At 38.2% G+C, this 72089-nt stretch overlaps 1 pseudogene across 1 annotated transcript; it reads right to left on the bottom strand.

Annotated features, from left to right (window-relative positions):
* Nucleotides 1-37128: 37128 nt before the first annotated feature.
* Nucleotides 37129-59150, bottom strand: LOC311170190 (peptidyl-prolyl cis-trans isomerase D-like; annotated as a pseudogene). The gene is made up of 3 exons: nt 59085-59150; nt 46126-47087; nt 37129-37196 (listed from the first exon to the last, which is right to left on the bottom strand). The product of its transcript is annotated as a peptidyl-prolyl cis-trans isomerase D-like (transcript).
* Between the last annotated feature and the right edge of the window lie 12939 nt (nt 59151-72089).

The raw sequence follows: 72089 nt of genomic DNA, 5'->3' as shown, positions 1-72089 counted from the left end.
CTCTAAGGATACTGAATTGGATCTTACTTTATATAGCATCAAGTCAAGGGTCTTCGAAATCACTGGGTCAGCTCACCAAACAGCAAATGCCAAAGCTCCTTCTGTTCCCTTTCATGACAATTGCTCCCTACTTGTTATGAAAGGATGGTAAGGAAGGAGTTATGTGGGAGGGGAATGTGCAGTGTATTATAAAATGAGAGGGCATTAGCTTCAATAAGCTTTTTTTAAAATTGTGGTTAAATACAGACAACATAAAATTTACTACCTTAATCATTTTTCAGTACATTTCAATACACTTCAGTGTACATTGCAGTGGCATTCAGTGTATTTACATTGTTAGGCACAAATCTCCAAAAATTTATTACCCTGCAAAGCTGGGAATATATATACATTGAGCAACTCCCTTCTCCTCCAGCCTCTGTCGCCTGCCATTACCCTTTTTGTTTCCATAAACTGGTCACTCTAGATAGCTCATTTAAGTGCAATCATACAGTGTTTGTTTTCTTTATTTGATTTATTTTACTTATGGTAATGTTCTCAAAGTTCATTTATGTAGTAGCATGTGTAAGAATTTTATTCCTTAATGCTGTATAATCTTTTATTGTATGTATGTATATACTACATTTTGTTTATTCAAATGGACACTAACAACACTGTTATTAACATGTGCACATATCTCCTTGATATCTCATTTTTAATTCTTTTGAATTTATACACAGAAGTGGAATGGCTAGATCATGTGGTAATTTTCTTTTTTTTAAAGATTTATTTATTTATGCATACAAGAACTAGGGTACATGCCAGAGGTGTGGGGGGGTGAGAGGATTCACCAGAGACAGAGTGGGGAGCAGAGCAGGTGAACTGACTGAAATACACTGCTGAGGGGAGCAGTGTGCGAGTTGGGAGAGGTCTGCTGCGCCATGTGGGTCACCTTCCTGTCCGGGAATTGAACTCAGGCTACAGTGGCTGCGAATAGCTTCAAGGCTGCGTCTTAACCACTTGTGCCACAGGGAGGCCCCTCATGTAATTTTCTTTCTAATTTTTGAGGTATACTTTCATACTGTTTTTCTTATAGCAGCTTCACCTTTTCACATTCATTCTGGTGGTACATACAGGTGCCAATTTCTCCATATTCTTGCTAACACTTATTATTTTCTGGTTTTTTTTTCTTTTTTTGTAGTATTAGTCATCCTCTCGAGTGTGAGATAATGTATCATTATAGTTTTGATTTTTATTTTACTAATGATTAGTGATGCTAAGCATCTTTTCAAATGCTTCTTGGTCATTTGTATATCATCTCTGAAGTAATTTACATGCAAACCTTTTTGCTCATGTATTAATTTATTATTTGCTTTTTTATTATTAAGTTATAAGAGTTCTTAATATATTAATCTTGATACCAACCATTATTAAATATGGAATTTACAAATGTTTTAGCCCATTTCATAGGTTGCCTTTTCACTCTGCTAACTGTATCTTTTAATACAGAGATTTTACTTTTAATGTAATCTAATGCATTGTTTTTACTTTTGTTGTCATGTCACAATTAAGAAATTATTGTCAAATTCAGTGATATGAGGTTTTTTCTGTCTTTTCTCCTCATAGTTTCAGGCCTTACATTTAGGTCTTTCATCGATTTTGAGTTAACTTTTCTATATGATGTTTAATTGTGATAACTTTTGACATAGTGGATAATTTTAAGTTGGGCTCAGATATCGCACTGCCTCCTCGTATCATAATGACAAGTTTCCCAAAGCAATGAAGTTGCCGATGATCTTGCAAGTCAAATTTGTCTCTGACTTTAAAGTGCATTCTGTTGAAAGCTCCAAATGAGCTCCAAATACTGAATGAGCAGCTCCTGCACTGTTTATAAGCAACAACTATAAATAAATAAGACCATTTCATGAAAGAAACTTGAAAAGAATAAAGTGATATTTACACGTGCAGGGAATAGTATTGATTCAATCTGAAGTACAGACAAACCCCATTTTTAGCTGGATTTCCTTGAGACTCAGATAAGTGGGTATAACTAGGAATGATGAGATTTAGATAATTAGGAAAGGATGGCTGTGCCAAACATATTATGTGATGGAGTGGAATATGGAGATTTACATTAATAAGCACAGATGTATTTTATGTGTGTGTGTACTTCTTCTATTCTCTTTCTTGCATCTTTTTCTTTTTCTTTCAGCCTTGATTATTAATTTCATTTCTTTGCTGGTTTTGTCTGCTCTTTCTGCTCTTGGGCAGGATCAAATCTAATAATAGACAGAAGAATCTTTTTGAATATGTCCTTTAATGCTTTGTAGTTTCTCAAGATGGCATGGAATAGAAATACCAATGTGTGAGCCTTTCCAGGTCTGATCATGTGTCCTTGGCAGGACACGTCCTTCCGGATACAGGGAATAGGACGCAGTGTAGAGACCATATGCTCACAGAAATGATGGTGGCTTAATTGGAGCAGGGAGAGTAGAGCCGCATACTGATTGTGTGAAGTGGTGCTGAGCAGTTGGCAGGTGTGTTTGGGTGTGGGGGACGAATTTGCATTTGGATAGGATCCTAGATCTGAGGGCGGGAACTAGAGATTAGATGAGCAGGTGTTAGTAAGGCTCAAAGCTAAAGGAAAAGAAGAGAAATTAGACTGAGTCATGAAGAAGAAAATCCACAAGAAAATGGAAATGTGTGGAGATGGAACAAGATGAATACAAGAGAACTGACATAAAGTCTGAGGAGCAGGAAGTCTAAATGTGAAAAGAGAAATCCCCACCAGAAAGGAATTAATGACAGGAACATAGGTTATTTATTGACTATTAATTTAAAAAGGAAAGTGTGTAGAATTTCAGAACATCTTATTTAAAAATATTTCAATTCATAATGCCCAAAGAATTTTGCTATTGGTCTTATTGGTCTTCTTAAAGCTAAAACTTAACGTTTTTCCTTTCTGTTGAGGTATTGACAACATATTTGGCATTCTCACTTTTTACATTGACAATAAAGAAATATACACCAGTAAACATATATTACCATTCCAATTTCTCTAATATTTTATTTTTGAGAGTATATTGTATGTATTTTATTTTCCTGGCCCAGTGTCACTAAGTTTATAAAATCAGAAACCATTAAATAAACATGTCACTTTAGACTTAAGCAGTTATTTTAGGGTACAAAGGACTTTCATATCTTTCCTAGGAAGCTACAATATGCCCTCAAGCTAGAGGCTAGAGGGAACTACACCTCTTATACTAAATTCCTGCAGTAAGGTCCTTTTAAGACCCTGCTCGCTTAACCTTTTTGTTTAATTTCATCTTGTTTACAGATCATCAAACTATAGCTCCTGGTCACGGAGTTTTGAGACCTAGATCCACAAATGGGTACAGAATACATGGACCTAGACTCTTGGGTATCCCAGCACCACCCATAGTCTCTCAAAACAACACATAACACTTAAAATTGACCCTGGCCGAAAAGCACAAGAGCACTCCATATCCTACTTTCCCAAGATGACAATAATCTAGGTAGGACCATCTTTATGCCCCCAAAATTCAACTCCAAGCAATTACAGAAGCCAGACCTTCACCCCATTTCCAAATATTTGGCACCCTCCTCTCAGGCTTGAAAAGATAAAGGGAAGCAATAAGGTTGCCATGGGAACCAGGCCTAAGCCAATCACCTTGACCATGACCTGCAGAGCTTCAGAAATGCAGAAGCGTAGTTAGGACACACTGTGTCAAAAGTCAACACCCAAAGCTAGACATCCCAGCAGATAACTGGCACAAACTGGCACCTTAAGAAAGTATACAAGAGGTCCTCATTTTTCATCCCCTGCTCCCTTGCAGAGCACTCAATAACTCTGCCTTTTCTGTTAAAAAAAAAAAAAGAGGGCCTCCCTGGTGGCACAAGGAGTTAACACAAAACCTATGAAGCAATCCACAGCCACTGATGCACAATTTCAATCCCCAGCCAGGGAGCTGACCCACATGGCGCAGCAGACCTTGCCTGACTCACCCGCTGCTCCCCTCAGCAGTGTATTTCAGTAGATCTGCCTATTCTGTTCCCCACTCTGTCTCTGGTGAATCCTCTCACCACACCTCTGGCCTGTACCCCAGTTCTTGTATGCATAAATAAAAAAAATCTTTAAAAAAAGAATTATGCAGTTCTAAATTATTTATCTGCCATTGTACTAAGGGTAGAATTATACAGGGGTAGAGATTTCTTTGTCTTGGCAAAGGTTAGCAGGCTTTTTGGTAAAGAGCTACATAGTAAGTGCTTTCCCCCACTCATATAGTTACTTGTCGCAACAACTTTGTCACTGAAGAGCAAAAGCAGTCACAGACAATGAGGGAGCAGGGCTATGTTTTAATGAAACTTTATGAACACCGAAATTTTAATTTCATATAAATTTTACATATCATGAAATGCTATTTATCTTATTTTTCAATCATCTAAAACTGTACAAACAATTGTTAACTTGCAGATAATACAAAAATAGGCAGTAGGTCATATTTTGCCTATGGGCTGTAATTCACTAGCTTGTGCTTTATGATTCTAAGGAGAGATATCATTTCCTTGCCTGCATTTTTTCAGAAATTTTTTCTAAAGTTTCATAAAATGAATTTATAACTCAATATTCCAAGTCCTTTTTACTTTCTAAGTCTCCTTCTACTAGTTAAAAAAAAATTTATTTTCTGATGAGATGAGGCATGTTCAGGATGGCATGGTTGTAGACATATGTTATTTTCTGAAATCTAGTTCATGCAGAGTGAATTATTTTTCAAATGCACCAGTTTATATCCTCTGGGATTAATTATTAATGTCTTGTCCTCAAAGAAAGTAACTAGAATTGTACCTTCAATGTAAATATGAAAAAATACCAAACATAATTCTTGGTTCATAGCAGGAACTTAAGTAGAATTTGAACTGACTTTTATATCACAAATTCTCTGGAACTTCAGACTTCAAAATTGAAGTATAGTAGCCTTCACTAATTCAGACTAGTCAGAGAGGGTATTAGTCAGAATTGATATTACAATATCAAGTTCAACTGATAATATTGTTGATTAAATTATCTCCAGGAAATGTAATCCCTTTTAATTAAAGGTAGGATTTAATATATGTGACTGTCTACATAGATCACAGATACTTCATGTTCATCATAGACATAAGTTATTTTCTTTAAAATCATTCTATTATTGTTTAAATTTTCTTTTAGCAATGTTTTATAGTTTTCAGCAAACATCTTCAGTTAAACTTATTCCTAAGTATTTTATCTTTTCTTTACTGAGATACATAAGATTATTTCAAGCTCTTATATATATAGTTAATTATTAGTGTTAGAAAAAAATTGTATATTCATTTTGACCCTGCCACTGTACTGAATTTGTTTATTAGTCCGACTCCCCAGGGGTGTACCTAATTGTCTTGTGCAGGAGAGGCTTCTGAATCTTGGCAGCAGCAGAAGTGCTAACTTAAACTGGAGATGGGTGGGGATTACCCCTGCAGACTTAAGTGGTCCCAAGAAGTTGGAGAATCATTATGCTTAGGGGCTTCTATCCAGATCTTTGTCCCATATTTTAGGATCCGTATTTTCTTCACCAAGACCTTGACCTCATTATAGCCCTGCTTTGACTTATGATTTTTAAATCTCTGGAATGCTGCAACTCTAACAGAAATTCAGTTTACTATGCAGCTGTGACTGCTCTTCCAATGTGGGAGCTAAGAGGACATAGAGGACTTCTGATGCTTACACTTGGCCATTGAGCACATTTAGCACCTTGAAGGACTGTTACCAGTTCTGTTTCTCATTAATTTTCTTCAGTGCATCAATACATCTCAGAGTAGCCAGCCAATTCCACTTTCATGTAAATATTGTTCTCTCCACACATTCCAAATGTCAAAATCATTACACCTTCAATGATTTCCAAGTTCCCCACGAGTGTAATCTTTAGCAATTTAACTTCGACCATGTGCCAGAGATTATCTGTGCCCTACCTACTTTTAGCACAGCATTCTCTTCACTGGTAGTGGGTGATCTGGAAGCAAATACCTATGCTAAAATCTGGGGCTCAGACTACTGGTAATGCTGGTTTTAATTCAGGCAATTTGTCAGTCCAAACGGGGAGATGAGAGTAAATGTGCAATGATTTTATTAGGGAAAAAGTCAGTGAGAGGAAATCTGGGAAGACATAGAGAGCTATCAGACTACTTTATAAGTCTCTCTCTAAACAAGGGAGAGAGAGAGCAAGGTTTGTAAAAGTATCCTACATTGCTGTGTGGTGTAAGGAAAATGTAGTGAAAACTTTAGAGGGTCTTCAAGACAAATCTGTTGGAGAGGAGTCCAGCGTCTCCTATTGCCATACTATTTCTGACCTGTTCCATCAAGAGCTTAGAAGTGTGATCCTAGTGCAAGCATAGCAATGGATTTCAGGTAGAAATCCAATGTGGAGCAAATGGGACCCTTGGTCACTTGCAGTCCCTGCACTGAATCAAGCATATTCTCAATGTTGTCATACCTACATGCCCAAAGACATCAGCTCTTTCTTGGGTATCTGAATCACTTTAAGATTTGATTAAGAACCACCAAACCCATCCTCTTAGTTAAAGGTTAAAAAGTAGGACTCAGCTTCCAACATTACATATTAGTTTTACTCCCAACATATATGTAGCCTCTTCTTTCCAGAGCACCTGGGTCAGGGAAGATCTGATACCTACTGTCTCAAAGACCCAGATCTGCCATTTTTCTCTGACATCTGACATTTCACCTTACTTCTAGAAGTTCCTCATCTTCTGTCTCAAGTCATACTCATTTATGGTTACTATGAATAACACTTCTTTATATCAGATCTCTTGATTGTCTACCAAAATATCATCCTTCCCTTCTACTACTACACTTATTTTTTCTATCAGGATCCTTGTTTTGTTCAGATATCCACTTTCTTCTGTGAAATTTGGGACTTAAGAGGAAGCTGCTCAGATCCCCAAGCTCAGGGGACAAATCAGATTTTATTGAAAGCAATCATGGGGACTTCATTCCTCTCACCAGTATCTGGTTTGGGCATTGGAGTAGCATAAATCTTGGCCAATAAAACATGAGGTATGCTTGGTAAAAAGGAAAGATACATACATATATAAGTGAATGCCCTTGCTCTTCTGCTGACATTGTTCTGGTCAGGATATCTACAGAGTCTTATAACCATTAAGGGGGCATCTAAAAACAAACTTAACCTGAATGGTTAAGAGAAATCTTCCAAGGAATTAAAAAATGGGATGGAAAGAAAATAAGATCCTAATTTTATCTAGCTACTGAATTATGCCACCCTGGATCTAATCTACCTTTGAACTTACTATACAAAATAATACATCTTCCTTATCAGTTGAGTCAGTTGAATTGATGTTTTCTATTACAAGCAATCAAAGGCACCATGAGTGATATACAGTTCAATACTGATTGGATTTAGTGTACAGTTTTAATATATTTTTTAGCTGATATTACTATATCTCAAAACCAGAATCAACTGCAAATCCCACAAACTGAAGGTTAGTAAAGGAGAGAACTTAAGTTATATATACATGTTTATAACACTTAACTGTCAGGAAAGCTTCTCATTCTCTTAAACGCACTTCTGAATCACCTTGTTGTTCATACTCTGGGCTGCAGGCAAGAACTCTTTCCATTGGCCTGCTGCCTCCCCTCTAATATCTACCTTTAATCATGGCCTGTTGCTGCCAGTTCAGAGAAACAGCACTCACTGATAAAATAGTAGCTTCCCAATTTTACCCAGGAAAGTATCTATTTTCTGTGAAAATTGCTGCTTTGAGATCAGATTACTGAATAAAGACAATGCAGAGTTTGAGCTAACAGCATAACAATGTTGTTTTGTGGGTTTGTGGGCACTTCTATTCACGCTCCACAGCTTTGTGGAGCCAAATCCACTTGGCTAATGGCCAGTGCACCAGTGATGAATGAGTCCTTATGTGACAAAGTAAGCCAGTGACCCTGATGTGACCCTGCTACTCTTTGCAAAAGTTATGTGGACAACCAGAAAATTAAATAGTCCGAAAAAAGGGCAACATTTGTTGAGTCTTCACCAAATCTAAATGTGTGTGGTCTAGAAAGGTTGGCAAGAAAATAGAGAAGAACAAGAAAGAATTGTTTCTAAATTGTTCACTGTAAATTGTCATTTTATACAACTGAATAGAGAGTACTATGTATAGCATATGTTTGCTTAAAATGATTCTTGGGGAGGATTCAGGAGGTTTCAGTTAAGTGCTATTCCCTCTGGCTGTGTGACCCTGGGGTGAGTGGCTATAACCTGAAATACAAATAGAATCATATCTGCCCTGTCCATCTATTCAAATCACACACTATCATTGGGACATTTTACTATAGTCTCAACTTGAACACCTTAGAGAATTGTATGAAACTTAGAACACCTGTAGAAGTGATAGATGGCATATAAGAAATTTCCTCAGCTGAGTTGCAAAGTAATGTTCTAAGTCTATTCTTTGATGAGGACTTGATATGCAGATAACCCATTATTCTAATTAAAATCATTTCTTTAAAGTTCAGTTTCTAGGAACAATTGACAAGGTTAACATTTGCTGTGAAAATTAAGGAGTCTAAGCAATATTCCCAACCTCTACAAGGATATGGGTCAGAATCTATGGCTGAATCCAAGATTTTTTTTTTGATTTACCATAGTTTATTTATTTTTTTTAATTTAAATTTTATTTTTATATTCCCCATACAATTACAACCCCCTTATTTTGACCTCAAGCCCTCCTTTCCCTGCCCCCCACACCCCATAGAGTGTCTCTGGTTCACAGTTGTTTGTTGATTTTGATATTTTCTTTCTTATAGTTATTCTTTTTCCTGGTCCCTTATTTAGGTTTTCTAGATTCCTGCTATGAGTGAGACCATCCGGTATTTTTCTTTTTCTTTCTGGCTTATTTCGCTGAGCATGATCCCTTCCAGCGCCATCCATGTTGCTGCAAATTGCATGTGTTTATCTTTTTTGAATGCTGAGTAATATTCCATGGTGTACATGTACCACATCTTCTTGATGCAGTCATCTATTTTTGGGCATTTGGGTTGTTTCCAAAGCTTAGCTATTGTAAATAGTGCTGCTATAAACATAGGGGTGCAGGTGTTCTTTGGAATTGATGTTTCTGTGTCCTTTGGGTAAATACCTAGGAGTGGAATTGCTGGATCATATGGAAGCTCTATGTTTTGTAGGTCCAGAAATCTCCACACAGCTCTCCATAGTGGTTGGACCAGTTTGCACTCCCACCAACAGTGCAGGAGAGTTCCTTTTTTTCCACAACCTCGCCAACATTTGTTGTTGCTAGTTTTTTTAATATGTGCCATTCTCATTGGTGTAAGATGGTATCTCATTGTAGTTTTGATTTGCATTTCCCTGTGAATCCAAGATTTTTTGAAAGGAAAAGCAACTTTAAATCCATTCTACCCTGAACGAGTGCTCTGTGGAGAAATCCAGGACTTCAGTTTAAAAAAGAATTTGACATTAATTTTGACGAAACATTCAGCAAACTGATGGTTCAATAGGATGAATGGAATGGAAGATGCCTATTTTACAAAGGAAATGGCAGTTTGTGCCCACTCAGGAATGCCAAAAAAGGGGTGATTATGCGGAAACTACCCTTTAAACATATCAACAGGGCATCATAATAAAAAGGTTATTTTGAAGCTAATAATTTGGCGAAAATTGGTGATAGACCAGAATGAGCATATACTTTAAAACTAGTGGCAAGAGATATTTAGTTACCTTTATTTAACTTAAAGTGACTAATCAACGTAGTTATGGAAAAGGGGGCTAGCAGGCTCTAGCTGAGGAGAGTTCCAGTTTGTTCAAACACAGAAGTAGTTGATCTAAGACATCAAGCATAGAAAATTAGTCCCCACATATATCAACAGCCATCTGCGCTTGCAGTGAGTTCCTCATGCTGTGAGGAACTCTGTCCCCAAATATGCTGCCCTTGGTAATACTAACAGCCATTCTATGGTTTCTCACTGAGCCTTATTGTACTTGAGGTTTCTGTTGAAACAATATGGCCTTAACATTAGTCAATACCATCAACGCTTTTTTTAAAAAGATTTATTTATTTATTTATGCATACAAGAGCTAGGGTACAGGCCAGAAGTGTTGGGGGTGAGAGGATTCACCAGAGACAGAGTGGGGAGCAGAACAGGCAGACTGTCTGAAATGCACTGCTGAGGGTAGCAGCGGGTGAGACAGGAGAGGTCTGCAGCGCCATGTGGGTAGCTCCCTGGCTGGTTGGGGATCAAACTCCAACTCCTGCTGCAGTGGCTGTGGACAGCTTCATAGGTTGCGTCTTAACTCCTTGAGCCACCAGGGAGACCAAAAAACATCAATTCTTGAGAGGAATCTTTTATATTCTATCTTTGCATTTAATTTAGTCAGAAGGTTTTTTCCCTCCCTCCCTCCCTCCCTCCCTCTCTCCCTCTCTTCCTTCTTCCATTCTTTTATATCTTTCTCTTCTTCCTAGAGGAGATTCTTATTAAACCAAGAACAGTGAGAGAGCCACATGTTTCTTAATACTAAACATACAAGACATTCATATAAGAGAAAGACATTAAGACAGTCAGTTGAGATAGATCATTAAAATAGTTCCTGTTTGGAAAATATTACCACATACATTTACAGAGTTTTTACCTTTTGTTCAGTTTTAGTTCTACTGAGATAGAGGGATATTCTAAGGATAAAATGATCTTTTATGCATAATTGAAAATTACATATTATCATATGCAAAGAGAGACTATTTAGCAATTGATACAGCTGGTTTATAAATATGAAAGATGGTTAAAATTTCAACTGGATTTTTTTCACAATGTGCCATTCAGTGATGGTAACTTGTTGTCTGTGGATACATTTTACCAGATAGTTAAAAACAGCTAACCATTAATGTAGTATGTAGGTAGAATTTAGCAGGGAATGGAATGTACTAGAATTAGATAATAAACAAAAGGTACTGAAAATACGTTCACACTCTTAAGGAATTTGTAATAAAATTGCACAAAGGTAATATGGGGTGAAGAGAAAACTTCTCCTCTTCCTCTGGATTCTTCTTGGGCTGGGTGAGCAATCAAATTAACATCAGACAGGTAAGTAGGCAAAACAGAACAAATTTAGTTACAAGAATATGGAGAATTTACATGGCTATAAATTACAGAGTAAAGACAAACAAAGGGTTTTTGTCCTTGAGTTAATGAATAGAATAGGGGTCTGTGGAGTCAAAAAGAAGAGAGCTCACATGAGAGAGGGTGACTCATAGGACAAAAACACATGCTCCATAGCTAGATGTTTGCCAAATAGAAAAGCTTCTCTGATAAATTATCTGGAAATGAGCCTAGATCTGGGCAATCTTCATTCTTATAGGTATTTAAGGTGATGAAAACAGTTTCTTAATGCCCCAGGGTCTCCGTTGATCTTTGTTCTGCATACCAACATGATACATGTTGGGAAAATTCTGTCTTGTTCCATCTTTTGGAGGGAAGTCTGTTCTCTAGTAACATGGTAGAAAGATACAAACAAGTGAGGCAATATTACAGAATTTATATAAATACTGGGGGTGGTAGTAAGATGTGGAAGGACATAATATGACCATCCTTGTACGAAGGAAAGTCTAGGCATTCATAAAATAATGGACCTCGATCCAGAACTAGAAGAAATGTTGTAACATAGATGATGAAAATGCAGGAAAACAGCCTCTATTTGCTGCTGGTAGGAATTTAATTGCACAACATTCCCAGAAGATAATTTGTTGTTATGTTTGAAAACCTTTGAACATGTTTTTTTGTCATAATCCAGAAATTCCATTTCTTGGAATTTAATATAATGACACAATTAGAGATGTTGTTAAAGATGTTTACTGTAGTATATTCTATAATAACAAAATGCTGGGAACAAGTCCAGATTTAGGGAGTTGTTCAATAAATTAAGATACATTCGTGAAATCATGCTTTGGAGAAAACAGACTTGGAGAACCCCCAAGTTATCTGAAATCTTATAACAGCTTATAAAAAGTTTGTAAAATTGTATCTTATAGTTTCTCAATGAAAAAGAATGAGAAAACTGAATAAATACTGATGGTCATATACTGAAAGAGTGGAAAGTGGTGATGAATTTGTTTTTTCTTATTGATTTTATTTCTGAATTCTCTCAATAAATATATTTTAATTTTATAATTAATATTTAAGAAAAGGTATAGCTATATGTAGAGGGGGAAAGACAGGCTTGATGGGGTGAAATTGCTGAGAGGTTGAAGGAGATAATTCCCAAGAAAGGATTGCGTGGTAGTCAACAGTTGGACAAAAGACCACCTTCACTGTAACTGTAGGGTATTAGGTAGATGTGATGTGCCGTGGATGGAATGCCGTGAATACTAAGCCCAAGAAATTAAGTTGGGATCTTCCCTAGACTCTTGCACTGGAAAATATTCTGCCCAGCATTCGGGAAGTTTTCCTTTAGAGAGGTATGTGGTATCGCCAGGCACACAGAATGCATTCAGACCAAAGAGACACTGACCCTAAGGTAAAGCACCATGTCAGCAGAACACACAAATTAAAAAAAAAAAAACAAAAAAAAAACAAAAACCAGTTCACCATTGTTTGGGAAATTTAAAACCCAGGAGTAATACATGTGATTTATATTATATGGAGGTTTAAAAAACAAAGTAGAAGGTTAAATTTTCATTCCTCCTTGATTTATCTATTTTTCCCTTCTCCTTCCCATTTTCCACCTTCCCTCCCTCCCTCCCTTCTTTCTTTCTTTCTTTCTTTTCTTTCTTTCTTTCTTTCTTTCTTTCTTTCTTTCTTTCTTTCTTTCTTTCTTTCTTTCTTTCTTTCTTTCTTTCTTTCTTTCTTTCTTTCCTTCCTTCCTTCCTTCCTTCCTTCCTTCCTTCCTTCCTTCCTTCCTTCCTTCCTTCCTTCCTTCCTTCCTTTCTTTCTTTCTTTCTTTCCTTCCTTTTTCACTTCCTTCTTTATACAGAATTGGTAGCACTATACAGGCTATTTCTGTAACATTTTTTCCACATAAAAATGCATCTTTCCAGATCAATATATAAAATCTACAGAGATTATTCTGAATTGAATACTGACACATTTTCTTCTAGATCATAATTTGTCATCTAAATTGATCCCAATCAGAAACCTTTACAAGTTTGGCAGAGAGCTTAGTAACCTATCCCGACTGACCCAGCTCACAAATACTGGAATTAAGTTCAGATCATAGATCTCCTGACTCAAGCACATGCTCTATTTTACTAATTGATTTCCTCCTCTCTGTGAGAATTTATGCACTCCTTTTTTTTTTGGTACTAAATTTTATGAAGAAGATCTATATGAACACTGTGGATTAGTTAGTATTTTACAAAATGGAGGAGGAAAATAGGAAAGTTGGACAATGGAAAGACAACTTTGTGAAATTCTCTGTATTCTCCAGATTGGCCAGATATCATGTTATGGTTAACTAAGAGAGGAACAACCCCACAGCTATTCAGAAATTACAGTGTGTGTCTCATGGTGCTCAAACACTGAAATGGAGAATGGACTCTGTAAATAAAATAGATAGATAGATAGATAGATAGATAGATAGATAGATAGATAGATAGATAGGCATTGCTTTGGTCAAGTTCCTTACTCAAAGCACATCTGTAATGCTGTTCCTAAGAGTTTGTTTTTGTTTTGTTTTGTTCCCTTGAATGTTATTATTTTGTAGCTGTTTACAAAACTATATAATTTGGGTGGTACATTTCACAGCTCCATATGTGCTTCACTTACTCCACCATGACTCCTTGCTAATGTCTTATCCCCTTCCCTCACTTACCTCTTTTTCCTCCTCCCCCACTCCATTCCCTCTGGTAACAGAGTCTAAGAATTAATTTTGCTTTTGCTTTGCCACTTTGTTTTCTTTGGTTATTTATATTCCACAAGTAAGTGAAACATCTAGTATTTGCCTTTCATGTTCTGATTTATTTCACTTAGCATAATTGCCTCAAGATTCATCCATTTCATTCCTAAAGGCACTATTTCATCTTTACTAATAGCTGAGTAATATTCTACTGAGTATATGTTCCACAATTTCTTTATCCAGTTGTCTGTTGGGCATTTAGATTGGTTCCATGTCTTAGTTACTGTGAATAATACTGCTATGAATACAAGAGTGCATCATGCTCTTCTTTTTTGTATTAGAATTTTCAAATTCATTGGATAAATGCCTAGCAGTGATATTGCTAGATTGTATGATTTTTTTTTTTTTGAGGAATCTCCATACCATTTTCTATAGAGACTGCATCAAGTTATAATCCCACCAACAGTGGATGAGTGTTCCTTTCTCTCACATCCTCACCAACATTTGTTGTTTCCTTTTTTTTTTTTTTAATATGGGCCATTTTACAAGAGTAAGGTGATATCTCATTGTGATTCTGATTTAAATTTTTCCTTATAATAAGTGATGTTTACTATTTTTTTTCATGTACTTTAGTCACCTGAAGGGCTCCTTTGAAGAAGTGTTTATTTAGGCCTTTTTCTTATTTTTTGATTGGGTTGTTTTTGTTGTTAAGTTGCATGAGCTCTTTACATTTTAGAAATTAGCCCCTTGTCAGATGCTTAATGTATCTTCTAGGATTTCTTAGTTTTATCATTAGCCCAAAACAAAACAGTAAATCAATTCACAACATCAGTGTGATACATTTTCCATAGCTCTGGCAAGAATTTAGAGTTTAACCTTTATGTGCTTCTTGAGCTTCCCCACTTCAACTACCTATTGGGGCAGGTTAGTGTTTTGTGAATTGTATGCCACAAAGCAAACTGGAGGGCTTGGGAAGCTACTGTGGAAAGATATTAAATTTGGTTCATACTGCATAGACATTTCTTACCTAACTTCTTCTGAGAAAGCAATTTTAAAAGATCTTACTTCTTCCAATCTTGAAGGAATGGCCATTATGTAGGAGATGAACTTTATCATTCAACCTTGCACTAACTCTTGGATGTCTTTTGAACCTCTGTGATTGCAGAACCTATTTATTTTTAACAGTTTCCAATTTTTGAGGATTTGCCAAGACTCTTCAGTATGCCAAAGAGAGGAATCTCACTCAAAATGTAGATTTAGGCTAATTGGAAGTCAGAACCTCTGGCAGCGGTTATTAAAGTATGCAAATACGTACTGTCCTGTGGGACAGTAACTGTAAATCTTGCCGGCCACAAAACTAAGCAATCTAGCGGTGTCTCTGTTGACGATAATAAAAATAGGGGTTACATATGAGTATATAAAATCTTTTCTGGTATAAAATACAAAAGAGCTGGACTAAGGCAGAGGGAAATTACAAAAATGGCATCCTTTTTGTTTTTTATGTCCCTTAAACTAAATCTAAGCTGATAGCTGTGAGTATCCTGGCTGTCTTCAGCGCTATTGTCATTGCTATGTCATGCCAGCCCCTACTTACTGCAAACTGGTTCCGGGGGCATGTAGATATACATCTGGATGGCAAGCTGCATTTTGAATGCAGTTGGTTAAGCCAGTAACAGACTACATAACCTGATCTGGGCCCACAGCAGCCACAGGGTTCCTGACTATTGGTTGTACTCTCCTATGATGTCATCATTTCTCCTTTAGAGTAGGATGGAGGCTGCTGATGGGCATCAGTCTAATGACATGCAAGTGCACAGCTGGGATAGGGGGGAATAGTTCTGATAGTGGGAATGGCAGGGAAGGTCAGCTGTGATCTAGGCTCCTGTTAGTTTGCTTGTCAGGATCTGGTGGGATTTGTTGGGATGAGGTGAGGTGGGACTCAAGTAACTGACATCAGTAAATACAAATAAGTGGGGTGTAAAACTACTGAAATCTGCAGAAAGTGTGTGACTGCTGAAATGATGTCGGTTCCTTCAGTGATGAAACGTACGGGATGTGTTTGTATGTAGAGCAGTCCACTGTGAACTGTGATCACTCCCTTGGGAAATGGGATGATGCAGGAGAAATGAAGGTGTCTCCCTTCTCTATGTATTTATTCTCTTGCTTTTAGCAGTCCTAGGACTGTTTTTGTTTTCGATAGCTGCCTAATTGTTGATCTTTATAACAGGGTAGGATTGTGGTCTCCTACTCTGATATTGATAAACTAAACCTTCCAATATCCCTCTTTTAAAGTGTTACATGGTACTGCTGAGACATGTGCTTGGTGCTTCCTTTCTCAAAGGAAGAGTAACCGTCCAAAACATGGCTGCAACTACAAGTGATATGGGCCTTCACAAATGTCTTTCAGGGCAACAATGTTTTAGTGTTCAGTCATTTCATATGACAGATCCTCTCTCCTCTTATCATTTTCTTCCTTATACTATCTTCATTTGATTTTTGGGAACAAAGATCTACTGGTTTTATAAAATGAATTTGGGAATAGTATCTTCATTCTGTCCCTTGGAAAACTTTTATAAGTGAAATTATCTAGTTATTGAAACTTTGATGGCTTGATATATTAAGCCATCTGGGATTTTTGGTTTGCTTTATTTGTGAGGGAAGATTCAATTAATGATTATAATTATATGGTTATAGGAAACATCAGGTTTTCTATTTTATTTGCCTTATTCTTGGTAATTTATATTTTCAGAACTTACCCATTTTACTAAACAGTTTTCAAATTTATTGGCATTATTTTTTACTACATCCTCACATCTTTGGGACCCTTGCCCTGTTAGTTGTTCTGTGTCTCTTCCTTCTAAAGTCTACTATTTATTTTTGGATGTCGTTGTTTATGAGAGCTAAGGGAAGATTGATGGACACTAATGGTGTCTCCTCCAATCTCTCTCTCCTCAACAAATGCTCTCTTCACTTTGCTTTTGAGGTAAATTACTCCTCTGGTTTTCTGTCCACCTCACCTTCTCAGTCTCCTTTGCTGATCTTTCTCATCTCCCCTATTTCACTTCTGTGATCTCTGTTATATTTATTTATTTATTTATTAAAAAAAATTTTTTTAAGATTTATTTTATTTTTACTTATACAAGCACTGGGTACAGTCAGAAGCACGGGAGGGTGAGAGAATTCACCAGAGCCAGAGCAGGGAGCAGAACAGACAGACTGATGAAATACACTGCTGAGGGGAGCAGCGGGCGGCAGGAGAGGTCTGCGAGCCATGTGGGACCCTCACCCAGTGGCTGGGGATTGAACCAGCGCTGCAGAGGCTGCGGGCAGCTTGGCAACCCAGCGCTCAACCGCTGCGCCACCGGGGAGACCCTCTGTTATATTTATATTCACTTTCTTATACACCTCCTCCAACCTCATGACCTTCAGTACCTTCTATGTATGATTATTCTGGAAGTTATATCTCCTGCCTTAACCTCTCCTGTGAACTGCTGACACATATATTCAGTGACCTACTAATCATCTGCACTTGGAAATTTCAACTCAGTATGTCTAAAAGCAGCACATTTTGTTTTCCTCCCTTAAACCTGCTCCTCTTCCAATGTTTCCCATCTTAATATCACCATGTACTCAATTTCATGAGCCAAAAACCTGGGGATCATTTTTGAGTTCTCTCTTTCTCTCACATCCCACTTACAATTCTGTAGCAAATCATGAGGGTTCTACCTTCAAAATATATCCAGACTTACGACTCTTTACTTCTTTCCCACACTGGTCTTGTCTAATCTGTGCTATGTCTTTTTTAAAAAATTGTTTTCTTTTTAATCTAGAATTAAGAAAGTGAAGGGGAAATATTAATTATGCATATTCAACTTAAAATATGCTATGCTTATAGATATTACATTATGAATAGCACAAAAAATTGAGGAAATATTCTTTCAGTATTTAAAAGCTATTATCCAAATCAGCAAAGAGGCTGCTCATGTCATTTACAAATGAATAGAAACTCTGCTTTGTTTCTATCATGTTCATCTTACTCATTAAAATAAACCAAAATATCAACCAATGTTTGTATTGGAATTACATCCAGAGTTAGTTGTTTAAAATGTATGAGCATACTACTGCATATGTCCATAGTATTAACATTAGAGTTGCCTATGAGAAGTACAGAATTATGACTTGCTATATACCTATGTTTCTGCATCTTCCCAGTTTTCTATGATGAACATCATTATTTTTATAAAGTGTAAGTTGTTTTTTAAGGGCTTGCTATAATAAAAAATAACATAAACTGACTCATGTCAAGTTCATGACCTCTCAGCAAGTAAGATTGCATTAAGGCATCATCTAATCAATCATTTTCTGAAAATAGCAAACTATAGTTAAATTCGTATGACAATATAGGGGTGAAAATCCCCCAGAATCTTAGCATGAATAATAGTAGTGAATTATAGCATGCACAAACTTCAAAACAGCTTACAAAGAGAAAACTGTATATTTCACAAACGCCTTTTGCTTTAAGTTTTTAAGAAAAATGCAATCCAGCTAAACTTAAAAGGAGGCATATGAAACAAAAGTATATGGAGACATCTGTGTGTGGAAATAAACCTGTATGCTTCATGCAGGCATATGAAATACAGGGTGACAAAGGTCTAGAGAAGTGAATTATCTTCCTGAATTCTAAACATCTAGGACTCAACTATGTCACGGTTAGCTACTTTGATTTTTACATGCCATTCCTAAAATTCTTGTCCCTTGAAAAATTAAAATGATCACATAAAATCGTAAAGGAGTCGTAGAAAGCTGAGGAAGGGATCCAGAGGATGAGATAAGATATCCAGAATAAAGAGTTAAAGGGGGCCTCCCTGGTGGCACAAGGGGTTAAGTCTCAGCACAATCAAGCTATGGGCAGCCACTGCAGCACAAGTTCCATCCCTGGCCAGGGATCTACCCACATGGCGCAGCAGACATCCTCTTCTAACTGGTCCGCTGCTCCATTCAGCAGTGTATTTCAGTAGATCCACCTGGTCTGCTCCCCACTTTGTCTCCTCTGTCTCTGGTGAATCCTCTCACCAACCCCAATGCCCTGCACCCCAGCTCTTGCATGCATAAATAAATCTTAAAAAAAATTTTTTTAAAAATGTGGAAGGACTAAAGATAGAGGGTTTCTAAAACATTTAAAGTATCAACAATTTCAATTCAATAGTAGAAGCAAAGATAATTTAAACAGGTGGTTTCAGAGAGATCAGCAATGAACAGTTCTGTGAACCTCTTTAGAGGGATTTTCTAATCAGCCCTCATCAAAGGCTGTTAAGCAAGAACAGCCTCTCTGGTTCCTGTGCTCCAGCTTCCACAGTGTCTTGTCTGTCACAATGATCACAGTGTGTTTGGACCTCTCATTTATTGTTATCACTTCAAAACTCTGAAAATGCTCTTCCCAATTTTGTGAATCTTATTGGGTGGCAAACTCTTCATCTCATTCTAGGAAGCTAAAAACATTGTATATGTATTTCCCAGGTCTGGGGTTTATGAACTAGGATCAATCAATTAGATGCCCTGTCTGGGATAGTGACGGAAAAAGCACAGACATCAATAGGGGTGTTACCGCCCCTATTGATTATGATGTAGCAGTGACCCCCTGACTCTATGGAAGGTAATAACAGTGATGCTGGGATGTCCCCAGCCCAGCGTTGACAGCAGAGGTCCTATTTCTTTAGTCTTAATTAAGTGCTTTCAAATCAAGACATTATAGGACCTGGCCAATGAATTAAGAGCTCCTTAAGAGCTCCTTACAAGCCAGTGGCTTGTAAACTCACTGTATGTAAGACCACTGGGATTTCTATTAAAACCCCAGATATCCAAGTCTTACTTTGAGAGATTCTGATTCAGTTTAGGTGTAGAAGAGGGGCTCCCAGATTTGTATTTTAAATCAGCACCCCAGGAGATAATTGTTGCTGGTGGTCTGTGGAGGACAATTTTAGAAAATACTACCTAGAGTGATCAACATAAATGATGCAGAAAGTTACTAATCTGCCAATGCTGTACTGTCTACTCACAAAGGAATCAGAATATAGAGAATCACATAGAATCTCAGTTGGGAATTATTCCAGGGACCCTCGAATCACAATCCAAAACTTTTGCTTACAAATCCAAAGTCTCTTTATTTGATTTTATAATCCTATTGGTCTGCTTTTCCTTATGTAATGTAGTAACCTGCGATTGGCCAAGAGTAGGTTAGTTAATCCTGAATGGTCTGGAATGTAAGTGCCTCTGACTCTTGGAAGTACTAAATCCTCACTGCAATTAATTTCTTTTATGTGCGAATCCTGGAGCACAGAGGGGAAGCATAGCACTGAAGATTGGTTGCTATGCAAAGTTTAACTGCAGAAGCAAATGAAATCTGGAGCATTTAATTTTTTCCCCTTGAGTTAACCAATATACTCATAAAAACTCTGTCTCCTTCTATAAAAACAGATGGGAAAGAGACCTAAGGTTCTTTCTTTTAAGGATGAAAAAAAGAATTTCATAATAAAAAGTAGCCAATAATAAATTGCAACAAAATATGCTGAACAGTTGTTTCTGTTGTTTAAATGGTTGCAAAGTCTCACAATATCTTTACTGGGAAATAATGATAATAAATATATCCTAAACCAGAGAGGAGAAATACTCCTTTTAAAATAATTGAATGAAAACTCCTTAAATACTCTAAATCCTCCAGGATTCTGATATTTACAGATCTTGGGAGAAAACAAAGTAATTTCTGAAAATTCTTCCTTGATCAACATCTCTTTCTTCCTAAAGGAAAGTATGCTTATAAGATCATTTTGAGTAGGATACATTTGGTAGGACTCAACCTAACATAAAAAGGTAACATAATTGCATCCTTGGGATTTTTGTCCATGTCTCCTTTGATTGTAAGTCACTCATCAGTCTTTCTCTATGTGAAAAGTGGCTATCAGACAGACTAGTTAACTGTATACTTATCAGTACTCAATGTCTACTCAGTTGAAACGGAATGAAAAATCTGTCGTCGTCATACTCCAATCTTAAAACTAAGGTCGCCATTGGCCATAATTTTCTTTTAATTCTTATTTTTTATTATCAGAAAAATAGCATAAAGAATACTGTTGATATAACCCTCAAGGAAACATAGGCATGGTGAGCAACTATTGGGCCTCCAGGATCTGGAAATTCACAATGAATTCCATAATTCATTCCTGATGTCTACACCATAGTACACAGGCTATCCTGTTAAAGGTCTTTAAATTTTGTGGTAGTATCCAGGCAGAATAAGATGAGGTCCCTTATAGGCAAAAGAAACAAAATCTCTTAACAGTGCTTGCTTACTACCAAGGACATTTTCAGGCTAATATAGTAACAGTTTTTGGACTTCTTGTTCCTTTAGCTCTTAGCTTTCAAATTTCTCAGTAGTTTACACTAGTTGATCCTGTCTATCCCAGGATCTGAAACACACACACTCACCATCAAACATTCAGTGTGTCTAAGCTGCCTACTACATTTTGGAGTTCACTGGACCTGCTGAATTTCACAGTGCCAATAGCAGCGCACATTGTCAAGTGGGCACTTAGCTTCTTGAAACATGGACTTAGCTAGCCAAATAAACTGAAGGAGGCACATCATCCTACTGATGGTGGTAGCTACCTGGAGCCTGGTAACCCTGGGACTTGGGTCAAAAAGCAGGCCTTGTGGGTACAATAGGTATTACAAATGTGACTATGGGTTCTCTACTTGGGTCTTGCTATGGGTGGATATGGAGCCTTGTTGTGTATGCAGTGGTCCTTGTAGGCATGGTGTGCCTTGTGGGTACACAAGCAGAGGTCACCACCATGATGAGGTGCACATGAGTTGGGACCTTGCAGGGGATGGAACACATGCACAAGTTAGCAAAAGGTGGGTATGACAGGCCTTGGGCTATTGGATGAGTGAAAATTATTGTGGGTCTACTTGCTAGCTAGCTATGCTTTGTAAAGTACTTGGGGTACTTGATATCCATAAGGGTGCACAGCTTGTTTGTCAGCAGGCAGTTGGTGGCTAGCAGGTGCCTGACCTATTTGTCTCCAAAGAGGAATCTGTTGATTTTTATCTTTCCACCCCTACCTAGCTTGGTTATTTACCAGGAGTAGGTAGAGTTTCTCATCAGGAATTCACTTTCAGTGTCTAATAGTACTGAGAACAGGTTCCAAGATAGGGCCTCCACAGTTATTGACAAGGTTACAAAAGGTTGTCAAGATGACACCTGCTGAGGATTCTGCTTTTAAATTATTCCAGGGTGTTTTTTGCCTCCCAGGCCAGTTCTGAAAGGAAGGGGTATGGGATTTCTTTACATATGGGTCTAAACAGTTCAGAACAGTGTCATGACTTTGGGCCACAGAACAAGTGAGTCTCTCATAGGTCTAGTAAGGGCTGGTTCTTAGTTCCTACATTTTCCTTAGCTTTCCTATATTCTTTTCCCTCTGGCCCTGAATACAGGAGTTCTAGGAGACTGTCACTACAATGTTGGATTGTACAATTGGGTGCTAGGTATTAAGCACAATCCTCCCTCCATTCTTCAGGGAAAAGTTCCGCACCTTAGAGATGTCTTCCCATTTTTGCCCAAGGATGCTAGAGATGGACCCTCTTGATACTGGAGTTTCTTCCTTAGAAAGAGCATCTCTCTCTACCTCTCCTGTCCATCTGGATGCTGCCTTTTATCCTTTGTTGGGAATGCTTTATTCATCAGGTCTGCTTCTGTGTAGGTTAGTCCATATTTAGGTGCAGATTTGTTGTGAACAGAGGAGGAGGTAAGCACAAGTTCTCCTATTCTGCCATCTTGGGCCTAACACACTTCCCTCCCCCCATATTTTTCTTGTTTTCAAAAAGAAAAGTTTCCCCTATGGGCAGAAACATGTGATAAGTGCCTTAGAGATACAGTCTGTCTTGCCAGGGGAATCATTCGTTTGATCTTCCTGATAACCTCATGTGATGGACAGGGCAGAGATAATTAATTCTATTTTTAGAAAGAAAAAATGAATGTCCAAGCTCAATTTCACAAGAAGAGGTTGTTGGGCTTTGAACAGAAGTCTTTTAATCTTGGTCCGTGTTTCTTCTATGATATGATGCTGACCTAACAACAGTCACCTGCTGGCAACTACATTATACTCTAAGCTTCCAATTAATGCTTTTTATTCCAGTTCTAAATCAGAGATTAAAAATACAACAGTTTCTAATAGACATTTTCTAAAACGAATTACATTTTTGCCAGTACCTAATTATGGATTAATATTTAAAATTCATCAGGTTCCATTACTATATTAAAACATCCTATCACCATGTTTTAACAAAAAGTATATTAAATTGGGAAAACAATGTGTCCACATAATAAAAATTCAGACAATAGCAAAAATATTATGCAATTAAGCATATGTTTCCTTCTCACCTTAAATCTTAGTCTTCTTTTAGGGCCTCTCTGGTGGTGCAAGGGGTTAAGACACAGCACTATGAGGCGATCAGCAGCCACTACAGCACAAGTTCGGTCCCCCAACAGGGAGTTACCCACATGGCGCAGCAGACCTTTCCTGACTCACCTGCTGCTCCCTTCACCAGTGTATTTCAGTCAATCTGCCTGTTCTGTTCCCCACTCTGTCTCTGGTGAATCCTCTCACCCCCCACACCTCTGGTCTGTACCCCAGTTCTTATATGCATAAATAAATCTTTAAAAAAGATCTTAGTCTTCTTTTATAGCAATAACTTCTATTCATACCTTTTGTAATCTTCCAGAAACCACTTGTGCATAGTCAAGCTTATACAAGCACAAATGCTCACTTCGTGTCACACAAGGGATATCATCCTTTTCTTAAGTACTATTTTTTTTTTTTTTTTTTTGTAAAATAGACATTAGTGGGCCTCCCCGGTGGCACAGCGGTACAGTGGTTGAGTGCTGGGTTGCAAAGCTGCCCACAGCTTCTGCAGCACCAGTTCCATCCCTAGCCGCCGGGTGAGGGTCCCACATGGTGCACAGACCTCTCCTGCCGCCCGCTGCTCCCCTCAGCTGTGTACTTCGTCGGTCTGCCTGTTCTGTTCCCCGCTCTGGCTCTGGTGAATTCTGTCACCCTCCTGCGCTTCTGACTGTACTCAATGCTTGTATAGATAAATAAATAAATCTTAAAAAAAAAGTCATTAGTATTTCTGTGCTTTTATGAGTTTCTGTAAATGCCAAATATTGTCACTATAACATGATATCTAACATTTTATAGCACACAATATTATTATTTACAAATCACTTTTACGTACATTTTTATCTTTATGACAATCTTTAAGTAGGGAAGATCACCATTTTGCAAATGAAAACCCTGAGGTTGGGAAATACAATCTTTCTATGGTATGGGAGAAAGAGAAACACTTGTTGAAAGAATGACCTTTTTATCACAACCAAAGTTTGATTATTATTGGAATATGGATGGGGGTGGTTAGGAGATTATCTGGCAGCATCCAGATGGATAAGAGAGGTAAGGAGATGCTCTATTTAACAGGAAGACAGATTTCCGGGGGGAAACCTTCAAAAGGCAGAAAGCAGGACAAAACATTTGAACATGACAAATGCATTTTCTGCTGAAATCTCTAAGTAGTAAAAAGAAAGATGTTACACTTTTATATCATTCTTTTGTTTTCTACAGGGAAATGTGTGTGTGTTTGGGAGTGTGTGTGTGTGTGTATGTGTGTGTGTGTTTCAGCATATTGCCTAAATAAGGCCAACAACAGACTCTTTGTCTAGTTAATTATAAAGGATTAAAATGTTACTTGATTTCTCATAAATACCTATCAATAACCACTCACTAGCAATTACGTTATGTGAGTCTAGGGCCCACTGGAGAGAGGGAGATTTTAGGATGACTATGGAATTTTCTTATTTTTCTTCAGTGCTTCCTAAGTGCTGCTCTCGGAGTACTCCCAAAGGATGTATGCAGAGAAGCCTCTGCAGATCTCACCCACACATGGGCCATTCAGCTTCCTTGAGTAGGTTTAGCTCTACCATAGACTACAGAATCATTCATGACTTGAAGCAGGAATAATTTAAGCTTTCAGGTTAATAATTCTAAAACTTGATAACTTGTCTTTGAGAACTACCTCTATCATACATGCAATCCTGATAGCTAATCCAGAACCCAGACCTGCTCTTTCAAAATCTGTAAGGGAGATGTTCTTCCCCCAAATTCTAGCCTGTTTCCTGGACCCTGCCTCCTGACATCAGAACTAATTTCATTTAGTCCAAAAACATATCAATGCCTACTTTGAAGCAGGCTTTATTCTAGATGCAGAGCCTACAGTAGAAAAATTAAAATAACAGGAAAAAGAATCATTCTTTCATGGGTCTTGCCAAATGCTTGTAAAAAGAATTATTTTAAAGGTAAGAATTCTAAGACAAGAGGCAGGAGCAGGTAGTGAGTGCCATGCCCCTAGATCAGGGAGAAGACTTGAACCAGGCCACTATCTTGATGACTATGATGATTAATTCTACATGTCAATTTGACTGGGCCACAGGGTGCCCAGAAATTTGGATATGCATTGTTCCGGGTATCTCTGTGAAGGAGTTTCTAAATGAGATAAACATTTGAATCAGTAGACAGAGAAAGGTAGATCTCTTCCCAAAGTGTGTGGGTCTCATCCAATCCACTGAAGTTTGGGGAGAACATAAGGCAGAATGGATGAAAATTTTCATTTTGCCTGACTGTCATTGAACTAATAGCTGCAGGGCTGAGACTGCTGAAAATCAAGTACACTATCCTCCAGTGACTGGCAGTATTACAAGTTGAACCCTAGCCTTGCAGAGCTTATGTTAAAGCGAGAGTGTTTATGGAAGAGTTGGCATATAATGACAAAGTTGATTCTTCTCATACCTAACTCTTTTTTGTTGCTAACCCTTTTTGCTTCATAACTAGACTCAAGTCCCAGAAAGTCCTTAAAGGGGAGAGGCAAAGTGTGACCTATGATAAAGTATGCAATATCCCTGGCCCATTCAGAAGGTACAACATATCTATATGTATGTATACTACAGCTCTCCAGGGAACATGTGTGCGAATGGATGAGAATGTGGGATAATGGCAGAAGCAGGGAACATAAAGTTTGATCAGGCCAAACTTGTTGATATGGGCTCTCTAAGGAAGAACATTTAATGATGCAGCCCAGGCAGTATGGAAGGACTCTGTTTGTTTGGTTGATTGAAACATGGTTTCATGGTAGAAATAGTTCAATGTGTAGGAGGGGATTCAAAGGCTAAAAGATATTGTAATATTACAGTGTATTTGTCATTTAAGACCTTTAAGACCTACTGTCTCCCACTGAGAAGGTCCAGAAGACATATTTCACCACTACTGTGAGAAATAAATATGTGAGGGGAGTTCAGACATCCTTGAAAAGCCCCATTATCTCTGTTCTCTGTCAAAATTTTCCATGGAAACTGCAGTCACTAAATTGAGAAAACTAAATGCAATGGAAGTAATTGGACCCCAGGGTGGCAAATGGTGGTATTTAATCACTAATGGCAAGATGGGCATGGTTACCGTAATGGACAGTAAAGTCAATGCTGCAATTAGAATAGTCTGACTCATGCAAGCCTATGATGTTAGTTAGTTGATCATGGTGTTCCTAGAAATAGATAAGACTACTAAATTCTTAAACCAAATAGGCATAAATGCATAAAAGTCAAGTAAGCGTAAAAATAGAGTCATAACCCCTTAATCAGTTCCCATTCTTGAGTTAGTTTATAGACCCAAGACCCTTTGAATGAAGGGAATTCAGATGTCTTTGAGGAAGGGTTTATCTTTCCTAACCCTCTCCTGAAGTAACTATAGTCTCCCCAGAGTAACTGTGCATTGGGGAAAAAGGAAACACTCCAAGCTTTTGGTGACAATTGGACACTGGTTCTGAACTAACACTAATTCCAGGAAACTCAAAGTATTATTATGATCCCCCAGCCAGAATAGAGGCTTACAGAAGTCTGGTGATCAAAGGAGTTTTAATTAAGGTCCATCTCACAGTGGGCACAGTGTTTCCCCCAATTCAATCAATGGTTCTTTTCTCAGCTCTGCAATGCATAATTGAAATAGATATACTAAGCAGCTGGCAGAATCCCCACATTAGTTTCCTAATCTGTGGGGTGAGAACTAGTATGATGGAAAAGAGTATATGGAAACCACTAGAAATGCTTCTACCTAAGAAAAGAGTAAAGCAAAAGCAACACTATGTCTCTGGAGGGACTCAGATTAATGCCAGTAATAAGGATGTACAGTACACAGGAGTGGTGCGTCCCACCATATCCCCATTCAATTGTATTGTTCAAAAAAAAGATGGATCTTGGAAAATAAAAGTGAAATATATATATATATTTTTCCCCATATCTATCAATAAGAACCATCAGAAGCATTTTCATTTCCTTTGACATGACCAGTAATGTGCCTTCACTATTCTACTTTAGGAATATATCAACTCTCCAGTCTTTTTGCAGAGATCTTGATCACCTTTCCCTTTTGCAAGAGATCATACTGATCATTGCATTGATGGAATTATATTGATTGGATCTTGCAGGGACCTATGATCTCAGTGAAATTTCTCAGTGAAGGGACATGGGGAAGGTTGAGATATCCTTTCCAAGGGGAAGGATAAGTTGTTGCATGTGGCCCCTCCTGCCACCAAAAATAGGCACAACGCCTAGTGGGTTTTATTGGATTGAGGAGAGAACATATTACTTATTTGAGTGTGCTAGTGTGACCCACTTACTGAATGGCCTGAAAACTGCTGGTTTTGAGTGGTTCCCAGAAAAAGAGAAGATTCTGCAACAAAGCCAGCTAATATGCAAGCCTCTCTGCTACTTGAGCCATATGATCCAGCAGGACAAATAGTGTTTAAAGTGCCAGAGGCTGATAAGGAGCAGTTTGTAGCCCTTGGCTACTGTTAGGTGGAATTACATCCTTGCTACTCCCATTATTTGGGGTTAAGTATAATTTAAGGAAATAAATATGGGTGCCAAGCTGACAATGAGTGGATTTGTGATGATTAGTTTATGTGCCAACTTGACTGGATCATGGGGTGATCAGATGTTTTGCTAAACATTATTCTGGGAGTGTCTGGAGGGTATTTCTGGATGAGATTAACATTTCATTTGGTAGACAGAGGAAAAGAGATAATTCTCCCGAATGTGGGTCAGTTTCATCTAATCATTGAAAGTTTGAATAAAAGAAAGTGTTACGATGAATCACAGGAGCTAGGGCAGTGAGAGAACTACAGGGACTACAGCTGAGGGGAGAAATCAAATACTGTCGAAAAATTAACAATAATGCAAGAAAATAAATTAATTAATATATTTTTTTTAAAAGAGTAGAGAGAGAATTTTCTCTTTCTACCTATCTTTGTGGTGAGACATCACTTTTCTGCTTTTGGATTCAGTTTGGAATGTATATTATTGGATGTCCTGGTATTTAGACATCAGACGCAGATTAGAGCCTCATCATCAGCTTTCCTGGGTCTCCCACTTGCTTACTGCAGACCTTTGGATTTATCAACCTCTACAATCATAAAATAAATCTCTTGGGATATCTATTGCTGTCTCTAACTTTATCTCTATGTATGTCTTACTGGTTCAGATTCTCTGAAGAACTCTGACTAATACAATGACCTTCAAATTATTGCAGGGAGGGCCTCCCTGGTGGCACAAGGGATTAAGTCCCGCACTATGGAGCAATCCGCAGCCTCTGCAGCATGTGTTTCATCCCCAGCCGGCCATGGAGCAACCCACGTGGCGCAGCAGACCTGTGTCCCCCGCTGCTCCCGTCAGCAGTGTATTTCAGTCAATCTGCCTATTCTGTTCCCCACTCTGTCTCTGGTGAATCCTCTCACCCTCCACATCTCTGGCCTGTACCCCAGTTCTTGTATGTATAATAAATAAAATCTTTAAAAAAATTATTGCAGGGAATAAGCCACCTACTCTGTTTCTGTATAATACCAAGGAAGCAATTTTTGGCATTATTACATATTACTTTGCTAAATTATCTAATGAATGGATGGGTCTGCTCCTTGAAATGACAACTATTGAAATCCTAGTACACAGAATCCTAGGACTCTAAAACTCTAATTTAAGGACCTTCAATTTATTGCTAGCTCATGCCATTTGCACATGTGTTAGCTTTATTTGGGAAGCAAGAATATACAGACAGGCACTATCTTGAAAAACTTTCTGAACCATGTGTTTTTGCACAACCAAGATGTTATGGTCATGCCACATATTGCCAGGGTATCATTTAATAAGGTTAAAAACTAAGACCCCACTCCTTGCTCAGCAGGCTAGTTTGGGAGGCTTGCATAGATAAGGAATCAAAAAGGTTGTCATGGAAACTGGGCCATATGACTGACCACCATGACCAGAAAAACCATCCCAGCTCCAAAAATGCAGGACACATTCTGTGTTAAATACCAGTGCCTGAGACCAGCAGATAACTGGTGCAAACTGGCACCCCAAGTAAGAAAAACAGAATATAAAACAGAGAATACAAAATTCAAAAACAGAATATAAAAGAGAGCCTTAAATCCTACTTCCCAGGCATACATATATCTCCCACCTACCCTCTGCTCCCTTGCAATATGTTTCAATAAATTGACCTTTTTTGTTCTCCACTCTGTCTCTGGTGAATTCTTTCATCCCTGCACCTCTGGCCTCACCCCAATATTACATCGCCACAGATATGCCACCATTTGTTTTGTGGAGTTCGAACCAAATCATATGTTTAACTCCAGTTAAGACAATATTCCCATACATCTGGCTTTTCATATGTTGCTAAGTGGAAACTCAAAATGTAGCATAATTATAGGGGGAGGGATGACGCTGAGGATAAGTCACTTTCTAGATTCTTGCCTCACTCTCTTTAGAACAATTCACCTAGACTGAACATACATACATCTCCCCCTTTGACATTGTTGCAAGGACACATTTCAGATTGAGGAATTGTTTGTTGGATTCTGCTTTTAAACAGGTTCTTTTTTCTTCATTTACTCCTTCCTATGAATCTCATAGGTGGTGGTAATAAATAAGACTATAATAGTTATACATTTGAAAACAATAACCTGAAGGTGTCAGATGTCTGGCTATCAAAAAATTTGCCAATGGTTGAAATAGGCCTCCCTGGTAGCACATGTGGTTGAGCACCGCTCTGTGAAGCCTCTGCAGGGCAGGTTCGATCCCAGCTGGCCGGGGAGAAACCCACATGGCACAGCAGACCTCTCCTGTCTCACCTGTTGCTCCTCTCAGCAGTGTATTTTGTCAGTCTGCCTGTTCTGTTCCCCTTTCTGTCTCTGGTGAATCCTCTCACGCTCCCGCACATCTGGGCCATACCCCAGTTCTTGTATGAATAAATAAATCTTTTTAAAAAATGAAATAGAAATGATTCATTTCATGCTGTTTCTAAAAATCCTACCACAAATGCTTATATTAGCCTTGAATAATATATATTAATTCAATAATTCTGAGACTGAGGTGTTTGGTAAGGACAATTGTCTCAAAGACTTTAATTTAATTCTGTTTGAGTATTTTGTGCAAGTCCATGGAGCACAGAGCATTCATGTACCTCTTCTGCTTAAGTAATTACAAACATATTTTAGTGTTACACCACTTTTCACACCAGGGAATCAAAGTTTTAACTTCTTTCAATATCATTACAAGAACTAATTGCTCAGAATATCATGAACAGAGAAGACACTTTATGAGATTAGGATATACAAATTTTGATTGAGAAAAATATAACATTGGGTATTTTGTACACACACATACACACAAACACACATGTTTGTTGCAGAAAGTAGGGAGAATTGGTTAATCTGAAGATACAAATCCATATGAGCAAGCCTTTCTGGTACATGCTGAAAATAGGGGTTAAGTTGCCAAAACTGAATGTTTGCTATCCTAATATGGCACACCTTATTTTGTGACTGTGCTTAGAATCATCAAGGTAATAAGTCACAGTGAAAGGTGGAGCATGATATCCAGATATCTGTGGATCTGTAAGCACTCATCAAGAATTATCATCTGCTAATTAAGACAAAGCAGGCCATGTTTCATTTTTCAAATATTGTTCTGTAATTGATTCATAAGGACATTGGAACTGTCCACAGAAGAAAGGAATGGAATTTACATCTGTGCTATTCATTCTTATTCAAAATAGATCCTTTGTAGAATCTTTAGCTTAAAACTTCCCCTGCCTTTATTGCAAATATGTTTAGGGAAACTTTGACAGGAATTATTTGAGAAGCAGAAAATACATAAAACACAGCTCCGAAAAGTCAAAGATAACCTTCCCAAACACTGGCTAGCTTAGGGTTGTGGCATTATTTCAAGTCTGTATTCACCATTCCTTTTACAGTATTTGAAGGGATGTCAAGGACATTTTAATTTACTATTTGAGAACAAAATTTCAAGGTGATTTTTTTTCCATTTGAGAAGCTTAGCTTTCCTAGGTGAAAAGCATTTTTCACTTAAGTTTTTATATAGAAGAATTGAAAAATGACTTACGTGTATTTCATAAGGAAAGATGTCCACTGCAGTTGTTTCTAAAAAGGGCAAATGGTTTATGATAATTATCCCAAAAAGAAGCTTAAATTTTATTGGTTAAAGAAAGAACATATTCCTTAAAAATCTCCATTCAGAAGCATCTCAGCCTAATCTTGTATCCTGTATTTTGAAAACATCTTACCTGGTTAATCCAAGTAAGTAATAGATTCCCCAAGAGTTAGTTAGACCACAGGGGCTAAGTTTAGTAATACAGGGGCTTCATGAAGGGGGAAATTTTTTTTTTTATTTTTATTTTTTTACATAATAGACAAATAAGAGAGGCAGGGGAGGGAGAGATAGAAGAAAAGAATGGTATCATTTTCAACACAAAGCTTCATCTTTGGGGTCATGACAGTTGCTAATGTAGCAATGTATCAGGTAGTAGGAAGAAGAAGAAAAATAATAGGGCAAGCAGATTCCCTTGAGCACACAAGGCAGAAATTGCCCATATCGGTTACATCCACATCACATTGCCTGACCACATTCAGTTGCTAAGGACATTGGGAAATGTCATCTCCAGCTAACTGACTTTGGGACTCACTAGAATTGCAGCAACAAAACACAAATGATGGATGAAAATCCACAAGATAGCCTCAATTTTCACAGATTCTATGAACTCAAAACAAAGTATGAATCTGTGAGCTACTGCTTCAGGTACCCTTAGGAATAAGAGGGTGTAAGGTAGGTTTTAAGGTGGTAGAAAGTGCTTGGAATTTGATGCATATGAGAACCTTCATATTCATTGAAAATAAAACCTTGCACTTAGAATTAGAACTTCCAAAGAACTTCAAATTTTTGTAAGCAAAGATTACAATAAAGTATTTTTTAATCTGTAAAAGTTAATGGCAAAATTTGCTTGGTCTCAGGCTGAGAAAAATGCATTACCAGAAATTCAAAATAAAAAATGTAACATATAGTAGGTTTCATGTCTCTAGTAACACTGTGTGTCTTAAATAAATAAAAATTTGTTCTGGGACAAAGTTTAGATAATGAAGACCATAATGAATCCTGATAGAAAACAAGAACACTACTAAAGATGGGATGGAAATAAAAATGACAAATCACATAAGTAATCAATTTACCATCAGAAAATATAACAAATGGCAGGATTAGAGCCCAATAACTTTATCATATTAATAATACTCTGAGGAGAATTTACAGTTGGACGTTCCAAATGATTATAGACATAAAATTCAAACCCTAAGGCAAGAACAATATCCTATAAAAAGACAAGCAGATTTGATTAAAAAGATAAAATTTCTAGAAATACAAATAAAGATATAAGAATAAATTTTCAACAGATTAATTGAACAGCAAATTAAATGCACCTGGAGAAAAAAGTATAGAACTAACATATTTTTAAAAATCAAATAAAAAGTAGCAAGGAGAAATTAATACATTGAAAATATCAGAGATGAGGTCACACATGAATAAAATGAGAAGATCCAGGGAATAATTTATAGGTGTTCTAGAAGGAAATAACAAAAATAGGCAAATAAAAAGGTAATTGCTATTAGTTATCTAAAATTCACAAAAGCATGAATTCTTAGATTCAAGATGCAAGACAAATCTTAAGTAGAATAAATAAGTTTATATTTAGACATATTAAATCTGAAGAATGCAAAGATAAAAATATGTTAAAATCAGATTTAAAAATCCATGCCCAGCAAATCGCTCAAAAATGGTGCAGGAGGGTCTCCCCTGTGGCGCAGTGGTTGAGCGCTGGGTTGCAAAGCTGCCTGCAGCCTCTGCAGCGCCGGTTTGATCCCCGGCCACCAGGCGAGGGTCCCACATAGTGCGCAGACCTCTCCTGCCGTGCCCGCTGCTCCCCTCAGCAGTGTACTTCGTAGGTCTGCCTGTTCTGTTCCCCACTCTGGTTCTGGTGAATTCTCTCACCCTCCTGCACTTCTGACTGTACTCAGTGCTTATAGAGATAAATAAATAAATCTTTAAAAAAAAAAACTTCCAAAAAAAAAAAAAATGGTGCAGGAGGCAGGAGAGATTGATAGATAGAAAAGACAGGAATGCCCATGATCAATAGATCCCCCCAAAATATTGAGAGGCAGGTCAGCAACATGGTAGCATAACATGTTCTTCTTTTATTCCCCTCATAATCAATGAATTAGTCATCTGATCATGGACAAAAATGCCTTTATTTTAGGAGCTAGCAAAAGTCTCACCCATCACTGCAGCATTCATGAATTTATTAGTGCCAGGTCATCGCAAGTCATAGAATATAGGTGCTCACTAGACATTTAGGTGGGTAACATAACATTCTGTCATTTGCTATACATGTGAGATAATAGTCTATGGCTTTTCTTGCTCTGTAGTTGAATGTTGACCAAAAAAAAATACATCATCCGTCCCCCTCCCCTGAACCCCTACATGTGATTTCAAGCACAATAGTGGCAAGTCACTTTGTTCACTTCCCACTGGGTTTAGCTAAAGAGTAGTTTTAAAACATTTATGTTGATGCTGTGGTTGACTTTTTATTACTTAGAAAGAATTGCAGACTTGCTGGTGGCAGCAGGATGACTTTCTCTTCTTAGCCACATGAAAGTTCACTATGCCTTATTTATTGTTCAGGTGGACCTCAAAGAATCACTTTCAAAGGACACCACTAGGGCCTCCCTGGTGGTGCAGGGGTTAAAGACAGTGCTGGCCAGCCGCTGAAGTGAGGATTTGATCCCCTGGCCTCCCAGGGAGCAACCCCAAGGCATGGCAGACCTCTCCTGTTGTGCCCAGCTGCTTCCCTCAGCAGTGTACTTCAGCGGATCCACCTTGTTCTGCTCCCCAACTCTGTCTCTGGTAAATCCTCTCACCCCTGCCTCCCCGCACCCCTGGCCTGAACCCCAGTTCTTGTATACACAAATAAAATCTTTAAAAACGAAACAAAGGACACCACCCCTGAAGACTGAAGGGAAATATATATCAACATTAAATAAACACTTGGTGAAGCATGCATAAGCATTTCTTCACATAAACACAGCAGAAAATAAAATAGTTCAGAAACACAAGTACTACTGCATACACTTCTACTGCTGTAACCTCGCCTGCACACACTGGTTCTATTCTGGCTTCTCACTGACAATACAGAGACCCTGTACAAAGGTGAGATTTCTCCTCAGCAACCCCCTCTCCAGTTTCCTCCTGTCCCTACACAATCCCAGCAAAGGGGAAAGAAGGAAACACAACAACTGTGGCAGCAACACAGGTGACAGCAACAGCAGCACCCTTCACCTCTCCAAAACAGAACATTTAGTATTTTGGTGAATTTACAGGTGAATATAAAATAATTTTTGGAAAATGTAAGGAAATCAATTTAGAGTCATACTTTTCAAAGTGTAACACTTTTCTCAGAGGACACATGGCTTCCTAAACTCCACCTATTATTGGATGAAGTTCATACAATGAACACCAGAAAGCTCAGGCTATTGTTAAGTAACAAAGATGTAAGTGCTATTTAGCATGGAAGGTGCCCAGTGGCAAGAAATTCAATACAGTGAATGTCTCTTTTGCATTGCTGTGTATGACATTCAAATGTGATACTATTATTGTGTTTTAAGCAGTCTAGCTGGTAGAAATGTTTGGAAACATTCATATCTGGATGATTAATTCAAATATGTGGATGTGGTTCATTCTTTGAGCTCAGAGGGGCCCCGATTTGATTTAGCTCTTATTGAAGAGTTCAACAAAGGAGATCACTTACACTCAGTCTGGTGAAACCATGGTGCTCAATCTGACTTAGGAGGTTATTGTGCTCAGTCCTGCCGGGGGCCCTGGCCCCTCTCTGCTGCATTTTCTTCAGGGTGGTTTGTGGAAAACAGCCCTGGTTTTCCAAAGCCCCTTTGCTGGGATTGTGTAGGGAGAGGAGTAACTGGAGAGGGGGAGACCTGAGGAGAAATCTCATCTTTGTACAGGGCCTCTGTATTGTGAATGAGGAGCCAGGGTAGAACATGCTTTTCTTTCCAAAACATTATGCTGGTATTATTTTGCTTCATTCTGTCATACTGGCACAATAGCAGAATCTTTAAAGTGGTTCTGAATGTTTTGTTCATAGAGCATAGCACATGGGGTCCATGGTTCTGTTGATTAGCCAGTAGCCCAGATTTCAATAGGTTTTGGGCATGCATCTGTCACCAGAGGTGTTCACCAGAACAAAGACATTGTAGGAGGTCCAAGTAATGGTAAGGCAAGCAAGATGGCACTGAGAAATCAATTTAGAGGGTTGCTTTATTCTCCCTGATGACGGACATCCATTTCCACTTGGTGATATAACCTCTGGCTTTCAGAGCAAACCTCCTGGCCAGTCTGACTTCCTTGAAGGACAAAGGTAGAGTGACTATGGCCTTACCCACTGAGAAATTGATGTCAGAGGTCTTGATATGGCCCATGGCTGACTATAGTTGGAAGGGAAACTTAGAGAAGCTTTTTTGAAAGCTGCCATACATCATCCCAGACTTACTTATGAGATGGAACTAATTCAAAACACTTATCTCTCTCTAGATCCAGAACTAAAACTAGTATATATACCACCTCCAGCTGCATATCCATAGCAGCTTAAGCAATTACCCTTTTTTTCTAGATCAAAAGCTGGAGCAATCATTTACACCATCTCCAGATTCACAGCAAGAGCCAGCTCTTGTTCACAGCTATTTTTCAAGCTCAAGATATAGGACAAACACTTATTCCAGATTTAGCTATGAGCTAGAACTGACTCAAGACACAGTTCTTTCCAGATCATGAGTTAGAAGACACACAAACACCATCTCCCATTTCAGAGCAACATCAGGCTCAGGTCAAGCACATATCCACATTTAGTTTCAAAGTCATAGTAGGCATAAGACTTATGTCTTTTTGTATTTCAGGAGGTAGAAAATGCACCTACACAAGCTTCAACTTCAGAGCTAAAGCTGACTCAACCAACTGATCTCATTCAACATTAAGAGGTAGTAGTAAAAGAATGAACAATATTCCCAGATACACTACAAGAGCAAGCTCAAATCACAGTTCTCATTCTACCTCTAAAGAGTAGAAACTACTCCAGTTTCATCTGAACAGAAGCAGAAGACTAAAAATAACATTCAATATCAATAGCTAAATCAAGACACTATAGCATCTCCAGCTTCAGAACAAGAATAAGATCAAATAAAACCTCTTCTTCAAGCTCAAGAACCAGAAGAAGCACCTACATCATTACCAGAAAAGAAAAAAATCAGTATCATCTATATTTCTCATTCAAGTTCAAAAGTCAGAATAGCACATATGCTAACAACAATTTTAGAACCAAAGGAAAACTCAAGTCACAACACTCCTTCAGGCCCAACAGCCAGAACAATCACCATTGCCAGCTCCAACTTTAGGGCTAGTTCAGGCTCAAGCAACTATCTTCATTCTAACTCAAGAAGTAGAACAAACACATATGCTATCTAATATTCCAGATTTTGATAATGCTATAGGAATAGACTTATTGCACTCAAGAGACTGATCAAGCACCTAGACCACCTTCAATGTTAGAACCATAGCAGACTCAAACAACAGTTCTCTTTCCAAGTAAATAGCTAGAACAAGCACATACACCATCTACAACTTCAGACAAAGAGGATACTAAAGGCAAATTTCTCTTTCAAGCTCACCATCTAAGACAAGCACCTAACCTAGATTCAGCTTCAAGATCTGAGGAGACTGAAGCCACATTAACTCTTGTTCAAGCTCAAGATCTAGAAGAAACAAAGACATTACCTTCACCTTTAGAGCTGGATCCAGCTAAAATCACAGCTCTCTTTAAAACTTAAGAGTTAGATCAAAAACCAGCATCTCCAGCTTCAGATCAAGAGCAGACTCAAGCCAGTTTTTATTCAATTTGAAGAGTTAGAGCAAGTAAATATCCAGTTACACTTTTAGAGTCAGAGCAGGCTGTTTTAACTCAAATTCTCATTTAACTAAGGATATGGAACAAGCAACCACACCAGGCTCAGCATCACAGTCAGAGCAGGATCAAACCAAAGCTCCCTTTTTAGGTCAAGAGCTAGAACAGGCAGATATGCTAGTTCCCTTGAACGACCCAAAAGAAATCATAGTTTTATTTGAAGTTCAAGAACTACACCTTCTTCAACTTCAGAGCCAGAAAAGACTCAAGATAGAGATCTCATTTAAGCCCTAGAGTTTGAACAAACCTACATAGGTCTCAATTTCAGAGCCAGAGGAAAATCAAGCAACAATTCCAATTCAATTTCCAGGGAACATCACAAAGCCATCTTTCAGCACTTAGCCCAAAACTCCATTAATTTCCAACAATAGTTCCAGTTTCAGAATTTAACCCAACCCTAGCAAGAGTACCATCATTAACTCTTCAACTCCAGAGTACTTTAGCTCCAATTCCAGTGCTCTTGAGTGTTATCTGTTTTAGTTCTAGATCTAGAGGTTCCCAAAGCCAGGCCAGTGCTTAGTTTCAGGCAGAGCCAGTTTCTCCCTCAGCATACCTGGAGTCAATGTCATCTCAGCAGCATTCACCAGCTCCTGCAATTCTTTCCATGCCAGATTCTAAAACAAAACTAGTGACAACTACAGCACCAGAGCAGTCATTCCTCTTCCCTATAATGGCATTTTTGTTTGTTTGTTCTTACATGTATTTAATGGCTTATTTTATTCAGCCACCATTTTATTTACTTAAAATAAAATTTAACACTTTGACCATTTAAATTGTGCATTTAAGTGGCATTAATTATATTCACAATGTTGCAAACCACCACTCGTATCTAGTTTCAGATATAACCTGTACCTATGAATAGTCACTTCTCACCCTCAGCCCCTGACACACAGTAATATTCTTTATGCTTCTATGGATTTATTGATTCTGGATTTTTCATGTTAGTGGTGTTCATGTAATATGTGTCTTTGAATGTCAGGTCAACCAATAGGTGAGGAGACTTAATACTTCTTTTATTTTGACTTTAACAAAAGGCTTTTAAAAAATAAAAAGCAGGTCAGTGATTATAAGAATAGCTTTGCATGTGTTTGATCCAGGTGAAGTTTTGACTTGCAACAGCAGGATCTACTTGAGTTATTTTGAGCATAAGCAATCTTTAAAAAAGTATTAGATGTTTAAGAAAGCTGTGGAAAGGTTATAGCCTCAGGCTGGGAGATATGTAGGTGAGCATAGCCCCAACCCACACCAAAGATCCTTCCATCAGTGACTCCTGCCCATGGTTAGTGTCTTTTGTTTTCTGTGCCCAGAAATGTAGCTCCCCATTGCAGAGAACATAAGTCCACATGGGGAGGACACTTCAAACTCTCCCTGGAGAAAGAAAGTAACCCCTGATTGAATGGGGAGTTGATGAAAGCAGAGATCTACCAGGACTAAGGTGAGCTGCCATAGGTTGGGTCAGACTAGCTACAGGCTCTGTGTTGGTTTACAGAAAGTGGCTAGCAGTTGGGACAAAGTGTGGAGGGAGGTAGTTTTACAATATGGAGCAGGGCACCCATTAATGTTAGAATCCTACTCTCCCATAGAAACTGCGAGACAGGGCCTCCCCTGGTGGTATAGTGGTTCAGCGCTGGGCTGAAAAGCTGCCCGCAGCCTTTGTAGCACTGGTTTGATCCCCGGCCACCAGCAAGCGTCCCACATGGTGCGAGAGACCTCTCCTGCAGCGCCCGCTGCACCCCTCAGCAGTGCATTTCATCAGTCTGCCTGTTCTGCTTCCCATTCTGGCTCTAGTGAATTCTCCCGCACTTTTGACTGTACCCAGTGCTTGTATAAATAAACAAATAAATCTTAAAAAAAAAGAAAAGAAAAACTGGGAGATAGGGGTGCTATCATTCTTGATGTTAAATTTCAAGGAGATAACTCCCAGGTGCTTAAGAAAGCTATTCCTGGGTCATAAAGCTGGCAAGAGACTTATTTAGCTTCTGAAAGATTTGCATATATTTCAAAAGAAATTTACAATGACAATTTTTCTAATGAAATGCTCAAAAAAAGAGGAGGAGGCGCTCCCCTTAATTTCAGCAGAAAGAATCAAGCCTCTTATTTTTAATTGTTTGACCTTAAAATACAATGGAATAGATACTCCCTTACTCTCCTCCCTCTTTCCAATCTCTTGTCAGGTTTCTCCATTAATTGAACCTAGTTGGATCCAGAGGACAAGGAAAGTACATAGTAATGAGATCCACATAGTCTCCAGGGTGAATACAGGGTGGAGAACAGCAGAAAGTGGCTCTAGAAAGCAAAGAAAAGGGGTAAGAGAACAAGAGAAAAATGTTTTACTTTAATTCATTGAAGGCATTTCTATAGGGAGTTGAAGACATTTATCACCAATGGGAGCATAACAGACAAAGAAAGAGAAAGTTCAAAGATGAGTAAGCAAAAATGTGAGATGTTATCGACTAAACACATGAGAAAAGAATTGAAAAACAATGCACTAGATTTAAAAACAGAGACTTATTCACTTTGACACAATTTCAGTGGAGCAGTAAAAATAGGAAGCAGAGTATGGTAGTTTTATAAATGAATAGAATGCCAGAAAATAGAGATGACTGGAAGTGACCCTTATAATATGATGTCTGTGGAGGGAAAGAAAGGATTTCCTCTAATTTCTAGAGTATAAAGAACATTTTTTAGCATGGGAGACATGAACACATTTAATCTCTACTGGAAAATGCTGTGTTATTGACTAAAGAGACATCTAAATGCTTTAAATAATCATGTGTGGGAGAAAGAAGAAAGGAAGATATAGGAGAGAGGGAATTGTTAATTAAGTCTTACACTGAGAAGACAGAAGGAAGTGGAATCCAGAGCACAGCATGGCAGCATAATTTAGGGGTTAAAAATACTGGCTCTGGAGATGGGTGGTGGTAAAAACCAAAAATCCAACTGAGTTCACTTTAAAGATCTAATTGACTTTATTAGACGATTCATGAATTTGGGCAGCATCCCACTTAGCAAATAGAAAGTATTTTTAGGCAGAAAGAGGGCAAGATAAGTGAAGAGGGAATTATTTCAGGCTTAGGTAAACTACCTAAATGGGATGGAAAGAACCTTGTGACAAATTATTTTATTTTCCTTTGATGCATGGAAAAGGCTAACTAGTTGATGCTGACCAGAAAATTCCATACAGATCAGTTATGACTATATTCTTGCCAGAGGGAGGAGGAGGCTTGAAAAAAAGTTAGGTTAGGTATTTAAGGTATTAAGCCTTAGTGGGATTAACTCAAATGTCTTCATTTTAACAGTGATCTAGTTTCAACTCTTGAATTACTCATAAATCAGCCATGTAATCTTGAAGAGAAATAATTTTCTCATTTTTAGGAAATTTCAATGAGCTCACACTTATAAACTGTTTAACATATTGGCCTCCATCTCCTAAACATTCAGTGAGTGATATTTAGTATTATCATTAGTACTAGTAAGAGGCCAGCCTAAGGAAGGAGGACCTCCTCTTCTGTTGTAAAATACGAAAGTAGAAGAGAGAATGACAAGGGAGTAAGACAAACTAGAGGCCCAATGCTATTTTGTTACTAAGAAATAGAATATGCAAGTAGGGAAATGATGTTGGGTTAGGCAGAGGGAGAAAAGTGATTCAAGTTTTATGCAATGAGAATGCTAATTAGGGAAAGAGTTGGATTGCCAAGCAGTGTAGAGCTTCCCGGAGCATGATGGCCTTGAATTTGTGGTGGCACTAATTGGTGTGTGATCTTCCTCTATACAATGGAAAAAGAACCATTTATTGATAATATGTACTAAATTTAGCTCTCATTATCCTAACTGGTAAGAATAAATTAAAACAATGGATTACATAGTTTTCATTTTTTGAAGTAAACAATTTTATTTATAGAATTTTTTTGAAACTGAATGCAGGGACCAATCTATTTTGAATACCTGTCTATAAAGTCATTGAGTATCATGTCAGGCAATGCTGTCAGCTCCAATTTGCAACAGATAAAGAAGCATTAACTTGGGATTAATTATACTGGAGAAAATGAAGGTTGGGAATGAAGAAAATACAGCTGAAGTTGATGCTATAGATAGGAAAAAACAAACATCTTTGCCATGTAGCTTTCGGCAAGAAAAAGGGGTAAGAGCAAGAGAAAAATGTTATGCTTTTAACATTGAAAGTGTCTGTTCCTTCCCTATATCTTACTTCAAAGGAAAAGGTTAGCATTTAGGAATGGGAAGTTAACAATTATGCCACTCATCTCTCTCAAATATCAGATATTTCAAGCAAGGGCTAGCTAACATAGATTCAAGGTTCAGTTCTCTGAAGAGTGCCTGCCTGAAAGACTGGCATTCTACAGTATTGATTAAGAGGGATCCAAATTCTCATGCTCAGCGAAACAAGCCAGAAAGAAAAAGAAAAATACCGGATGGTCTCACTCATAGCAGGAATCTAGAAAACTTAAATAAGAGACCAGGAAAAAGAATAACTATAAGGAAGTGAAAATCAAAATCAACAAACAACTATGAACCAGAGACACTCTATGGGGGGTGGGGGTCAGGGAAAGGAGGGATTGGGGTCAAAATAAGGGGGTTGCAATTGTATGGGGAATATAAAAATAAAATTTAAATTAAAATAAATAAATTAATTAAATAAAAATTTGGAATTCTAATCCAAATTCTTTAGAAAACAGATGTGTAGGAGGCCAAGGATTCTTCCTATTATTAAGATTTCAAGAGTCAGCCTGTATTTTCACTCAGCTCACTTCCCTGGGGACTGATATGGTTTGTCAAATTTTATAATTCTTTCCCTTCTCCTAAAAGTGCTGTGAAAAAGCACACATTTTCTTTAATTAGTAAAATTTTTTGTATCTTTTGGGTATTTTACCACATCCCTTGAAATTGATGGAGCTATTTTGAGACAGATTGAGGCATAGGTGCCTCAGCAGGTTTATAATTTGTAATTCCTTTGAATATTTGTTCAATATTTATTAGAAGACAGACAAAAGAATGGAAAGGAGGAAACGGAAAGTGACTCAGTCTTTGCTGTAAGCAGATACTCTGCACAGCAGCAGCGCAGATCTGGCCTCCAATCCATGTCCTATCTAGCAAAATAAAAACCCTCGAATTATGCAGGCTACTATCTTGGAAGGTATTTGCCCTTTGAGGCACTCATTATTCACCACCCACGCTCTCCTACTTATATTGCCAAACCACTCTTACAATCACATGAGAAGAGTTTGGGTAAATGGAGCTTTCTTGATTTTTAATGTATTTCTAGTGACTTTTTAAAAAGTATATTTTATAGATTATGTTAGGGTTTTAGGGAACTAGTCTAACCCTTAATCCAGCCCAATTTGAGAATCAATGGCAAACAAATTAAACAAAAACAAATACCTCACAATGTCAATTTACTAGAAAAGTCTTATCTGAATCATACCTCACCCTGACATTCTTGGAAATAATCAATAGCAGATTAGCTCCTTGGCATTCAGGCTATGATTCTTAAAGGATCAGGTAGATCCAGCCAAAAGAAATCACACACACACACACACACACACACACAAAACCTGATGGTTGGAAATGGGTGTCATGAAACTCCTAATTAAGTGATATGGCAATTTAAAAAGAGAATGTTAAAGTAAGCTATTGATTTCTTTACTCAGAAATGTTATCAAAGATGATGTCACCATACCAAATTTTTGTGTAATAGGGTAGAGAACTTCTTTTCTGCTTAACACTTCTACTAATTCATAGAATGTATTTGAATAGAGGCTATTGTAATTGTGTTTGTTTGGTAGATTTGTGTATTTGAGAAGTGTATGTATTTTCTTTTTGAGGTTTTTTTCTTTTTCTTTTTTTTTTTTTCTTTCAGAACAGAGCTTCCCACTCACTCCCAAATAAGAGAAGTGTGGGGAAAAAAAGGCATATTTTTACTCAGAAGATTATGTTCTCTTTAATGTGCACACTATTCCAATGGAAATGATGCTTTGGAAAAGGGCACTTGTTATTTATAAAGAAGGTTCTCTTCAGAGGTAGGATTTCTCTAAAATCCCTAACTGATATTTTTGCCTCAGAACATTTCTCTGAGTTTCCAGGATCTCTTTTACTGTTCAGCTACTAGTAAGGGGCGCACTGTCCTTTTGGAGACGTATTAAGGATAGTCAGCATTCCAGAAGAGCTATACTGCATTTTAAAACTCTGACTGGGTTTTTTTTCCTATACATTTTTCTTTTTTCCCTTTACTCCACCACTCACTCAGTGCCTTGAGAGTCCAGAACATTACATTATGACTGCCTGTGAAAGTCATGGTATACCCACCTGCCAGACCCACATATGTGTACATTTTTCCTAATTTCCTCATTAGAACAAACTTTTTTGGGACCAGATTAGCTCAATTTTAAAAAGTCTATTAAAAGGTACAAACTCTGTCTCAGGTGTTCTCCTCTTACAGCAACTAGAACTTATTGAGTGTTTACTCTGTGCTTAATGACTATTTTATAAACTTTAATACATTAACTTACTTAAGTCTCACAACATCCCTCATGATATGTTCTCCTCAAGCAGGAAAAGGAAGCTCAGAGATTGTAGCAACTTGTCTGAAGTCTGCTATGTGGCAGAGATAACTTGAACTCAAGTCACTCTAGCTCTGGAGCCTTTGTAGATCACCTCTGTGCTTTTTTTTTTTTTGTTAGTTTCCACATAAATATAGATTTTCTATTTGTCTATTGTTGAATTTTTAGTTCCACACCATTGTGGTCAGAGAAGATAACATGTATAGTTTCCATCTTGTCAAAATGCTATGATTTCTTTTATGTCCTAAAATATGATCTATCCCAAATAATGTTCTATATGCACTTAAGAAGAATGTGTATTCTGCCAGTTGGATGGAATGTTTTTTATATATCTATTAGTCCATTTGCTATATAGTATGTTTCAATTCCAATATTTCTTTGTTGATTTTCTGTCTGGTACATCTTATTGCTTAAAGTGGAATATTGATGTCTCCTATTAATGTATTGATTATTTTTTCCCTTCAGATCTGTTAGTATCTGTTTAATATATTTAGATGTAGAACAAATATATAGATGTAGAACATCTTAATATATTTAGGTCTTGGATGAATATATATTAGATTGTTATATCTTCTTGACTGTTGACCTCTATTATTATATAGTGACCTTCTTTTCTCTTGTTACTGTTTTGGTTTGAAATCTATTTTGCCTGATATAATATGGCTATTTCAAATTTCCTTTGATTGCCACTTGCACAGAATATCTTCTTCCATTACTTTACTTTGAACCTATGAGTATCTTTATTTATTTATTTTGTGTGGGGGGGGGGGACCCTCGCCGGTGGCCAGGGATCGAACTGGCGCTGCAGAGGCTGCAGGCAGCCTTACAACCCAGCACTCAACCACTGCGCCACCAGGGAAGGCCCTGAACCTATGTGTATCCTTAGAGCCAAAATGAGTTCTGTAGGCAAAGTATCATTAGGTCTTACTTTTTATCCATCCAGCCACTCTGGATCTTTTTATTTGTAAATTTATTGTACCTATATCAATGATTATTGATATATGAGGACCTGCTGCTTCCATTTTGTCATTCACCTTAGGTTGTTTTGTATCTCTTTTGTTTGTTTTTTCTTCTTTTTGCCTACCTTTATAAATTGGCAATTTCCCATTAATTATGCTTTTTCCTTTTTTATGTTTTTGTTAATTTACTCTAGATTTGTGCTTTATGGTTATTATGAGGCTTACATAATAAATCTCAAGATAAGCCAGTCCCTTTTATGCTGATAGAAACATATTTTTGTTTGTCTGTAAAGATGCCACTCTTTTGGTTATCCTAGCTTATTATTATTATTATTTTTTATACAAGCACTGGGTACAGTCAAAAGCATGGGAGGGTGAGAGAATTCACCGAGCCAGAGCAGGGAGCAGAGCAGGCAGAAGGACCAAAGTACACTGCTGAGGGGAGCAGTGGGTGGCAGGAGAGGTCTGCGCACCATTTGGGGCCCTCGCCCAGTGGCCGGGGAGCAGCCGGGGATCGAACCAGCGCTGCAGAGGCTGCGGGCAGCTTCGCAACTCAGTGCTCAACCACTGCGCCACCAGGGAAGCCTGCAGCTTATATTTTTTATGTAACAATATACCTTTTCCTTTCAGCATTTCTTGCAAGGCAGGTCCAGTGCTAATGAACTTCCTTAGCTTTTGTTTAGAAGTCTCTATTTTTCCTTCATATCTGAAGGAAATTTTGTCTTGGCAAGCAATTATTTTCTTTTAGCAATTTGAATATGTCATTCTACTTTCTTCTAGTCAGAGTTTCTAGTCTAGATTTTCTCCTGAGTAATCTGTAGATAGCCTAGGTAGGTTATTCTCACTTTTACCATTGTTTCCTTTCATACTAATTTTTTTAAGCTTTCATCTGCTTATTTATTAAGACACATCTTTTAGAGTTTAAAAATAGGTTAGACACCATTAGTCTTGTGAATAATGCAAAGAGACTTTATTTTTAAAAAAATCAAGTTCACTGTATTTTGTAGCATTATTTTATTAAGAGCGAACCCTTATCAGTTTTCCTAAACTATAAATGATGAAGAACTGAAGTGTCAACATATTAGGTGTCATAATAGAAAAAAAACCTGCAAGTTTTCTTGTTGCCTATATACAATGTATATATTTAAGCAAACTGAATTACTTATTATGCAACATTTTTGCACACGTTGCCTTGTTTTATCTTTCAGTGCCTTTATCTTTTGTTTGACTTTCAGCAACTCCACCTGGATAGGCTGATCTTCTGGTGCTACCTCCCGAGCTTTCTTACATTCAGCCAGTGCTTGGTGGGATCCTTTTAATCCTTGCCATCCTTAAGCTCTGCAATACAGTGCTTTGGTATTTTATGGGTCTATTTCAAGAGTCTCCAAACAACTGTCTATTGCTCCCTGCCAATTTGAAATCTTCAGCTTACAAGCACCAATATTCAGCACACAGCTTAAAAGCTACATGTTGCAGTTGCCATCTATCTGTTTTATTAATAACAGCCTTTGAAGCTTCCACTTGTCTATATATTTTTATATTTTTTAGTGGCCATCTCTCAGTTCTGGGATTTGAAAAAAGTATTTCCAATATCTTTAAAGACTTCTTAAAACTTTATGTACATCTTTTAAATTCATATCTGCATCCTCAGAGAAATCTGGGTGATTGTCACCAAAACCATCTACTGGGAATATTCCCCAATTCCCCCCTTCCTTCAGTTCTCCACACTCTGCAATTATGCACAACTTGGAAGGTTTTCCACCATTCACTTCTACATTTTTTAGTATTCTTGCCACACTCATTACTTTAATTATTTGACCAAATACCACGTTTCCCATTCAAATAAGGAGTTGGAACAGTTGTAATAAAGAACTGAGAACTATTTGTATTACAGCTCGCATTTTCCATGCTCAACAAACCCTTCTGATCATGCTTATAAATGAAATTTTCATCTTCAAATTTTTCACCATAAATACTTTCTCCACCTGTCCCATTCTGTTTTGAAAAGTCAACACCCTGAATCATAAATATCTTAATAATTCAGAAAGGGCATCCCTTGAAATGGAGAGGTTTTCCAGTGGTAGGTCCAGTGCCTTTTTTCTCTAGCACATAATCAATGAAAATTTTCTGCAGTTTTGGGTACAGTATCTGAAAAAAAAATCAAAGACAATTCAACCAACTTGCTCTCCTCCGATGTCGATATCAAATGATGGAGATGCTGGGTTTACTAGTGTTGGAGGGCTCAGCCTGAGTGGACAGATAGGATATTTTGACTTGCAGATGTGTTTGGAAGTGGGCTCAGGCCCACTGGGCAGCTCTAACCCAGGGACTCCTCTCTCCCTGAAAAGCAAGAATCAGTATTAATTTCTGACCTTTGATTTTTGATAGTTTGGTTATAATGTGCCTTGGTAAGTTCTTTTGGCATTGAGATAATAGGGTGATCTATTGGTTTCTTGAACATGGATGCCCATGTCTTTCCCCAGGGCTGAGACATTTCAGCAGTTATCTGTTTAAATAAATGCTCTGCTCCCTTCTCTCGATCATTTTCCTCTGGAATTCCTCTTATCCTGATACTTCCCTTTTTGATTGAGCCCCACAGATAAACTAGTTTTCTTCACTCATTTTTATTCCTTTCTCTTTATTCTATTCAAAATTCCTTTCTTCTAAATACATCTGTTCTACTCTACTACAGACATTCTCTTATTGTATTCATCTCATTCATCGAATTATTCAGCTCCAGAATTTCTATTTCTTTATGCCTCTGTCTTTGTAAAGAATTCATTTCATTCACTTATATTTTTCTTAACATTACCGAATTATCCTTTTGAGTTTTCTTATAGCTTATTAGGGTTTTTTCAATACAGCTATTTGAATTCTTTATCAGCTAGATAACTGTATTTCATGGCTTTGAGCTCAGTTGTTAGAAAATTGTTGATATCCTTTGGAAATGGTGTACTTCCTTGATTTTTAGAGTTTCTTTTATTTTTGTGTTATTGCTTTCACATTTGAAGTATTTTTACTGGTTATCTTCAGATGAGATATTGTGATTTAATACTGCTTCTCTGAGGTTTCCTAGATTGATTGTGGATAGAGTTGCTTCACTCTTCTTGCTCCCTCATGTGGTAGAATTCTAAAAATTATTTTCTTCTTTTTTCTTACTAAACTGATTGTGGGAAACTTCTCTTAATTTCCAGAAGGTGGCACTGTAGCTCCAGTTTGTGGTTTTTCTGATCCATTTTTCTGAGATCATTCCCATTACCCAACTTTTTCTCAGAGCTGTGTATGTAAAGGATCTGGGGAGGTGTGGGCTTACCACTTGGGGTGCTGGGAATGCCCTTAGATTGAGTTTGGAGATCCTGTGGAGCGTAGTCCCAGAGGATAGTAGTGAACTGCCAGCCATAATTGTGAAGCAGATAGCAGATCTGCATTCCTTTAATGCCCTTTGATTACTTACTGCTTCCTTCCCTTTCTCCCCCAACCTCCCACCTCGTGCCCTGGCCAGGAGATCCCACCTTAATACTAGAGGGTGATGCTGGATAGAAATGGATTTCTTTCTCCAGCTGGGACCTGCACGAGCAGAATAGTCAGGGATTACTCACTGCTTTCCACCTCCTCTGCAAGGAAGGTCACCACTGCTGGATAAGGTCCCGTGCAGTGTTGCCCTGGGTGGAGTTGGTCCTCCCTCTCTGCGGTGTCCAAACTCATTTCTTTACTGTTCCACTCTCAAGCCAAGTATCTCCTCAGCAGACTGGACTTCTACAAATTCTTTCTCTCCTGTGTGTATCTACCCAGGTCAGCATTCTCCGGGTTTCCCCCCTACCACCGCAAGTAGTTTCTCTCAGTCCCTTTGGGTAAGAGTCCCAGTTGGGCAAGAGTCCTTCAGGTTCCTTGGCATAAGGTGCTGGATCTCACAGCTCCTGCTGAGGCAGTTCGTGGATGAATTTCTAATTAGCTGTTTTTATGTCTTTATACTGCTGGCATCATTCAGATTATATGATTTTTCAAGTTTCATTCTGTTAATTTTGTGTATCACGCTTAACTGATTTGTAGATGTTGAACCACTGTTGCATCCCAGAATAAATCCACTCCCTCATGGTTTATGATCCTTTTAATGTTTTGCTAATTTTTTTTTGGTAATGTTTTGTGGAGAGTTTTTCATCTAAATTTCATTAGTTATGTTCGTCTACAGTGTGCTTGAAGTGTCCTTATGTAGTTTTAGTATCAGAGCGCTATCCTCATAAGTCTGGGAATATCATCTCTTCAATTTTTTGGAAGACTTTGAGAAAGATTGATATTTATTCTTTAAATGTTTGGTAGAATTTGCCAGTGAAGTTGTCTGGTTCTGATCTTTCTTGTGTTGGGAGGGTATTGATCACTGATTACATTTCTTTACTTACCAGTTTGTTCAGACTTTCTGTTTTTCCTGATTCAGTCCTTGTTTACTGAAGTTTACTTTCACTGCCACCCTTGGAAATATGCACAAACGCTGGCTACAGAGTGGAAGAAGGTATGGCATTGGCACTTGGACATAGGAAGTATCAGTAGGCCAGTGAGGAGGGTCTTCAGTTGAGGTATTCCCAGTGACTTGTGGTACACTTCTGCTGGAGCCCTGAACACAATCAGCAGAAACTGCATCCTTTTCATGCTCTCTGATAGACTTATGTGCCTATTTCTTGGGGGCCACACTCCCCCCTGTCATAGAAGTCCAGCCTCAACACCACCTTGGCCTCTATAGAGAATGGGTTTCTCCAGCAGTGTCTCTCAAACTGGGGGAGCCAGGCATTCACTCCCTGCTCTCCCTTTTCCCTGCATGAGAGGTGCCATCTGTTAGTTCATCTCTATGTTCTGCTGCCTTGGGGGAGGTATGGAGCTGGCAAAGTCCCTCATAGTCTCTCCAATATTCATACTATTTTTTTTTCCTCGAACAGAATACTGAAATCTCTCCTCAGGAAACCAAGACTTCCACAAAGGTTCTGTTGTCTTTAGGTGTCAAGTTAGCACTCTCCAGGTACTCCCATGCTACAGCCAAAAGGGCTGAGCCTGGTCCTCAGGTTCCTGCCATTTAGACAACCTGTACTAAGGTTCTTCTGCCTTATTACACAATGTGTAAGTGGAAAAGACGCTTCTTGGAGAGTGGTGCGTAACATGCACAGTTGTACTTTTGCTCATGAATATAAGTCAGTTAAAAGATGGGGGGCGGGGGTGTTGGGGAAAGGAGAACAAAATGAGAACTATTTTTCACCACCATGATATTGACATCACTTCTCACCCTTAATTTCTCATTACCTTGCACCCATGTGGTAAACAAATCTGGGTCAAAAACCTGCTTCCTAGGGCAGGTGGGCTTTCTTTTTATACTCATGGCAGTTTTGTGGGTAACTCAGATTCTTGTGGTCTGATCACACACCTTTATCCTCTCTTCTTCCTTTCCAGGAGTCTTCTTCTCTGAGCTGATTCTAGAATTTCAATTCTTTGGGTAAAAAAAAATAAGCTGAAACATAAGTGGTAAATTTGAATTCATCTTCGGCCACAGCACTTCTTGGAACAACAGACTTTTGTTTAATTATTAATAGTGATATACTTTGATTCCCATTCAGCTATTATTCTTTAATCAAATCTTATAACTGTATTACAGAAGCTAGGGGTAAATGATAGAGAAAAATGTTAGTATTTCTTGGGCCTAATTCAGGATCCTTTCATTAACATGGTAGTTCATATTAAATTCCTATCATTTTAGGCTATCTTAAACTTAAATTCTGGACATTCAGCTTACTAGTAATATAGGCATTTCAATGGAGATTTAAATGTATTTATTTATGTATTGTTTGTGTATATTAATAAGGATTTTTAAGTCCTAAAGACAGAGGGGATTTTTTTAAAGATTTATTTATTTATTTATACAAGAACCGGGGTATAGGCCAGATGCACGCGAGGGTAAGAGGATTCATCAGAGACAGAACAGACAGACTGATGAAATACACTGCTGAGGGGAGCAGTGGGCGTGACAGGAGAGGTCTGCCTTGCCATGTGGGACCCTCGCCAGCCGGCCAGGATCTAACCCGCGCTGCAGAGACTGCAGACAGTTTCACAGCATGGCGCTCAACCACCTACCTGCACCACCAGTGGAGGCCCAGAGGGGAGTTTTTTTAATGTCAAGGTATTTGACTCATGATAGGGTGATAGCTAAATGTGACTTTTTTTATACTGGCATAACATTGGCTTATAATATTATATAGATTTTAGTTGTACAGAATTATAATTTATAAGGCTAGATTTATAAATCAACATTTGCATATACTCTATTATGCTTGTCACCAAAAGTCCATTTTCCACCCATCACCATACAATCACTCTCTTTTTTTGCAATTTATTTATTCCCAGCCCCTCATCCCTTCTGGTAATTACTATTTTGTTCTTAAATTTTAAGAGTTTGTTTTAATTTTATTTTTTCATTTGTTTATTTTCAATGTCATGTGACTAAAATCATATGGTGCTTGTCTTTCTCTATCTGACTTATTTCACTTAGCATAATGTCCTCAAGATTCATCCATACTGTTGTAAATTATAAGACTTCATATTTTTTAGCTGAAAAATATTCTATTGTGTATACATACTACCTCTTTATCAACTCATTCATCTACAGGCACTTAGGATATGTCCACCTCTTGACTACTGTGAATAATGCTGTGATAAACATGAGGGTACATATATCTCTTTGAATTAGTATCTTCATATTCTTTGGATAAATACCCAGAAGTGGAATAGCTGGATTATATGGAATTTCTTAATTTTTTGAGGAATCTGAATACTGTTTTCCATAATGGCTGCAACAATTAACATTCCTACCAACAGTGTAGAAAGGTTCCCTTTATTCTGCAGAGGGTAAAAATTCTTGTATCTATGCAGCTATCTAGACTAGTCAAAGTTCTTCTGGTTTAAGCAACAGAGACTGACCGAGGCAAACTCAGAGGTGAGACTACAGATAACAGGAACTATTTTACAGCTGCTCTGAGGGACAGCCACCAAAAGCCAAAGCAGTTTATCATTTCATCTCTCCTTTTTTCTCAGGGGTCTTTGCTCATCTACTACATTCTCTCATTATTTCTCTCTCTCTCTCTCTCTTTCTTTCACACACACACACACACACACACATCATGTTGTGTTCATTTTTCTTTCTTCAACTAATTGACCCTCTATATTTTTGTTCACTGATTCCAAATTTCATGATAAAGACATAAGAAATCAAGATATTGTTTCAAATCAAGGGATAGGCACCACTGGTCAGGGAATCCAGAGAGGGGGCTGTGGTCCTGCATTGCCATTCATAGTTGCTTACTTCCTAAGTAAGAGGTTTTTTACAGATTCTAAAAAAAAGATCTAAATCATGCTCTTCACTACTAAGATTGTGTACTATTAAAATAAAAACATTAAGTTGTGGGAAATGGAGTGTTTCTATTCAATTCCTATGCATAAGAAAAATGCTGTCTTTCATGGGTGTTTTAGATACACTTTTCTGCAATAGTCAATTACCTTAAAATTTATTGGCTTCAAGTAACATGTATTATCTCATAATTTCTCTAAGTCAGAAATTCAAATGTGGCTTAGCTTGCTCCTCTACTTCAGGTCTCTTAGGCTGCAATCTAAGTCAAGTGTGACAAAATATGACTGAAGAAGGATTCACACTCAAGCTCATACATTTTCACAAATTGTTGAACTGAAGGCCTCAGTTCCCTACTGCTTTTGTGCTCGGAGGCTTCCCTCACTTCCTTACCACTTAGACATCTGCCTAGGGAAGTTCATTACGTGGCAACTAACCTCATCAATGAGAACAAGGAAGAGGGGAAGGGGACAAGAGGTTCACAGTTTTTTAAAAATCAATATTGAAAGTAGCAATACACTAGGTTCAACCCACACTTACAGGGAGAGGATTATATAAGGGTATGGATGGCAGGAGGTGGGGATCACTACAAGACATCTTCAAAGACTACCTACAACAGTTCGGTCCTGTGTCCTACAGTGATTCACATTCCTCTCACATGCAAAGCTCCCACAAAATATAATCTCATTGAAATGGGAAGCAATGATTTGGGCCCCTTTCTCTTCAAACTAGGCTGGTCTGTATTAAAAGAGAAATTTCTATTCTTTCTGAAATGAATTGAAGAGTTACTCTGTACTATAACTTACCAACAGAAAAATTAACATTCATTAAACTGAAAATGTCAACCAAATAATATCCACATCTTTTCTTCCTTTGCTGATCAAAGAAAACCCAACTTTTATGTCATTAGTTTTCATTTTAGAAGCTAAGACACCCACACTAAATCATTAGCTGGAAAATCAAAGAAACACTACTTCCTGATACTCACTGGAGTATCTTCATTGTCCATTCAGAATTTCTGCATTATTATTACATCTTTGGGTTAGCCCTTGGCAATATCCATCACACTATGAGCATTGTAATTATACTAGGTAATATTGATTAGTTGTAATATGAAGGAAAAATTGGGTAAAAGTACAAACAGAGCATTTTAAGTGTGACAGAAATGATGCAGAAAGTGAGCCTCACAGAAATAAGGGGAATGCAGGCCTCCCCAGTGGCGCAATGGTTGAGCGCTGGGTTGCCAAGCTGCCTGCGGCCTCTGCAGCGCCAGTTCTATCCCCGGCTGCTCCCCGGCCACTGGAGGAGGGTCCCGCATGGCGCGCAGACCTCTCCTGCCGCCCGCTGCTCCCCTCAGCAGAGTACTTCGGTCCTTCTGCCTGCTCTGCTCCCCGCTCTGGCTCTGGTGAATTCTCTCACCCTCCCGCGCTTCTGACTGTACCCAGTGCATATATAAACAAACAAACAAACAAACAAATAAATAAATAAATAATACATGCCTCTTAAAAAAATAAATAAAAAAAAGAAATAAGGGGAATGGGAAATCTGTGATGACAGGGATGGGCTGGGAAAGAGAGATGCAAATGGAAACAAGTCTTGAAGAATGAGTTAAAATTAAGTAAAAAAGATAAGGGACATAATAAGCAGCTAGGATATAGAAAATAGAATAGTGGAAGATGGATAGAAGAGAATATGATCAGATTGGGGGGAAGGAGAGTCCTTTTAAAGTAGATTCAGGAATATGGAGGAAAAGAAAATACAACATGTGAATTTATAAGTGAGAATGTCTCTTTTATCCTCAAATCCACTAGTACTTTTATCCTCAAATCCACTAGTACTTAGTTCTGTACTTTGCACATCTAGATTTTTATAAATGTCTATTGATTTGTACTGAATTGAAATGAAATAACTCCTGACCTAAGCATCAAAAGAAGATCTAATGCAAAAATGTGTTGTTGCTTTTTCTGCCTGCTTCTAACCTACGTATGACCTGGTGACAAGTTTCTTCCTGACTCTAGTTTTTACCTGTGATAAAAATCAGCCCTATGATTAAAAGAGCACTGCTACAAGCGGAGATTCACACTGTGCTCATGAGCTCACATCTAGCTTTCCTCAACTTGGCATGCCTCACCACAAATAGCTCTACGGCAAGATAGCTTAGGAACAATTAATTGCCACGTTGTGCATTACCCACAGAAAGCAATTAGAGGAGCCCTTGAAATATCTTCGGTAAATGCATGTCAGCCCTAGGGTTACCAATGTATTTTAAATGTTTAAAATCTGTTCTTCAGGCTTTTATTATATCTACATATATGCTCTAGGATTTTTTTCCTTGTCATATTTAAGTTTTTGAGTGTTTGCATAGTATATACCAAACTATGTATGGTAACCTAGCTAATTTTACCCAATTAACTCTACCCTACCCAAACTACCCAAATTTTCTAGGCTTAAGACTTCAGGGTTCTAAATAATACAAATGTCCTCAACAATATTATACTTATCTGGTTTATATTACTCAAATCCATGTCAAAAATAAAGGGCAGGTGTTAGAAATGTTAATAAAGCTAGCTAAATAACAGCCCACCACTTCCTATAAATTCTTGAGTCAAAATGTTCTAGAGGACCTTTCCTCATTGATTGATGTTTGCAAACCAAAGGATTTAAAACACTGGAATTTACTCACATGTTACTTTTAATTTTCATTTTTCACTTATGTGATCTCATTTGGATTGAGGAGTTGGGTGACCATGGGCAGTTTACAATTTAAACCAGACATCTATGCTATCTGGAACAAATCAAATATGTCCTTTGCCATTCCAAGTATGGGAGCACATGGAAAAAATTGGGAATCAAGACAATCATGAAGTTGGTAAAAATCCATTGGTGATTATTTCTCCTTTTGCTCTAAGGATCCTTTGCCCATTTCATGGGCATTCTTTTTTTTTTTTTTTTTTTTAATAAATTTTATTGTTATATTCCCCATACAATTGCAGCCCCCCATTCTGACCCCAATCCCTCCCCTCCCGCCCCCGCCCCCCTAAAAGTGTCTCTGGTTCATAGTTTTTTGTTGATTTTGATTTTCACTTTCTTATAGTTATTCATTTTCCTGGTCCCTTATTTAAGTTTTCTAGATTCCTGCTATGAGTGAGACCATCCGGTATTTTTCTTTTTCTTTTTGGCTTATTTCACTGAGCATGATCCCTTCCAGCGCCATCCATGTTGCAGCAAATTGCATGTGTTTATCTTTTTTGAATGCTGAGTAATATTCCATGGTATATATGTACCACATCTTCTTGATCCAGTCATCTATTTTTGGGCATTTGGGTTGTTTCCAAAGCTTAGCTATTGTAAACAGTGCTGCTATAAACATAGGGGTGCAGGTGTTCTTTGGAATGGATGTTTCTGTGTCCTTTGGGTAAATACCTAGGAGTGGAATTGCTGGATCATATGGAAGCTCTATGTTTAGTAGGTCCAGAAATCTCCACACAGCTTTCCACAGTGGTTGGACCAGTTTGCACTCCCACCAACAGTGCAGAAGAGTTCCTTTTTCTCCACACCCTCGCCAACATTTGTTGTTGCTAGTTTTTTTAATATGTGCCATTCTCACTGGTGTAAGATGGTATCTCATGGTAGTTTTGATTTGCATTTCCCTGATGACAAGTGATGTTGAACATTTTTTCATATGCCTGTTGGCCATTTGCATTTCCTCTTCAGAGAAGTTTCTTTTAAGCTCTTCTGCTCATGGGCATTCTTTACTGAATTCATTTCTGTGATGTTAATCAGGGCATTTCACTTGTGGACATTTCAGAGCCTTAAATTTGGAAAGAAAGTTTCCATGGAGTGTTAGTTATACAGTCTATGTAACTGGACAATAAAAAATACATATTGATAATCATTCATAGTAATGAGCAATTACTACGGAGGAATAAATATAAGCTCTAAGTCTTACCCGCAAGGAGTTTTCAGCATAGTTGAAAACATAAGACACAGGCATATGTTAGTAAAAGCCTGAAAATGAAACTTCCTCCAATGAGTAATATAGGCAATAAAAGTAATGTTTTCAAACAAAGTAAACAATCCAGTCAAAAAATGGGCAGAAGAGTTAAACAGACACTTCCCCAAAGAGGAAATGCAAATGGCCAACAGGTTTATGAAAGAAATGTTCAGTATCACTTGTAATCAGGGAAATGCAAAACAAAACCACAGTGAGATATCACCTTACACCAGTAAGAATGGCACATATTAAAAAAACTAGCAACAACAAATGTTGGTGAGGATGTGGAGAAAAAGGAACTTTCATACACTGCTGGTGGGAATGCAAACTGGTCCAACAACTATAGAAAGCTGTGTGGAGGTTTCTTAAACTACTAAAAATGGAGCTACCATATGACCCAGCAATTCCATTCCTAGGAATCCACCCAAAGAACACAAAAACGTTAATTCAAATGGATACCTATACCCCGTATGTTTATTGCAGCACTTTTTACAATAGGTAAAATATGGAAACAACCCATATCTTATGCCCAAAAACAGATGCCTGGATCAAGAAGATGTGGTATATATACACAATGGACTACTATTCAGCAATCCAAAAAAAGATAAACTCATGCCATTTGCAGCAACCTGGATGGAGCTGGAAGGGATTATGTTCAGTGAAATAAGTCAGATGGAAAAAGAAAAATACTGGACGGTTCCACTTATGGAAGGAATGTAGGAGAACCAAATAAGGGATCAGGGAAAATAAATTAATTAATTAATTAACATTAACTATAAATCAGGGACATTCTGCAGGGGAAGTGGAATGTCCGCTTCCCTCCACAGGGGAGGGAAGAGCACAAGGGACTATGGTGATGGTGCACGGGTGAACTGGTGGTGGGAATTTTACAGGGACTGCACCTGAGAGGAGAAAGGAAATATTATGCAAAAATGAACAATGATGTAAAACAAACATAAATAAATTTAAAAATAAAAAAATTTTGCAAAGAAAAAAAAGTTTTAGGTTTTCAGAAGTGAGTGGAATCACTTCCATGTTGAGATTTAGGGTGTTTTCAGAGGGTTGTGTTTTCCTAAACACTACCACAATGTTGAACCTAGACCTGGAATGCTGGGGTATTTGGACAGGTACACACAAAGTGTAGGTAATGGTAGTGTTTATAAGAACTTCATAAAGGAAATTAGTGCAAAGCAATAGTGTCAAGTTATAAAGAGGCTATGTTGACAAATAGCTAGAAATGGTGTTACTGGATCATATGGTAGTTCCATTTTGTTTTGTTTTTTTGAGGAATCTCCATACTGTTTTCCACAGAGGTTGCACCAAATTACATTCCCACCAACAGTGGATGAGTGTTCCTTTTTCTCCACATCCTCACTAACTCTTGTTCCTAGTTTTTTTGATATAGGCCATTCTCACAGGGTGAGGTATTATCTAATTGTGGTTTTGATTTGCATTTCCCTTAATGTAAGTGATACTGAACATTTTTATGTGTCTAGACGTCATCTGTTAGTCTTCTTTGGAGAGGTATCTATTCAGGATTTTTGTCTATTTTTTTCATTTTGTGGTGGTGTTGCGTTATATGAATTCTTTATATATTTCAGAAATTAACCCCTCATCAGACATGTCATGTGCAAATTATCTTCTCCCAGTCCATAGGTTTCCTTTCATTTTTGTGGTGGTTTCTTTTGTGTACAAAAGCTTTTGAGTTTGATATAGTCCCATCTGTTTATTTTTGCTTTTGTTTCCTTTGCAGATACATCCCTGCAGTAAATCCAGCATACCCCCTCCTTTTCTTTTATATATTATATGAATTCAGGTCTTGTACCCTAGTCTTTAATCTATTTTTTAATTGATTTTGTGTATAGAGTTAAGTAATGATCTAGTTTGATTTTTTTTTTTTAATGTGGTGGTCCAAGTTTCCAAACCCTATTTATTAAAGAGGTTTTCCTTTCATCATTGTATGGTCATAGCTCCTTTGTTAAAGATTAAATGTCCAAATTTGTGTGGGTTTATTTCTGGTTTCTATTATTTTCCCTTGGCCTGTGTTTCTGTTCACATCAGTACCTACAATAATCTTGCTTTTCTTCTATGCTATGTTGGAGATTTTTAATAAGCAGGAATATCAAAGAATACCAATTTTGTGAGATGAAAAACAAGAGAGATCTATTATAGGGGACAAAGAATAAAAATGCCAGATAGAATGACCTCATTTGAGAAACCACACTTCCTACAACCTAAAGCTCATGTTGGAACTGCACCTTCACATCTTCTCTGAACTGAGACAGATCAAATAGATATGATGCATTTCTATCTCATTTACTGCACTTATGTGCACTTGCATATTTACATGTGTACATGTGTGTATATACGCACGCACACATCTGGTCTAATGGGCACTGTGAGGAGTTCCTATTCAGATAAATATACAGTAGTAGTAGTAGTAGTAGTAGTAGTAGTAGTAGTAGTACTGTTCTTTACTGACAATAAACTTGTAATACTCACTCCTGATGAGAGGTCCTGGCCTCCTTCTGAGGAAAGATTCAGAATAATAAAATTTGGGCATTTAGCTTTACATGCTTTCATCCATAGTGGCAACTGTGAGCCTCTAGCGGACTCGGAGACCTGGGACGCTGATCGTGAAGTACTAATCAGACTGGGGGCTGCTATGAGCAAGGAGCAGTGATTCTCTATTTTTCTCAGCATGGTTTTATAGGCATAGGTACAGAGACATCTGCGTTTTTTCATAAGTCAGAAAAAGCCAAAACAACCTTACCTCGCACACCATGTACGTGAGCTCATACACACACCGCATATGTGAGGCCTTGAGCTTATCGGACATGTCTGCCCTAGAGGGCCTCTGTTGCTAGGTAACGACTGAGGAGACTCCAAGGACAAAGCAAGTTTGGGGCGTCCCTCCTGAGCGGGTTTTCCGCCCTGGTGTAAGTGAGTTTTCTCAAACGTTTCAGTCAGCCCTTTCCTTGCTGTCCTCAGGTCACCTCTCGATCATCTTCATGCAACAGCAACCATCTCAGAGAGGCTTTTCAGAGGCTCTGGTTCTTTTTGGAATTTCTCCTTGATATGACTATGTATAGTCCATTCATGTTCTTGGGCAGAGGAGAAGAGGTTATCCAGAAATTTCAGTGTAATTAAATTCCTCAAATATTCCTTTAAAATAATTATATGCTAAACAGTGCATTAAATGCAAACCATGAAGGATGCAGAGATTAACAGTCTATAGTGTAATCCCTCCAGGAGTTAATTTCATAAAGAAGTTAACATATTTACCTAGATAATGATAACTAATAGCTGAGTGCTAAGAGTTCTAGGGTACATTGACTGGGCTTTGAAACATTGCAGCATTTTAACCACAAGAGTAAATGATATTCTACATATAGAAACAGTAGGGTCACAGTTTAAAGGAAAAGGTATTATTATTAGGTTTGATACATGGATTGAAGGAGGGAGCATAAATGACAAGCCTGGTTGGAATGAGGAATCAGAGACACAGGAATGGAGAAATGGTCATCATATTGAGCAATTAGAAAGATGACTTTCCCAGCAGGAGTTTTAATGCAGTGGTGGGGTCAGAAAATAGTTTGAAAAGCTAAAGTTGAAGCAAAGTGGCATGTGAAAATGTAGAGACAGTAACTGCCATGTCTTATAAGTATTATAAGACATGCAGGTAAAAAGAGAAGAACAGACATTAAAAGGGCTCTTAGGCCTTGATTGAGTTGTTATTTTTCTTGAGTAATGGAAAATTGGATTTGAGTGGTAATTAGTGAGGAAGAAGCCAGAGAGAAATGCACCAACTCTACCAGAGAAGAGATATTTAACAGAGTGACATCATGGAGGATTGAGGGCTAAGGCTGAAGTTACTCTTGTATTGTAAAAAGTTTAGTGTTACCTCTTATTCTAGTCCTACATAAAGCTTCTACAGTCTCTCCCTTTGATTCATTAAATACTCTCATATCTTTGTAATAAAGCACTTCCATTCCTTGATTTAGCTTGATTAGGATTCTGATTCCTATAAACCAAAGACCCATGTATTAGACATCTTCTCAAATTATGTGACTGGGCTTCTACCTTGTTAACCAAAAAATATCAGTTCTTTCCTGGGCTTGCTTCCTTGGCTTGGGGCTAATGCCCTCTTTTTAGCTCTCCTTCTAGAGCACTGGATCCTCCATCACTCTCCTTCCCCTTTTGTCACTGATGGGAGTCTCAAAATTGATAGATCTCCTGGACTATAAATGCCAGCTTCAGGCATACTTAGAGGTCTGTGATGCTCTCTAGGTTGAACCTTACAATATTAAAGCTTGGCATAATAACTTGGCTTCTTCCTGTCTCAAATAATAGGTAACATTGGTTGAGCACTTACTGTGAGTGTCAGACACTGTGCTAAGCATCATCTCATGCTCTTCACAACTATGATCTCAAGTATGTGCTATTTTAAAATTTTGTAGTCATTTATTCGAATTATAAAGACCACTTATTATGCATTTAGACTTTGTAAATACATCTTAGAATTAGAAATTAGAATGCATGTTCTACTGAGAAAGCAGATAGGTTAACACATAGATAAAAATGTAAATTCAACTTATTGTAAATAGTCTAAAATAATAGTAAAGTCTGATACAAATCCGTGCTTTAGTTCAAACACAGTTTCCACCCTGTCATGCCTGATCTGTAAGTTCTCTCTCTTCTAATAGTTCATTTTTTGCTTAGGATTTGATATGCCTTTTACCCAACCTTTTCATGTTTTGAAAGTAGAGGGTCTCATGAGACAAGGAGCAGATGACATATAACAAAACGAGGCACTCTAGATGTTTACCCTATTGTAAAATAAGTTTTTCTGATGAAAAAGGTTATTTCTGTAGATGACTCTATATCTTCATTACTTAAGGTAATGGTAACAATTTCTCTTGAAATCCACAGGGCCTCAATTGATCTTAGCTCCATATGCCACGGTAACACATATTAGAAAAACTCTCCTCTGGACATTCTGGAATAAAAACCTATCTGAATGTTTTAGGAAGACCCACCCTTTACTACCTTGGCAGGTAGTAAGTCAACTGTTCACTTGTCTCCACACTCAAATGGGTACTTCTGGCTCCTCTGCCACCATGCTAGGTCTTAATGACATAGTCCAGGATAATAGTGCCCTGACTGTTCTCAAATCCTTTCAACCATATCTATTTAGGTGTTTCTAGTTTATCATTTTATCCTTACCCTTCCTAGAGAATATTTTTACTTTCCCTTTCAGAGGACTAAAAATCTCAATCCCAGTTCTGGTTTTACTATTTTAAGGATTGCTAAAGGCTAAGAGGCATAATTCCTGAGGACCTCAGGAAGGAAAGGAATGTGGTATATTTCAAAATTCATTACTCTGTCATAACTAGAGAACATGTATATTAGATGAAATCATCTTTCTTTATACGTTCCTTGTTCCCACATTGCCCTCAAGTCTTGTTCAATCTGTTCAGGGCTACAAACTTGAACACATTTCAGTTTGCCTTCTCTAAAAGGTCACCAAGGCAAAGAGAGATAGGGATTAGGGCTGTCACGCCTGTCAGAATTCCCGGCATGCACATATGGAGCCTATGCTCTGGGGTGTATAGTGGGAGTTCTCATGAACCCAGACAATTAGTCAGTTTGTTCATCATTCTGTCTGGAAGAGATTCGGTTCAAGATTCCTCCCTCTCCAGGCCCAGCTGCCTCTGTCTTCCCACCTTTCCATTTAACAATCTGTGGGCTTAGTCAAAATTGATTTTTCAAAACGAAAGGAATAAAGTAACTTTTTAAGGATGTTGGAATATTGATCCTATACTTTAGTAGGAGATAAATAATAAATAAATCCCATTGAATTACAACAACTTTCCCCTAGGTAATTTAGCTTGTTTATAGAAAAAATATTTTTTAATTTGTGTTCTTCATTTGTAGAGGATCTAGATAATGCAGAACTGTGTTTAGTATCCGATTTCATAAATTAGAGTGAAGAAAAGGTTTACTTTACACATTTTTTTAACCAGAGAACACATTGTACTTAATATAGGAAGAAAATAGGAAGAAAAACTTCTATATGAAAAACAATCTGAATAAGATGCTAAAACTTTGCACTTCATAATTCAGATTTAGTTATTTAATAACTATTTCCTAGGATGACTTAAAGGGTACATTAAAGTGAGAACCTGTTTTTGTGGGATGAATAACCCACAAAATGGTTAAACTTATGTTGAAAACCTCCAGTGGCTTCTCGCTGACCTTACTGTGGTCTCTTGGAGCACTACATGTTCTGTCTATGGCCTACCTCTCTCTCTAGCCTCAGCTCATACCTACTCATACTTTTGATGTCAGCTACTGACCTCAGTCAATCTGGAATCCCTCTTGTTTCTCACCCATTCCCACATGACACTGACTTTGGGGAAAATCTTGGTTAGTTGTCTGATAGACTGTCCACATGCTCAATCAGATGAAGGCAGATTAAGGTCTGTTTTTGTACAGTCTTAGAGTTAAGAATATTTTTTATATTTTTAAAGAATTGTAAAAGAAATAAAAAGAGTAAGAAGGAAAAGGAGGAACAGAAGCAGAAAGAGGAAGAGAAGGAACAGAAGCGGAAAGAGGGAGAGAGGGAAGAGGAAAAGGTCTTCAAAGCCTAAAAGGTTTACTATGTGGCTCTCTACAAAAAAAGTTTTCTGACTTCTATTCTAGATTTTTCTATTACCTCAAAGTCTTAGCTTATACCTAATTTCCTTTAATTTTTGGCAAATTGAAAAACAGATCTAGAACTGTATTGTCTAGCACTGTAGTCAGCAGTCACATCTGACAATTGAGCACTTATTTTATAGTTATTTTTATCTCCAAGGTCAAAATTCATTTGTGGCTAAAAGATTATCAGTTGTTTTGGGATGCTTACCATACAAACACATGTCCCATCTGATATGAATCCCAAGAAGAGGAAGCAGTTCCAACCTTCTATGCTGGAAGCTGAAAATAAGGTAGATATTCTGTGTGTGCCAATCAAGTGGCAAGACTCAGTCAATTTGATCTGTCACTCAGATCTTGAATCCTGAGGGGTGACACAGAGAACAAGGTTGTCTTACTATGGTGGCTATGGTAGATGCAGAATTGTGGCAGTGAATAGGGGCACAATCCAGCAGCAGAGCTATTGAGTGTCCAGTGACCTGAGCACCCTCTTTCAGTGGGACTGATCTTTGCTAAGCCTTGTCTCAGGATTCCTGTTTGTCACCAAAGCCTTTCTATCTATTTTAAAGTTCTTGTGTGATCCCCACAATACATTACCTCTCTTTTAAAAAAAAAATCTAGTTGACATAGAAGGTTGTAGCTAAGAATGCTGGTTGGTACAAAGAGAAAGAGATCCAAGAGGAAACCCATCTTTTATAGCTTCTCTTCCTCTCTTAGGGACCGAGTGTCTGACATCTTGGTCATTCAGATGGATACTTCATTCATGCTCAGATTTGCAAAACATGCCATCACAGGTTTGTTGACAAAAAGATATTCAGCTACAGGAAGTTGTCCAGGATTGTGGAGAATCTTTAAACCAGAGAGGACAAAGTAACTAGTAATAGTGTACAGATTTCTGTCTGCAGGCACACAGCATACCTTCTCTCTTATCCTCTTAATTTCTCACAATTTTTATTTCCCAAGACTTTCAATCTGCCAGGTGCAAATGAGAAAACTAACACCATAAAGCAATTCTCACTCAGGGACTAATAGACATCAGCATCCCACCACCCTTTGTGGGGAGTATTTATATTATGAAAATTAACAGCAACATGTTCAGTACAAGGATGTCAATTCAATGCTAAAGATCTCATCCACATGATTGGTAAGTAGGGAGGCTTTCTTCATGCATTTTGGATCTATCCGTTCATGCTCATTACTAGAGTCTACGTTCACCTTGAGTCTGTTTCTGTGTATAGCTTAAGCATTTTGATGAGTTTTCTAGCAAGTATCTGGAAAACTGAAAGGTAATTACTTCTTAATGACTAAACAAAATAATTAACGTACTGTTTGTCCCAGTGCTCTACTCTCTTTCTTTGCCAGAATTGCAAGCATCTCACTGCTAAATACTGCAGGTGAGGGGGAAGCGGGGTGGAAATGTGTTACTCTGCAGTATTTTTTTCCTCCCCTAATGAGAAAAGCTCTATCACTTTAAGCTATTTTTTTTTCATAGTGGTATTTAAGAGAATTTACAAATTATGTTTCATCAGTCCCTGGTTCTTTATGCACCTCTGGGTGAATGACATACAAAATGGCCACAGATATTAAGTAAAAGACTTTTGTCCCAAGTATTACATCAGGGTATTTTGTTCAATTGTTGACCTTAGTTCCAGTAGCCAGTAAGCAATGGTTATAGTCACACATTAGATTTTATAAATATGAACTGGGCCTCCCCAGTGGCACAGCGGTTTAGCGCTGGGTTGCGAGGCTGCCTGCAGCCTCTGCAGCGCCGGTTCGATCCCCGGCAGCCGTGGCAGGGTTCCACATGGCGCGCAGACCTCTCCTGCTGCTGCACGCTGCTCTTCTCAGCAGTGTACCCGCTGCTCCTCTCAGCAGTGTACTTCGTCAGCCTGCCTGCTCTGCTCTCCCCTCTGGCTCTGGTGAATTCTCTCACCCTCCCACGCTTCTGACTGTGCCCAGTGCTTGTATAAATAAATCTTTAAAATAAATAAATAAGTAAATATGAACCTTTTAAATTTAGCCCTTTTAAATTTAGCTTTAACTTTTATCAAAGCAAAAAGTAATTACATAGTCAAGATAAAACACCATGATCTCTGTAGCAATGGAGTATTATTTTCTTTGTTTATGTTGTTACTTATTTTACCTTCAGAGGAGGAAGAGAAGCAAAGACAATTTAAATTCATAAGAAAACAAACAGATTCAGGACTCCCAACTAAGTATTAAATGCTTTTTCAATTGAAAAATTGAAAAAATGCTTTTTCATCTGAAAACTATGAGGATGACTTGACAGAACTTCATTCAAACATCTATAAACCATAATTTTTAAGATTATGTGATACTTGAGTTTAAAAATATTTATTGCTACTAGAAAGCAGAATAATACATCTGACAGACTTGCAGAAATAAACTGGGCTGTAGATGGGAATTCCCAGAGGAAGATTTCATTTACTGTCAGATCTACTGACATCTAGTGCCACTGTGTGGGTTACGCACCCATGTTCCAAGGAAATTCCCATCAGAGATAAATATTATGCAGTTATCCATGAAATAACATCAGGACTATCAGTTTTCTATTACTCAGATTTCTATACATGTGTCCCTTTTCTTATTTGCCCTTCTATGTTTGTAAATAATATATCACAGAAGTATCTAGAGAAATGGGTGTTGCTATAGCTTGGTTTGTGTTGTGGATAAAGAATTTCCTTCTGGAAAAAGAAAAATATCAGTGACAAAACTAGTAGGCAAATGATAAATTGGAGACTTTCAGCAGGGGAGGGGCAAGGAGAGGAATCAAAATAGGAGGGAAGGGCACAACAGTCCATGGTGATGGTTCTCGGGTGTCTTGGTGGTGGTAATTTTATGGAACACCTAAGAGGAGAAATCAAACATTGTACAAAAATGAACAATGGTATAAAGTTATAATTTTACTTTTACATTAAAAAATTTCCTTATGAATGTATTTAAGGCTTATTAAGTGTCTGATGACCTCATAGAACATTCTAACTTCTTCCAAGTTATCTTTTTATTAAGGTAACCAATTTATTAGTTCATTGTTTTTTCACTATTTTCTATTTCATTTATTTTTACTATAATTTTGGTTTCTCTTACCTTCTGCTTGCTTTGGGTTAGTTTACCCTTTTCTAATTCCTCTTTAATTAAATTGTTTTGTTGAGGTAACCAAGGGTTACAACATATATATGTTTCAGAGGTATAGGTTCACACCTGTCATATGTTACTATACAACCAAAGCCCCCTCCATACTTTGTTCCCCACTGCCCCCCCCACTCTCTTCCTCTGGTAGCTTCAGTTCTGCAAATTTCAGTTCTGCAAAATTTTGTTTTGGCTTAGTTTTGTCTGTTCCTTAGCTTTGTTTCTTTATATTCCACATAAAAGTGAAATCGTCTGGTGTTTGTCTTTCTCCTGACTTATTTTGTTTCACATAATCCCTATCAGTTCCATCCATGTTGTCTCAAATGGCAAAAGTTCATCTTTTACTACAGCTGAGCAGTATTCCATTTTATATGTGTATATATGTATATATTTATATATACATGCATATATAAATATATATTTATATGTACATAAACACATATATATACACACACCATATCTTATTAATCCACTCATCATTGGACACTTAGGTTGTCTGCATATCTTGGCTACTGTAATAGTCCTGCAATGAACATAGAAGTACACAGATCTCTTCAAATGAATGTTTTTGCATTCTTCAGATAGATACATAGGAATAGAATTGCTAGATCATAGGGCAGTTCTATTTTTAACATTTTGAGAAACTTCCATTTAATTTTCCACAGGGACTGGACCACTCTACATTCTGCCAACAGTGTGAAAGGGTTCCTTTTTCTCCACTTTCCAGCAGTTGTTTTTTCTGGTATTTTTTATATGAGCCATTTTCACAGGCATAAGGTAGTTATCTCGTTGTGGTTTTGATTTGCATTTCCCTAATAAATAAGGAGGAGCATTTTTCATGTCTGTTGGCGATCTGCAAGTCATCTTTTAGAGGTGTTTGTTTAGCTCTTCCGCCCATTTTTTGATTGGGTTCTTTGTTCTCTTATTGTAAAGAGCCCAAAGAAATTACTGAAACCAAAGTTGTGGAGTGTTTTGCCAATGTTTACTTCTATGTGTTTTATGGTTTCAGGTCTTATATCTAAGTCTTTAATCCATTTTGAGTTACTTTTTGCATATGGTATAGTGGGTCTAGTTTCATTCTTTTGTATGTGGTTGTCTAAATTTCCCAATACCATTTGTTGAAGAGACTTTCCTTTCTCCATTGTATACTTTTGACTTCTCTGCTATAAACTAAGTGTCCATAAAAGACAGGATAGTTTTGTAGTATAGTTTGAAATCTGGGAATGTGTTACCTCCATTCTTTACCCCTTTTTGTCAGGATTTCTTTGACTATCCAGGATCATTTGTGGTTCATATAAATTTAGTATGTGGAAAACTGGATGGTGGAGTGGCCATTTTAGAAAGGATGCTCTAAGAATGGCTCTCTGCAGAGGTAATATCAAGATAAAGAGTTGAACATAAAAAGAGAGGGGACAAATGCAAAATTCAGGGGAAAGAGCTTTCCAGAGATTCCTGAAGCATAGTGGAGTGACAAGAGTGGTAAATGAGGTAGGTGAAAAGGAACGCTTAATCTTATGGATCTTTGTACACAAGCAGAAGGATGTGGACTTAAATCTCCAAGTAAGGGAGAAACTGTCAGTAGAAAGGGAGCAACATAATCTAGAAACTTTTGCTGTTCTGTTTGTGAAAATCCCTTTGGGAATTGTAGAGAATGAATTTGGGGGTTGGGGACCTAGAAAGGCAGTCATATTCACATGATTTGGGCTCACACTAAGATGGTGTGGGTGAAAACAGAGATGAATCCAATTTTAGAAGCTGAGTCTAAAGAACATGCTGAGCCATTATTGGAAGGAGGGGCGGTAGGAGGAGAGGTGTAAATTCGTATCAGAAGACCTTACAGACTGCTTATGTAGTTCTCAGGCTTCTTTGTAACATCTCACAGGCTCCTCATTAGTAAGATAAACTGACTTTGGTGGGGGGGAGGGTATATTCATTTTCCTGTACATTTACATACAAATGTATTTATATGATTTTAACTTTAAAATAACTAATTTTTAACTGACGAAAGGGGTGAAAGAGTGAACGAGAAATTGGGCAACATGTATATACACCTCTTTAACGAAGTTTCGATTAGAGGTCGTGTTCGTCTATTAACCCTCCAGAAAGGCAGTCTCAGCGCAAGCCGCCGACTTTAAGGAGCCAACGCCCCAGCTCTGGGGTCCCTGCGACGCTCTCACGGGAGAGCTTGGCAGGCGCTCTGGAGCAACAACGCCCCCGACGTCAGTCAGCACGCAGCGGAAGCCCGGAGAGGCCTGGCAGACGCAATGTCTGCGCGCCGCGAGAGCCTGGAAAGGTGTCTACTCCACCCTCTTCCGCGTTCCGCAGCGGCTCCAGGGGTGTGGCTTGGTGATGTCATCTGACTGCGCGGCCCAGGGTGAGGGGTCATTCTATAAGCTGCCCTGTGTGCTTGGTGTGCAGTTTGTTAAGGGTTGGGTCTTTACTCCATTAGAGGGTCCCCACGGCCTCGATGCAGGTGGTATTGTTACAGGGCAGGAAGAGGGGCAGCCCAAACCCTGCAAACCTGCCTATTGTAAATGGGTTCTGCCATCCGCTGCATCAACACAAAACATATGAGACTTTAATGGGAAGGAACTTTAATACAATTAGGAAACAAACAATACAGGAAAGGCAAAGAATCTAGTTTCTAAATCAGGCACCCAAAGTTACCCGTCCCCTCGTGGGTAAAAGTCCATCCAAATGGGATTGGCCCAGAGCAAGGCCCCAAAGCCTGCCACAAGTCTACAGCATCTTCCAGTGGGGACCCACAGAAATGGGTCAGAAAAAAACAGACAAGCCCAGAAGGAAAAGAGCAAAATCAACATCAAGATAAAAGCCGCCATTGTCACCTCCCCTCGGGTCTCTCACCCACATCTGTGTCACCCAGTGTAGGGTCAGGAATGGACACAGTGCAGGTTTTCTGATCCAGCAGACTGGGTAAAGGAGGAGTCAGAGTCCTCAGTGGCTTTTTGCAGGTCTTTTATTGGGATTTAGCGGGTACATGGCAGGCAGGAGTGCAGGGGGGCCAGGAGGCTGGCAGTCCTCCCAGCCCCCAGCAAATCTTCACTCTATCTGGGCTTTCTGGCATTCTCTCTGCTTCTCTGCTCTTCCGTTCATTCTGCTTCTTCTTGGCTTCTGCTGGTGTCCCTGTGATGCCGACCTTAAAAGCCCAGTCTTAGCCCAGGTGAATCACATCTACCTATGCCCACACCCTATTCCAGGTGCCCGCCATCAGGCATGCATTCAGGACCGCAAGGATCCATCATCTATCCTGATGGCAGGAGGGCAGAAAAGCCTCACATTTTTCCTTACCCTATACCCAGTCCACCACCAAAAGGCAAGCTCAGTTTCTTCATGTGTCTCTTGGCCCCATGTGCCTCCTCCATCCTGCTTCCTTCCTTCCTCAGTCTCCTCTGCAGCTTCTTCTCTTCCTGCTCAGCTCCACCCTCCATTTGGGTGGGGCAGGAAACCTGGAACCTCCCCCTTTCCTGGGGACCACCCTGTTACAGAATCACCTTTAAAAAGGAAAGGGCCGGGCTTCCCTGGTGCCAAGGAGCGACCCACATGGCGAGCAGACCTCTTCTATCTCACCCGCCGCTCCCCTCAGCAGTGTGTTTCAGTCAATCTGCCTGTTCTGTTCCCTGCTCTGTCTCCAATGAATCCTAACTCCCCCTTCCCTACCCCGCAACTCTGTCCTGTACCCCAGCTCCTATATGCATAAATAAATAAATCCTTTAAAAATGAAAGGACCAACTCGGAAAGATCAAGTAATTGGTTCAAGATTACACAGCAGAGTCATATTGTAGGTGGTTAACAACTCTCATCACTATAAAAGGAATATAACCATATGTTACTCATAAAGTGTTTATGGTGTTTGTGAATATCACCTTATATTCACCTTTGCCCATCGACCCCAGAGCAGGGACCATTTCTGATTTCTGACTGGCTCCCCAGCGCCTCAACACAAAGGAGAAACAGTATATTGAGCAGAAGGCCTGAAACCGAGATTGCAGATATACCCAGCGAAAGGTGAGGTCAAAACGTAGGTTTCTCTACAGGGCCTTACTAGTAACACCTACGCACACATCCAGTATGTACTTCTCATCTGTTTTTGTTTTTTTTTTTTCCTAAGTTGGCATCACCTTCCTACTCTCCTCCAGACAATCTAGTAATCAAGCTGCTTTCATGCACTGCACATCTGATTAAACACTGACTCCTGTCTCTTTTTCCTTCTCTTGGTCACTGTTTTCCACTAGATTAGACTTTGTCAAGTGATCTCTAAAATACTTCTCGAATTGATTCATTTGTTCAATTAATATTTGCAAATTCTTAATCATTAAGTATCATTAAACATCACCAAACATTGCTACTTTTACTCGTTTTCAGCACATAGTGGAGTATATTTCTTCGCCCAAGACCAAAGAGTTGTGAGGGGATGTGAGCCCTCTTATTTTCAGACACAGCAGTTGATTGCCATGTGAAGGTGTTCCAAAGCTCTTCCTTTTCTCTTGCCCTTCGACAGACAGCTTGTGAAATGGTGGTAGCTTCCTGAGACTATATCCCTGAATGGTTAAGATAAGCAGGGCCCCCTATGGACCTATGATGAACATGCAGCTTAGGAAAGAGAGAAACTTCTTTTGTCTTAAGGCACTGAGATTTTTGGGATTGTTGGTTACCACAGCATAAATCTGCCATCGTCTAATTGATGCTGGTGCCTACAAAAGTGAGCAAAAAAAAAATTGGACTCTGTCCTAGTAGAGCTAATAGCAGAGGTATCTCTGTAAAATGCAGATATGATCATGATGCCTTCCCTGCTCTAAAGCTCAATATCTTCCTGTTGCTTTAAGTATCCAGTCCAAACTCAGCCTGGCATTCTAAGTCCTTTAATAGTTGGCTCCAAACTGTACTTTTGTTTCCCTCTCCTTTCTGTTTGATAGTTCAGCCAAACTTTACTGCTGACTGTTGCCTTCATCCAGTTTCAAACACCTTCATCCATGATGTACCTTCAACCTCTGTGCATGTTTGCATATTCTAGTTTCCCTCTGTCTTGTTAAATACTACATGCCACCCTCTACTAACCTTTGTAGACTACTTATAGTAGTCTTAATTGTATGGTTCAATCATTGTCTCCCTTTAATGTCCTTACAGGACTATAAACTTGAGAAGTCCATCTTATTCACTATTGTGTCATGTTGCATCAGGCAACACCACACTGTCAAAGAAACAGGAGTCGTGGAGCAAGCTGTTATAGCAGGATGCTGCCAAGAAGGCAAAACCTGGCCTTTTTATTGATTGAATGATTTTACAGAGTCAATTACTCAGGAGAACAAAGTGAAAAAAGTTAGAAGGAAGCCAATGTATGCTTAAGTTATCTAGGCTTTTGGGGGCGATGAGTCTGAGGATCCGGATTAGTTTTATGACCCCTGTTTGAAGATCAAAATCAAGCTTCGGACCCCCACTCATGGTTCGGATCTTATTAGCAAGGCATTCCGCTGATCATTCCCTGGGACGCAAAGTTACATACAGCTCCCCTGGCATTCCTGATCATGCCTCATGACGTATACTCGTTGTCCCAGGGAATTAACTTGAGAGGAACCTTTGCAGGGTCATTAGTTTGCATTCTTTAAGTTTAGGAAATTGACTGAACCAAATGGACTTGGTACTGAAAAGGACAACTTAAGCAGTCCTTTAAGCCTAGCAGGCCCACAATGTCAGGCATATGTAGGACTTAAATATTTGTTAAATGGATGGTTCATTGGCTCCTTCAACTAAAAATGTTGTCAGTTGCATGTATTAGGTTCCTGTTGTTGCAGTAACAAAGTACCACGCAATTAATGACTTAAAATAACATAAATTTACCACATAGTTAATAAATGACTTAAATCTACACATATGTCCTCAAAAGCATTATGCTAAATAAAATAATTCAGAG

Source organism: Talpa europaea, assembly GCF_964194135.1.
Source record: "Talpa europaea genome assembly, chromosome: 4".
Lineage (NCBI taxonomy): Eukaryota > Metazoa > Chordata > Mammalia > Eulipotyphla > Talpidae > Talpa > Talpa europaea.
Note: the sequence above shows the minus strand (reverse complement) of the source record. Positions and strands in the feature narration are given on the sequence as shown.